The 72,089-nt window shown below is 39.4% G+C and overlaps 5 protein-coding genes and 1 pseudogene across 10 annotated transcripts; all 6 read right to left on the bottom strand.

Annotated features, from left to right (window-relative positions):
* Positions 1–1,828: 1,828 nt before the first annotated feature.
* Positions 1,829–2,815, bottom strand: LOC140611368 (olfactory receptor 7E24-like). The gene has a single exon (XM_072788147.1). The coding sequence runs from the start codon at positions 2,756–2,758 to the stop codon at positions 1,829–1,831; it is 930 nt and encodes a 309-aa protein (XP_072644248.1). The 5' UTR covers positions 2,759–2,815.
* Positions 2,816–12,215: 9,400 nt separating this feature from the next.
* On the bottom strand, positions 12,216–16,586 carry LOC140611465 (olfactory receptor 7E24-like). Its single transcript, XM_072788213.1, has 2 exons — positions 16,544–16,586; positions 12,216–13,153 (listed from the first exon to the last, which is right to left on the bottom strand). Exons 1-2 carry the CDS (start codon positions 16,584–16,586, stop codon positions 12,216–12,218), a joined length of 981 nt encoding a protein of 326 aa, XP_072644314.1.
* A 6,633-nt stretch (positions 16,587–23,219) lies between these two features.
* On the bottom strand, positions 23,220–24,253 carry LOC140611366 (olfactory receptor 7E178-like). The gene has a single exon (XM_072788145.1). The coding sequence runs from the start codon at positions 24,251–24,253 to the stop codon at positions 23,264–23,266; it is 990 nt and encodes a 329-aa protein (XP_072644246.1). The 3' UTR covers positions 23,220–23,263.
* A 7,096-nt stretch (positions 24,254–31,349) lies between these two features.
* LOC140611365 (olfactory receptor 7E178-like) lies at positions 31,350–34,137 on the bottom strand. The gene is given in 2 exon segments (XM_072788144.1): positions 31,350–33,233; positions 33,236–34,137. Coding segments are annotated over 2 exon segments (990 nt in total). The 5' UTR covers positions 33,897–34,137; the 3' UTR covers positions 31,350–32,904.
* A 9,254-nt stretch (positions 34,138–43,391) lies between these two features.
* On the bottom strand, positions 43,392–49,218 carry LOC140611464 (olfactory receptor 7E178-like; annotated as a pseudogene).
* A 6,457-nt stretch (positions 49,219–55,675) lies between these two features.
* Positions 55,676–67,931, bottom strand: ZNF699 (zinc finger protein 699). Of its 6 annotated transcripts, none has more exons than XM_072787391.1 (6): positions 67,850–67,931; positions 63,601–63,653; positions 62,596–62,722; positions 59,279–59,377; positions 58,590–58,767; positions 55,676–58,239 (listed from the first exon to the last, which is right to left on the bottom strand). In XM_072787391.1, the coding sequence occupies exons 2-6, from the start codon at positions 63,646–63,648 to the stop codon at positions 56,784–56,786; spliced, it is 1,908 nt and encodes a 635-aa protein (XP_072643492.1). In that variant the 5' UTR covers positions 63,649–63,653; positions 67,850–67,931; the 3' UTR covers positions 55,676–56,783. The 6 variants fall into 6 exon arrangements, with proteins under 6 accessions (XP_072643492.1, XP_072643489.1, XP_072643491.1 ...); XM_072787388.1 differs by lacking the exon at positions 67,850–67,931 and adding an exon at positions 66,966–67,519; XM_072787390.1 differs by lacking the exon at positions 67,850–67,931 and adding an exon at positions 66,966–67,505 and having other exon boundaries at positions 63,601–63,693.
* Positions 67,932–72,089: the final 4,158 nt, after the last annotated feature.

Genomic DNA, 72,089 nt, shown 5'->3' with positions numbered 1-72,089 from the left:
AAAAAGACTAGCCAAGTGATTCAAGGGTTGGAACTTTGGGCAGAGTGATATCAGTCCAACCTCGGGAGGGAGGCTGGAGGTTGAGTTCAACCACACAGGCCATAATTCAATTAATTATATCTATGTAATGAAGCCTCAATAAAATTCTGGACACTGGAGCTCAGGTGAGCAACGTGGTTGGTAACAGTCTTTGAGAATTATCACACATATTGTCATCAGGGAAGGGTAATGGATCTGGACCCCAAGGAGAAAGGATACATATGGGATGTTCCAGATCTTGCATTATGTGTATCTTCCTTTGGCTGAATCTAATTTGTATCTTTTTTTCTATAATAAAACTGCAATCATAAATACACTGCTTCTTGAGTTCTGTGAGTAATTCTAGTGCATTATCAAACCTGAGGCAGTCCTCTCAATTTGAATCATCCCAGTAAATTATGGAATGTGAAAAAATTCCCAAATTTGTATCCAACTGATCTGATGTGAGAGTGGACCTAAGGACCCTTGAACTTGTGGCTGGTGTCAGAGGGGAGGGCAGTCTTGTGGTTTGGCAAATTCTTTGTAGTACAGTCCCTGTGTTGGGCTCTGCACCAGTCATGGAGTCTACTTAAAAATATATACATATAACTGACCAAGATCATTAAGGCATAAAAATGTATTAGATATTTTGGTCCTTAATGTAGAATTTATTTTTTAATTTTTTTATTTGAGTTCAATTTGCCAACATATAGCATAACACCCAGTGCTCATCCCGCCAAGTGCCCCCCTCAGTGCCCACCACCCAGTCACCCCAAACCCCCGCCCACCTCCCTTTCCACTACTCCTTGTTCATTTCCCAGAGTGAGGTTTCTCATGTTTTGTCACCCTCAGTGATATTTTCACTCATTTTCTCTTTTCCCTTTCACTGTTTTTTATATTCCCCAAATGAATGAGACCATATGTTTGTCCTTCTCCGATTGACTTATTTCACTCAGCATAATACTCTCCAGTTCCATCCATGTCGAAGCAAATGGTGGGTATTTGTTGTTTCTAATGGCTGAGGAATATTCCATTGTATAGATATACCACATCTTCTTTATCCATTCCTCTTTCGATGGACACTGAGGCTCCTTCCACAGTTTGGCTATTGTGGCCATTGCTGCTATAAACATCGGGGTGCAGGTGTCCTGGCGTTTCATTGCATCTGTATCTTTGGGGTAAATCCCCAGCAGTGCAATTGCTGGGTCATAGGGTAGCTCTATTTTTAACTCTTTGAGGAACCTCCACACAGTTTTCCAGAGTGGCTGCACCAGTTCACATTCCCACCAACAGTGCAAGAGGGTTCCCCTTTCTCCACATCCTCTCGAACATTTGTTGTTTCCTGTCTTGTTCATTTTCCCCATTCTCACTGGTGTGAGGTGGTATCTCATTGTGGTTTTGATTTGTATTTCCCTGATGGCCAATGATAATGTAGGATTTAGATCCTCCTAACAAATAGGGGAGGGGAGATTATAGGAAAATAGCAAGAAACAGAGAGCTATGATTATTTTGCAAAGATAGAAACAAGACTGCTCATGACCAAGAGTCCTGGGCAATGCATAAAGAAACTAAGATGGGTATATGGATATATGCATAATCCTGCAGGGGCTATGATTTAAGTGGGGAATCCAAAATAATCTCCCAGTTCCATTAGAACCATGCTAACAGGAAAAATTGTGTAAGTGTAAAGCAGAGATCCATAAAGGTACATATACCATGTGGCTGCAGATTCAGAATTTCTTGTTGTGCACCTTTGATTTGCTGTATTTTCCAGTTCTATGAACCAAAAAGAATAAGATATATGCTGAGATTAAGCTGTTATGCTTATAATCCCCCACAGTGCCCTCTTGATGTCCCTGTTCCTCAGGCTATAGATGAAGGGGTTCAGCATGGGAATGACCACAGTGTACACTACTGAGGCCACTGCATCCTTCCCAGGGGAGGGGGAGATGGATGAACCGAGGTACACTCCAAGGCCTGTTCCATAAAATAAGCAAACAACTGACAGGTGGGAGCCACAGGTGGAGAACGCTTTGTACTTCCCACCTGTGGTTGGGACTCTCAGAATGGAGGAAGCAATTCTACTATAAGAACAAAGGATCCCTGAAAGTGGAATGCCACCAAAAATGGCACCAATAAAATAGATTAGTATGGTGTTGATGGAGGTATAAGAGCAGGCAAGGTGGAGAAGTTGAGGTGCATCACAAAAGAAATGATGAATTTCCACATCTGTGCAGAAGGTAAGTTGTGACACCATCAAACAGTGAATCTGAGATTCCAAAAGGCTGCTGAAAAATGACAACAGGACCAACAAGCCACAGAGGCGTGGGTTCATGATAATTGGGTAGTTCAGGGGGTGACAAATGGCCACAAACCGGTCATAGGCCATCACAGCCAGGAGTAGATTGTCCAAACACCCAAATAGAAAATAAAAGGACATCTGAGTTAGGCAGCCTGCATAAGTGATATATTTACTGTGTGTTTGAATGTTCACCAGCATCTTTGGGACTGTAGTGGTGCTGAAACCAATGTCAGCCAAGGACAGGTTGGAGAGGAAGAAGTACATGGGGGTGTGGAGGTGGGAGTCAGAGCTGACGGCCAAGATGATGAGCAGGTTCCCAAGCACAGTGACCAGGTACATGGTCAGGAACAGCCCAAAGAGGAGGGGCTGCAGTTCTGGATCATCTGAGAGGCCCAGGAGGAGGAATTCTGAAACACTTGTTAGATTCTGTGGTTCCATGCAGGTGAGCCACCTCTCAAAAAAGAAGAGGGTATTGAATAAACAAAACAAATGTAGAGACACCTGGTTAAGTGTGCATATTTTGAGCCAAGCAGTTCACAAGTAAAGTATTCACACTTGAGGAGCATACATCCCATTACCTTCAGCAACATTTCTCAATTATAAACTCTTTTTAGAACGCTTTCCTTATTGGTGTCTGGGCTATTCACCTGTTTCTATACATACCCACTATGAGCCAAGAATGTTACAGAAATATATACATATTTAAACATAGATAAACTTAGTTATATTTGCTTCAGAACTCATATTTGTTACCAGTAAAATTTGGATTTTCTTGCTTTCCTTTCATGATCCCATTCCCCTACACTTCAGTTGCCCAAAGGCAAACACTGTCATGGATGTGGTAGGCATATTTTACATAATAATACTATTGGTTTATATTTCATAAATAGTTTTCTTTAAAATTTACATAATACTGTAATAATACATGTATTGTTTCCTGAGTTCTCATTTACCACAGTAATGTGTTTTAAGTGTCTCTATGAAGAATATACGTCTATTTCAAGCACTTCAATGAGGCATAGTCTTTTTTATTTGAGGCATAGTATTATCCAAAAGATGAACTTTGTTTTCTTTTTAATTTCTCATTACAATTTCCCTAATAAAATTCTTGTGCCCACCTCCATATTACACAAGTGAGAATTTCTATAGTATATAGGCATAAAAGATGAAAGAATTATAAAAATCAATATATGTATAATTTTCTATTAATTACCTACATTGGACAACCCCGGGTGGCTCAGCGGTTTAGCACCTGCCTTCAGCCCAGGGCGTGATCCTGGAGTCCTGGGATCGAGTCCCATGTCGGGATCCTTGCATGGAACCTGCTTCTCCCTCTGCCTGTGTCTCTGCCGCTCTCTCTCTCTCTCTCTCTCTCTCTCTGTGTGTGTGTGTCTTAAAAAAAATTACCTACATTTATTTTCCTAATAGAAAGCATAGTCAAAATCAATTTCACGATTTTATTGTCAGGGTATAGAATCAGAAAGTCTGATGAAGCCTGAAGTCTGTGTTACAATGGTCTTTTCATGATAGATCCATGTGAAAATTCCTATCTTATATCAGGAATAATATTTCCATATCACAGATTTCCAGGATAGGCTGTAAAATGCATTACTGTCCATCGAAAATCCTATGATCTATAATATTCAATCAGTAAAGACCCCTGTAAACCACTTACCCCATTTCCCCAATTCACAGATGAATTCATAAAATCCCAAGAGAAGGAGTTTGTTGCCCTGTTTCTGTTTGCTTATCTGAGGCTAAAGTATATTTGAAAAGGAAGCAATCAGGCTGCCCCTGTGGCTCAGTGGTTTAGCGTCGCCTTCAGTGCAGGGTGTGACCCTGGAGCCCCGGGATCAAGTCCTACATCAGGCTCCCTGCACGGAGCCTGCTTCTCCCTCTGTCTGTGTCTCTGCCTCTCTCTCAGTGTCTCTCTGTGTCTCGTGAATAAATAAATAAGATCTTCAAAAAAGAAAAGGAAGCAATCATTCCACACTGGTGGAGTGCACAGAACCCTGGGATGGAACTAAATGGGATCAGACTAAATGTGGAGTATGTGTCAATGTCTCAATCCCTCTGCTGGTACCCCTCAACTAGAAATGGGGATAACAGCATCCATTTCAAGATACATGTGGCACCAAAAAGAGATTTGCACCCGATAAATATTCAGTCATGATTTTTAAATCAGAATTTTCACTGTTCTTGGAATGGTGGGTTTATTGATGAAATCCTAAGAAAGGTTTAATGACCTTTATTTTGTTATATATCAGAGCGGTAGAAGCCTATCATGTCCCAGGAAATCCATTCAAGAATGGGTGGAAATTGGGGTTCCTGGGTGGCTTGGTCGGTTAAGCAATCGGCTCTTAATTTCAGCTCAGGTCATGATCTCAGAATTGTGGGATCGAGTCTATCTCCCTAACCTCTCCTTCTCTCAAGAAAAAAAAAGGTGGCGGGATCCCTGGGTGGCGCAGCGGTTTAGCGCCTGCCTTTGACCCAGGGCGCGATCCTGGAGACCCGGGATCGAATCCCACGTCAGGCTCCCGGTGCATGGAGCCTGCTTCTCTCTCTGCCTGTGTCTCTGCCTCTCTCTCTCTCTGTGTCTATCATGAATAAATAAATAAAATCTTTAAAAAAAAAAAAAAAGGTGGAAATCCAAAAATGTGCCTCAGTGCATGCAATAAGATTTACTTCTCTTCTCTTTTCCTCTCTTTTAATTTTCATCTTTATGACAATCTCCAGTAATTTTTAAATAATTAAACATAGATTCTATTAAGTGGAAAATGATAGGTCTCTTAGAAAATCTGTGGCATAGACACACACAAGCACTGTTTTATCTTTTATGTAGATCTCTGAAACGTCATTGGCAGGAAAAGAAGCACCCAGTGCATGGAAGCCATGCTGTCTATACTCTATTTCTGAGAACCAAAGAAGGGTCTATTCAATATTCAACAGAAATCTCTGCTGTTCTTATAGCCTACTCTGTGCCAAGCAAAGTAAGCCCTGGGAAATCAGAAATAAATGTGATTTAGTTGTTTCTCTCCAAATACTCAGTACCTACCTGTACAAGGACAAAAAAAAAAAAAGTTCTCTCAGGACCTAGGGAAAATTGAACCTTCCGATCACAGGATATTTTAATTGGATACATGGTGCTTAGCCTTGATAATAACAACAATAACAACAATAATACCTAAAATTTACCTTGCCTTTATTATATGCATCCCTTACATATTTAGTCACATGTTTAGTGCTTATATTAATCCTTACTCAATGCAGTTGTATAAACCGGCTTAAAGATATTAAGAACTTGCCCAGTGTCATACAGATAAAAAGTAGAGCAGATAAGATTCAAAATTAGTGGGTCTCTGAAGTCAATGCACTGAACTTGTTTGCTTTGTTTCCTTGCACTTCATAGAGTTTGAGCAGAAGTCCAGAGGTCTTTTCCAAAACTGCTACAATTTATATTTGAACAGTTTATTATTTCCTAACTAAGAATGGAATCTAACATCCTGACTATATCTCCCTTAGAGATCAGGGTGAGGAATGGAGGAGGAAATGGAATATGAAGCAAAATCTGAGAGCAGGGTCAGGAAAGAGAGCTGCCCTGGATTGTCGGGAGCTGATTCGTTATGATCTCTACCTTCATCTTGGCCATCTTTTCTATAGTTGACACAGCAGGTGACTGACTGCTCTCTGGTGTCTTCTACCACGAACCCCTCAAAAGAGAAGAGCACAGCGAGTGGAGGTCTCTTGCTGGAGTAACAGGAAAGAGATGTACAAATTGGGTAGGCAGGAGAGAACACTGTCTAAGTGCCCTGTGACCAGTCTCACTGTCTGCATTCAAACCTGATTTCATCCCCTATCTACCCCAGGACCTAATAAAATTTAAAAAGCTTCTGCACAGCAAAGGAAACAATCAACAAAACTAAAAGGCAACCTATGGAATGGGAGAAGATAGTTGCAAAGGACATATCTTTTTTTTTTTTTTACATTTTTAAAATTTAAATTCAATTTGCCAACGTATAGTATTACACCCAGTGCTCATCCCATTAATTGCCCTCCTCATTGCTCATCACCCAATTACCCTATCCTCCCACCCACCTCCCCTTCCGGAAAGGACATATCTGATAAAGCATTAATATCCAAAATATACAAAGAATTTCTAAAACTTGGGGCTCCTGGATGGCTCAGTCGGATAAGCATTTGCCTTCAGCTCAGGTCATGATCCCAGAGTCCTGGGATGGAGCCCTGCATCAGGCTTCCTGCTCAGTGGGGGGTCTGCTTCTCCATCTCCACCTGCCTCTCCCCTAGCTTATGCTTTCTCTGGCTCTCTCTCTCTCTCAAATAAAATCTTTTAAAAACAAAGAACTTATAAAACTCCACATCCAAAAAACAAATAATCCAATTAAAATATGAGCAGAAGGGATCCCTGGGTGGCGCAGCGGTTTAGCGCCTGCCTTTGGCCCAGGGGCGATCCTGGAGACCCGGGATCGAATCCCACGTCAGGTTCCCTGTGCATGGAGCCTGCTTCTCCCTCTGTCTGTGTCTCTGCCTCTCTCTCTCTCTGTGTGACTATCATAAAAAAAAATATGAGAAGACATGAATAGACATTTTTCCAAAGAAGACATACAGATGGCCCACAGACATTTGAAAAGATGCTCAACACCACTCATCATCAGGGATGCAAATCCAAACTACAATGAGGTATCACCTCACCTGTCAGAATGTCTAAAATCAACAACACAAGAAACAACTAGTGTTGGTGAGGATGTGGAGAAAAAGGAACGCTCATGCTCTGTTGGTGGGAACTCAAACTGGTGCAGCCACTGTGGAAAACAGTGTGGAGGTTCCTCAGAAAGTTAAAAATAGAACTACCCTATGTATGATCCAGCAAGTGCTTTACTAGGTATTTACCCAAAGGATACAAAATTACTGATTCAAAGGACTATATGCAGCCCAAATTTATAGCAGCATTATCAACAATAGCCAAACTATGGAAAGAGCCCAAATGTCCATCAACTGATAAATGGATAAGGAAGATGTGATCTATATATACAGTGGAATATTAGCCATAAAAGGAATGAAATCTTGCCATTTGCAATGACATGGATGGAGCTAGAGAGTATTATGCCAAACAAGACAAATCAGTCAGAAAAAAATAAATACCATATGATTTCACTCATATGTGAAATTTAAGAAACAAAACAAAATAACAAATGGGGAAAAGGAGAGAGGAAAACCAGGAAATAGGTTAACTATAGAATACAAATTGATGCTTACCAGAGAGGAGATGAGTAGGGTGATGGGTGAAATAGGGGATGGGGATTAAGGAGTGCACTTGTCCTGATGAGCACTGGGAAGCGCTGTATGGAAGTATTGAATCACAATATTGTACAACTGAAACTAATAGTACGCTGTATGTTAACTAACTAGAACTTAAACAAAAACTTTTTGGGGGACACCTGGGTGGCTCAGTGGTTGAGCATCTGCCTTCAGCTCAGGGCATGATCCTGGGGTCTTGGGATCAAGTTCTGCTTCGGAAGTCTGCTTCTCCATCCGCCTATGTCTCAGCCTCTCTCTGTGTCTCTCATGAATAAATAAAATCTTTTTAAAAAACACCTTTTTAAAAAAAGGTGGGTTGAAGACAAAAAATAAAATCAGGTGAAAAAAATATTGTGCTCCTATCCTTAACTCTGAGATGATGATAATGCATGTTGCTGTCTTTCAGGGGTGGTAATGTGGATAAAAGGTAGCAAGCTAAATAGAAAATTTATGTGTCTGGCACTTGGAGTCCCAAGATAAAAGTTTGTACCATTGTGGTTACTGATATTTCCATCATCACCATCATCATCACCTTCATGATCATTTGGAGGATTTAGGGGACAGTTAAGAAGAACCCATTTCCTGCTCTGATGGGGAATATGCCCAAGGGAAATAGAGCTAGTATGGGACAAAAGTAGAAATCTAAATAAGAGTTCTAGGATTCCCACCAGAACCAACAACATTAGGTCTTTATAGGGCTGTGAGCTGATTCTTTGCATTTTGGTCCCCTCCTTTCTGGCTATCCCAACTGTCCCAGTGGTCTTGAGGAGGAGGAAACAAAGTTCTCCCAGTCTCTCCCGACATACTTGCTACTCAGTGGGATGTATTGTGTCTCTGCTGGAGCAGGACTGAGGAAGACAGATCAGGCTGCCTGTCCCCTACCTGGAGCTGGATGAGGACAGAGGCTTTGTTTCCAGAACTGGCAGGAAGACAAATGCAAGTATGTGTCCCCTGGAGCAGACAACTCTGCGAAGAGGAGACGCATGTATGGAGACCACTGAACTGGAACTGGCAACTAAAAGGCTGGAAAGCACAGGCTGATTGTTTACCGTTGCTTGGCCTTGAGGGCTCGAATTATGGTACATAATTAGCCAGATTGGTCCGCATTCTCCCAGTCCCCAAAGATTTGCTGTTACTAGTGGAAAAGGAAAAAAAGAAAAGTGAATGTACCAGAGGGGGTGGTATCTAGACCTGTCATCTTCAGGAAGAAGTAACCTCTACTCCTCACTTCTGACTTCCAAGTTACCTACCTCATTGTAAAATTCAGACACATTTGTTTTTCAACTACAGAAAGCAACATATGACTTTAATATCTGTAAAGCCATTGACTTAATCATGTAATTTAGAGAAAATTAGGTCTTTTATGCCAAGAATCTTATAAAATTTCTATTTTCTCGGTTAAAATTTATGTCTCTAAGGAGAACTTTCTAATTTTCTTTCTATAGTCCTTGTTTGGGTTTTAGAATTTTATGCATTGGAGACATATGTTTTTTGCTGTTTTGAAAGACAGCCCAGGTTCTAATTTTTCTGTCTAGTGATGAATGTTATTATATTAGACAATTATTTATTTTTACATATTTTCTTTACATATTTATATTTACATGTTTTACACATTTATCTGGTGACTTAAGAGTTGGCTTAAATACTTCAGGGGTTCTCAGAGATCTCTACATTCAAAATGTGGGTCAGGGATGTAATCATCTCAAGGCTTGACTGGAAGACAAACTCAGAGCTTGATTTCTCATTAACTGATATGAAGAAAATTTCAATATTTACCCAATTAAATTGGGTATGAAAGAAATTGTGTTAATTATGCATGTGGGCATAAATAACATAGGAAAATTTTAGAGAGCCCAAATGACCAAATGACAGGAGTATAGAGAAGGATCAGAGGAGGTGGGAGTGTTGAGATGTTTTAGAATGCTTGAACAGGAGGAAAATCTAGTATTAAACTGAAGTCACGGAACACCTGGATGTCTCAGTGGTTTAGTGCTTGCCTTTGGTGCAGGGTGTGATCCTGGAGTCCCAGGATTAAGTCCCATTGGGCTCCCTGCATGGAGCCTGCTTCTCCCTCTGCCTATGTCTCTCTCTCTCTCTCTCTCATCTCTCATGAATAAATAAATAAAATCTTTAAAAAAAAAATAAACCAAAGTCATTTTGGAGCAGAAAGAACCAATCCAATACGAGGTTCATTGTCAGTGAAGTTGGTAGGCCATTTGACTTAGTATAAAGGCAGAGCAAATTGAACTAGTTATTAGGCAGCTTTTCAAAATGCACAGATTGCTACTTCAGAAATTATATGTAGCATCTATAAAGGAAATATTGATATGTATATGGGTTCCTGGGTGTGTAGCAGCAGACGGAAGGACCCAAAGTCAGATTGATCATGATAGAAGAGAAGGAACCATGGTGACAAAGTGGAATCCTAATGAGATGGTTACTAGTAAAAGAAAGATCTCCCCTTTGCTGAGGACATGGTCCTTTGCTACCCCTGAGTAATAAAAATGAAGATAGAGTTAAATTTATCCATAACTTAGGTGACTTAACAATCTACAGGCACAACAGAACCACACAGCCACCAGAAATTTCACCACTACTTGAAACATCAACTGTATCTCCTTGACTAAGATATATCATTACAAACACCTTTTTAACCTGAGCTCACTTTGCAATCTCCCCCCATTGCATCCCACAACATAGCTTTATTCCCCGTGTTATGATTTATCAGTCAGAATTCAGTCAAGAAAAGAGAAACCACACTACTTACTTTAATGAAGGTAATTTTAGTACAGGTAGGCGTAAATGCTTATTGAAAAGTGAAAGGTACAGAAGGAAAAATGTGGTAACAGAGCCATAGTTGCAGGATATAGTGACAACACCATGGGCTAAGAGGTATGGGGAACAAAATTGGACATTAGTGCATGTGATCTTTATTACCATTATTAAAGAAAAGCCAGGTGGAAAATCAGAGCAATGGTTTAAGGATTCCCAGCCCCAACCACAGCATCACAATTTAAAGTATAGAAAGGTAAGTTTGGAGCAGAAAACAATAGCTTATTATTCAGCACAGTGAACCAGCTGTAGAGTGTGGAGGGAGAAGATAAGTAAAAAAAATATTACCTAGAATATGAGGGGGAAAACCACATTTGCTACTGCTATGGAATACTCTTTCATGTCTCCTCCTTTTTGATCTCTGATCACTTTGAGATGTTCAGGGTCTGAACCTGAACACTAAAAGACCCAACAAATGCAAGTTATCTTTGAATGAAAGGTCTGACAAAATTCAATAGTCCTCCACCTTAGCTGCTCATTAGACCCACCTGGAGTGCTGGTAAAAAACTTCACGTTCTTTTTACTCTCAAGTCCAATTGAATCTTAATCTGTGGTGGTGGGACTCAGGCATGAGGATTTTTAAAGTGTATCAGACGCTTCAAACATGAAGCCAAGGTTGAGGAAAAGTGACATACATTCTCTCAGACAACCTGCATCAATAGATTTGATCAAAGCCAAAATTTTATGGGAGATAGACATGACAATGAAAATGGGTGAGAATTGTGCATACATTTTATTCTTTTTTGTAAATTTATTTTTTATTGGTGTTCAATTTGCCAACATATAGAATAACACCCCCCCCCAAAAAAATAACACCCAGTGCTCATCCCATCAAGTGCCTCCCTCAGTGCCCGTTACCCAGTCACCCCCATCCCCCGCCCACCTCCCCTTCCCCCACCCCTAGTTCGTTTCCCAGAGTTAGGAGTCTCTCATGTTCTGTCTCCCTTTCTGATACTAATTTTTTCTCCTTTCCCCTTTACTCCTTGTCACTATGTTTTATATTCCCCAAATGAATGAGACCATATAATGTTTGTCCTTCTCCGATTGACTTCTTTCACTCAGCATAATACCCTCCAGTTCCATCCACCTCGAAGCAAATGGTGGGTATTTGTCGTTTCTAATGGCTGAGTAATATTCCATTGTATACATAAACCACATCTTCTTTATCCATTCATCTTTCGATGGAAGCCGAGGCTCCTTCCACATTTTAGTATTTTTTTAATTTTTTATTTATTTATGATAGTCACAGAGAGAGAGAGAGAGAGAGAGAGAGAGAGAGAGGCAGAGACATAGGCAGAGGGAGAAGCAGGCTCCATGCACTAGGAGCCTGATGTGGGATTCGATCCGGGGTCTCCAGGATCGCGCCCTGAGCCAAAGGCAGGCGCTAAACCGCTGCGCCACCCAGGGATTTCCTCCTTCCACATTTTAAAAGAGAGTTGTGAATTTCTACAGGATGTCTGGGTCATAGGTGACAAATACAGAAGACTCCATAGGTTTAATAAGATTCAATTGTGCAGTGATTTTGACGTACAGAGTCCCAGAATACTCCCCTAATTCCATCAAAGATGTGCCAAAATAAGTAATATTTAGATGTGACAAATCAAGAGGAATGGAAACCATGAGCTACAAAAATTATGTGACCAAAGGGGCATGCTTGCCAATTCCATATGTTTGTTTTTGCAATTATTTCTAATCAACAGACCTAAAAAAGAGTCCAAGAATTTAGACTGGGCTGTTCTTTTTTTTTTTAAGACTGGGCTTTTCTGTTGAGGAGCCTCTGCAAAGCATTCTTGATGTCCTTGTTCCTCAGACTGTAGATGAAGGGATTTAGCATGGGAACAATGACAGCATACATTACTGAGGCCACCGCATCCTTTCTGGGAGAATGTGAGATAGTAGAACTGAGGTACACCCCAAGACCTGTTCCATAAAATAAGCTAACAACTGACAGGTGGGAGCCACAGGTGGAGAAGGCTTTGTACTTCCCACCTGTGGATGGGACTCTCAGAATGGAGGAAAAAATTCGTGTGTAAGAGAAAAGGATCCCTAAGACTGGAATACCACCAAAGATGGCACCAAGAAAACACATGAATATTTTAGTGGTGGAAGTATCATTACAGGAAAGCTTGAGGAGCTGAGGAGGGTCACAGAAGAAATGAGGAATTTCCACATTTATGCAGAAGGTAAGTTGTGACATCATGAGGCAGTGCAGCTGAGAGTCCAGAAGGCTGATTAAAAAAGATATCAGAATCAGCAGGCTACAGAGGCGGGGGTTCATGATGACTGGGTAGTGCAGAGGATAACAAATGGCTACAAACCGATCATAGGCCATCACAGTTAAGAGTACACTGTCCAAACATCCAAAAAGATTTAAAAAAGACAACTGAATCAGGCAGCCCACATGGGAGATGACTCTGTTGTGAGTTTCAATGTCCAAAATCACCTTTGGGACTGTGGTAGAAATGAAACCGATGTCAGCCAGGGACAGGATGGAAAGGAAGAAGTACATGGGGGTGTGAAGGCAGGAGTCAGAGCTGACAGCAAGGAGGATCAGTAGATTCCCCAGCATGGTGACCAGATACATGGACAGGAACAGGCTAAAGATTACAGGCTGCAGTTCTGGATCTTCTGAGAACCCCAGGAGGAAGAATTCCAAGACATCTGTTAGATTCTGGGGTTCTGTGTAGCAGAGACAGCTTTTGAGAAATAAATGAGAGTTTAAATAAAGGAAACAAGTATACTGGGATCTGTCAGTGTGTCTATATTTTGAATTCAAGCAATTCATAAATAAAGGATTCACATTTGAGGAAAATTTAGCAAAATTTCTCAGTTGTAGCAACACATTCTTCCTAGAACTCTTTTCTCATCTTTTGGTCCATTCACCTGTTTCTATGTGCATCCACTTTGGAGAGACTGGGAGAAAGAAATTAGAGGGATACTCGGAGATTTAAAAATCTATAAACACTCTAATCAGCTCCCTCCTTTAAGGGAAACAAAAGGACTAAGAAATATCCTTTTCCCTTTAAAAATTATTCTAATTAAAAGACACTAATAAGAAGTCAAAAGTACTTTATTTTTTCTTGGGGAGGACCGTGTGGCTCAGTCTGTTAAGTGGCTGCCTTTGGCTCAGGTTAAGGTCTCAGAGTCCTGGGATAAAGCCCTATCTCGGGTTCCCGCTGGGGCAAGAGGGTGCCTGCTTCTCCCTCCTCCTCTCCCTCTCCTTCTCTCTTCTTCTGCCCCTCCTCCTCCGCATGCTGTCTCCCTTTCTCAAATAAATAAATAAAATCTTTTTTAAAAAGTACTTTATTTTATTTAAATGCAGAGAAATTAATTCCCTTGACTTGGACTATTTACAAATACCCTATAAGAACTTTGCAATAAAGTGACTCTATTTTGTGTGTGTGATATTTTATTGCTAACAGAGTTTAAGGCATACTGCTCTCTTTATCCCATCAACCCAACATCTGGGCTAGTTTATAAGAAAACCTGGGTCTTGGGGTGCCTGGGTGGCTCAGCAGTTGAGCGTCTGCCTTTGGTTCTGGGCTTGACCCTGGTCCCAGGATCGAGTCCCACATCTGGCTACCTTCAGGGAGCCTGCTTCTTCCTCTGTGTTTCTGCCTCTCTCTGTGTGTCTCTCATGAATAAATAAATGAAGTCTTAAAAAAAAAAAAAAAAAGAAAACCTGGGTCCTCCAGTTATAAGGTAAATAAGTTCTGGGGATGTGATGTATAGCATGGTAACTATAGTTAATATTGTGTTTCATATTTGAAAGCTACCAAGAATAGATCTTAAAAGTTCTCATTATAAGAAAAAAATTTTTAACTATGTATAGTGATGCATATTTGCTAGACTTACGATCATTTTGCAATATGCCTAAATTTTGAATCATTATGTTGTATACCTGCAACTAATATAATGTTATACATCAATTATATTTCAATTTTAAAAAAATCAAGGAAGCAAGCAAGCCTAGGTTCTCCCTCCTTTGGTGACAGTGAAACATTCAAACCTCACAAGCACATATGCAGGAACTCTCATGCTAAACTCACACTGTAAACACAATAAAAAACCCAAGTGAGCCACGTTCCTTGAACTCTTGTGCCATTTCAGACTAGTTTAGAAGGCCAGTTATGCTCTCTCTTCAAGGGAGATCTTCATATGAGGAATAAAACTTTTTATATCTTCTTATATATGTGGCATTCCCAGCCTCAACATCCAAGCCAAATTTTGAATAGATGTCCATCCTATTTCTTCAGTGTCTTATTTGATAAAATGAGTGGGGCATGAGACAATGACCATCACCATACAAGGTCTTTCTTCTCTTGCTCTGGCTTGCTCACTGTCCCTGCCGCCTACTGGCAAGCATGAAGTATGCACTCTGGATAGCACTGCACTGTGATGCATTTCTTAAGCCCTTCTGATCCTTTCTTATAGATCTAAATGACTTAATTTGGAAGTTTCAATAATTACTTGGCTGTTAGAGACAAGAGAATGGGATTGGGTCTTTTCTTAATGTGGCCCTGGGTCTTGTGTCTTGGTTCAGACCTGTCTTTGAACGAAGCCGTGACTGACACTAGGGTTTTGTTTTTTTGTTTGTTTTTTTTTTATCTTTAAACTTAAAATTTTTATTTAAATGCGATTAACATACAGGGTATTATTAGTTTCAGAGGTAGAATTCAGTTATTCATCAATTGCATACAACCCCCAGTCACTAAACTCATATCTTTCATTAGTAACTCTGAACGTGAATGGGCTTAATGACCCCATCAAAAGGCGCAGGGTGTCAGACTGGATAAAAAAGCAGGACCCATCTCTTTGCTGTCTACAAGAGACTCATTTTAGACAGAAGGACACCTACAGCCTGAAAATAAAAGGCTGGAAAACCATTTACCATTCAAATGGTCCTCAAAAGAAAGCAGGGGTAGCCATCCTTATATCAGATAAACTAAAATTTACCCCGAAGACTGTAGTGAGAGATGAAGAGGGACTCTATATCATACTTAAAGGATCTATCCAACAAGAGGACTTAACAATCATCAATATATATGCCTGAATGTGGGAGCTGCCAAATATATCAATCAATTAATAACCAAAATTAAGACATACTTAGATAATAAGACACTAGGGTTAAGGAAAGGCTCTTACCCTGACTGACTGTGTGTTTCAACCAGACATTGACCTCTAAGGGTGCTTAGGGGAAATAATATACCCAGTACAAGATCTAGGTCCATTGGGTGGTTGCTCATGAAGGAATGTCATTGGAGGGGAGGAAGAAGGAGACAGAGACTGAGAAATAGGGAGGGAAGAAAAAGAAGAAGAAAAGCAGTCATCATGTGTCTTGCTGAGGTCTATACCCCTAAAACCAGGCTAGGACCTTTCAATACATCTGCTGCTCCTGCTATCCACATCTTTGTTGCAACAAAGATCCAAATCATCAGGGTTATATAGAGAGAAACATCCATAGCTCCCCACCCCCACCCTGTAGCACAGTAAAGGGGTTAATTCAAGCCTGATTTAAGCACAGGGTATATTAACCCTATGAAACAATCATCATCATGGAGGAGGTCTCTTACCCTGAAGACACTAGTTGAAGCTCTCTGGAGAAAGAAATGTACAAATATGAGCAGGATAGAGAGGACCTCCCTTGAAATAGATCCTGTGACAAAAAATGAAGAAAAAAAAGAAAGGCAACTGTATGGGGTGGGGGTGGGGGGACAAAAAACTGAAACAGAGGTATATAATTTGACCCAACTGGAAGTCTGAAATGTATTAAAAGAATTTATAGAACAAAAAATAGAAATGTGCTAATTAGCTTTTACATCCTTTCAAGATAGGTTCTTAATTAACTTTAATGTCCTGCGCTCATGTGAGTGATGCATATGGAAGCTAGAAATGATGTTGGAGGAGAACAGAATTCTGAATGAGAATTATGAAACCCCCAACACAAAAAAGAACACAAACTTCATAGGTCTCTGAGCTGAAACTTTGCATATTGCTGCCTTTCCCTCTGGCCAGCCCCAGCTCATCTAGCTGGTAAGAAAGCAGTTCCCAGCAGGCCCTCTTCCATCCACCATCTCCCTGGGCACTCAGTGATCTGTGTATACCTCTGCTGGGTCATGACTAGGAGTTTGGATCCCCTCCCCTTTCCTGCTTGGTGAATGATGATGGTTGAGGCTTTTTCTTCAGGGCTGGTAAGAAGACAGACTCAGGCATGAATCCTGTTGTGCAGATGATGACTCTGGGAGAAGAAGACAGTATGTGGCCTAACAGTCCTGGCACCCAGAAGGGCTGAAGGCACTGTCTGATTATTTATTCCTGCATGACCTTGAGAGCTCAATGCACAGAGCTCATAATTAACAAAATCGGTCCATATTATCCCAATCTCTGAGGACTTCCTAATAAGAGAAGAAGAAAAGGAGAAAAGTGAATGCATTTAGAAGGGTCTGGGCAGGGGCACCTGGATGGCTCAGCATTTGAGCATCTGCCTTTGGCTCAGGACATGATCCCGGTGTCCTGAGATTGAGTTCTGCATTGGGCTCCCTGCAGGGAGCCTGCTTCTCCCTCTGCCTATGTCTCTGCCTCTCTCTCCCTGTATATCTCATGAATAAATATTTTTTTTAAATCTTAAAAAAAAGAAGGGTCTAGGCATTCCTCTTCTTAGAAGAAAGCTTATCTGTACACCTTGCCTCTGACTTCCAGTTTTGAGGATCTTAACGTAAAGTACAGACTCTTTTTTGTTTGTTTGTTTCAGTTTAATTTATGACTTTTTGACTTTGGCATCTGCAAATCCATTATATCAATCACATGCATTAGGGAGAATTCAGTCTTCTATAACAAGAATCATAAATTATTTTCATCTTCTGAGTTAAGACTTATGTCTCTAAGAAGAAATTCTTTTAAGTCTTTTTCCCTTATTTAAATGACAGCCTAAGTCCTAGTTTTTCTTTCATTGATGTATGAACATTAGAATATTATTAATTTTTATATGCTTATTTGTATCTTGCTACTTCTTTTAAATAAACAAGAGTGTCTAACAAGACAGAAATCAATGCATCAGCTAAAGCTACTGTCTTCCCGAAGTTTGACTGGGAGACCTGTTTCCAAGCCCACTCACATAGCTATTGAAAGGATGGAGTCCCTTGAAAGCCATTGGCCAGAGGTATTCTTTAATTCTCGGTCACATGAGTCTTTCTTGGGAAGCTCACACATGGCAGTTGGCTTCCATCAGAATAAGCAGGTGACAGAGAAAGAACAGATAGGCATATAAAAGCCAGCATCATTTTGTATCCTAATCTCAGAAGTTGTGCTGCTTGGAAGCAAACCACTAACCCAGGACACACTTAAGGGAATGAATCTCCACAATGACATAAATATAGGAGGTGGAGGTCATTGGGACCATATTAAAATCTGCCCACCATGCAAGCCTTGCCCTTTATCAGGACATTGGTCTCTTAATACCACAAGACTCTAGAGATGTCTGTCTCTCTGCTTCCCAACGTAGTCCACAACCCATCATACCACAAGGCTCTCAACAAAATTCCCCTGCAGAAGATCTGACATGTGGGCAGAAATTAGCTCTAATTTGGCATTTCTGCAGACCCCACCATGTTGCTTTAGAACATGTAGTCAGAAGAAGCTGATGCCGTTTCTCTTCTATCATCAGGGTCCCTCCATTAACATCACACCACACTGTAGCCATTCTATGCTGAAATTCAACAAATGTCCCCAGTGGTTTCTGGTTTCTGTACATTGAGAATAATTTGCTTCAGAATGTATTTTCTTTAGATTATTTTGTGTTCACAAATCCTAATGTTTAAATAAGTGTGCTTTTAGACTGTGGGGTTTTTTTTTCTGGTGGACAAAATAAATTGCATGTAAATTATGGTCTCTTGGAAACTTCCACATCCTACCCATGTGATTCTCCTGGCTCAGAGGACTCTTGATGAGTAATTCAGAGATTGATCTGTCATTATCTTATGCAAAGAAAGATCAATTAAACCAAGATGGTATAGAAGGCAACCCTGGCCTTTGTCCCCCTACAGAGATCAATAATCAACTATCCATGCACAAAAACAGCTCTAGAAGAGCTTAGAAGTCTACTTAAGAAACTTCAGCAAATAGAAGAAAGAACAAAAGGGAAGGAAGAACAGCTTCATTTTATGCATCATTCCATTCCCCCCAGCTAGCACTGCTCAGCACCAAGAGGGAAATCTCCAGCTGGAAGAGTTTCCCTCAATAGGAAAGGGAGAGTAGGGTGAGTGACCAGCTTGCCCAGCCTTTCAGTGTACTGCATAAGGACTTGCTTCAGTTATACTACACCCAGAAAAATGACAAAGCTTACACATATAGACACAGCTAGAAACAAGGAAGAAGTGTAAGGACTACGAATATCAGCCACAGGCGGGTATGGTACTAACATCAAATTAGGCAGGGAAACCAATGGTACAGAGTCAAGGGCCCAGAAATAAGCCCTTGCATATATAGTCAAGTGATATTTGACAAGGGAGCCAAGAACATTCAAAAGGGGAAGGATATTCTTTTCAAAAAATAGTGTTGGGAAAACTAGATTACTGTATGCAGAAGAACCCTTATCTTACACTACTCACAAAAATGAACTTGAAATGGGTTAAAAGCTTAAACATAACACCTGAAAACATAAAATTCCTGGAAGAAAACACAGGGTGAAAACTCCTTCATATTGGTCAGGCAGCAATTTCCTATATAGGACACTAAAAGCAGGCAACAAAAGCAAAAATAAAGAAATGGGACTGCATCAAGCTAAAAAGCTTCTGCATAGAAAAAGAAAACAAACAACAGAATGAAGAAGCGACCACAGAATGGGAGAATGGGAGGACATATTTGGAAATAATATTATCTGATAAGAGGTTAATATTCAAAATATATAAAGAACTCACACAACTCAATGGCAAAAAAAATTTTTTAATGGGCAGAGGAACTAAGTAAGTAATTTTCCAAAGTAGACTAACAAGTGACCAACAGGTACATGAAAGGTGCTTGACATCACTCATCATCGGGGAAATGTAAATCAAAACCACAATGAGATATCAACTCACACCTGTTAAAATGACTATCTTAAAGATAATTATAACAAATGTTGGCAAGGATGTGGAAGAAATACACTGTGCACTGTTGTGAGAATGTACATTGGTATGAATGCAATGGAAAATAGCATGTAGATGCCTCAAAATATTAAAAATAGAACTACTATATGATCCAGCAATCCCACTTCTTGGCATATATTCAAAGGAAGTGAAAACAGGATGTTGAAGAGTTGTCTATGCTTCCATGTTCATTGCACCATTATTCACATTACCCAAAATATAAAAATAATCCAAGTGTCCAGCAACAGAATATATATATATATATGTATGTATGTATGTATGTATGTATATGTATATATATATACATACAAATTGAAAAAAGGAGTATATCGACCACAGGGTAGATGACGATCATAATGATACCTATATTTACTTAGTTCTTACCATATGCATACTGTCTTTTTAATCCTAGAGTGCTTTCAGCTAAATATCATTTAAAATGAAGGATTAAAGGCCACAGAAGTTATAAAAAATATACCCCAGTGCACTCAGCTAATGAGTTAGAAGAGCTGATGTTGCAAATCAAATTTTTGGCTTGCAAAGCCCATATGTTAAAACCAGGCACTAGTCTGTTAATATATTGATTATGACAGCTTCCCTTTATTGATCTCCTACCACATATTAAATCATGTTCTATTCAGCACATTTGATGATATCTTATCAACTAGCCTTTCATTTAAATGCTCTTGTTGTAATAACTCTACAGATGTTATGTACCATACTCAAAGTCACACAATTTGTAACATCAGATTACTTATAAATTACTGGAATGCTTATTTAAATTAACTTTTTTAATGTTATAATAAGATTTACCATTTGATGGAAAACTATCATCTGACTAATCCATGGAACAATTACATATAATTATTGCATGGTCTCATGCACTATAATATGTAATTGTTGTACATATAATATACATGTACTATTATAAGCACTATTGCACCTAATTTGCTGCTAAGGATTCTGAGGCTCAGAAAGGAACTTTGAGTTGCTAAAATTTTCAAATTTTTGAGCTAATATCTGGGTAGTGGAGTATTTTCTTATCCCACATATTTTCTACTGTATCTCCTATTCTAATCAAGTATTGTCACACCACATTCAGATGGCTGTGTGAATCTTCCAGTCTTTTCCTATGCACTCTTCCCAATCTAAAAACAAAAACCAAAGTGCTACCTCTGCGTAGAGCCTACCATTTGACCACAAATGGCAATACTACTTTCCCACTCAACTAGGTTCTTTGGCTATTATTCAGCTTTGCATAAATGGATATGCAAATATATAAATGTAGTAATTTTTATTGGATGGTAACTTTCCACTAACTGCTTTGGCTTCATTATCTGTCAATTTCATGCCTTTCTCTAATATCAATGTTCCTTATCAAAGTAGTTGGTAGGTGATCTACCTCAGAGATAAAAGGCAGGGTAAACTAAACTAGTTGTTGGACAGGTTTTCAGAGAACCAAGATTACTACCAAAAAACTATGTATGATACTTCTAAAGAAAGATGGATACTCATTTTGAAGAACCAAATGGAGCCCAAAGACTGATTTATCAATGACAGAAGACAAAGAAGCATGGAACAAAGTGAAGTCCTAAACAGGCCGTTACTAAAGGAAGAAAAGAGCCCACCTTTGCTGATGACACAAACTTTTGCTGCTGAGGATTTTTTTAAAAAGAAGTGTAAAATACAATCTATTTATTTTATATTTTTAAAGATTTTATATATTTATTCATGAGAGACACAGGGAGAGAGAGAGAGACAGAGACACAGGCAGAGGGAGAAGCAGGCTCCATGCAGGGAGCCCAACGTAGGACTCTATCCCGGGTCTCCAGGATCAGGCCCTGGGCTGAAGTGGCACTAAACTGCTGAGCCACCCAGGCTGCCCAAATTACAATCTATTTATGATGAAATTCATGACTTAATAACCCTCAGATACCATTAGAGCCACCCATCTACTGGAAATATGCTATCAGTACCTAGATCTCAGTTGTACACTCCTAACAAAGATATATATTTAAAACCACCTTTACTTTAGGAGCTCATTTTGCAATATTCCAACTCACACAACTCATAACACACCTTTCTCCTCATGTTAATTTAAGATTTAGAGTTTATGAAAGAAAGAAAGAAAGAAAGAAAGAAAGAAAGAAAGAAAGAAAGAAAGAAAGAAAGAAATCAGAGGCAACTGGGTGGCTCAGTCCATTAAATGTCTGATTCTTGTTTTCAACTCAGGTCATAATCTCAGGTCATGGGATTGAGCCCCCCATTGGGCTCCATGCTCAGTGTGGAGTCTGCTTAAAATTCTCTCCCTTTCCCTTTGCCCCTTCCCCCTTCTCATGTTCTCTCTCTCAAATAAATAAATAGAAAAAATAAATCAAGCTAATTAGTTTAATAAAGAGAATTGAGTGTAGATAGTTGGTTAAATACCTACTGCAGGATAAAGCAAAAAATAGAACAATATGATGACAAATGGAAGCCAATAAATACCAAGGACTTAGGGGTTTAGAGAGAGTAATGAACTTTACTTAATTTTAGAGTATAATGACATTTGCTGACCATTATTAAAAATATGTAACAACTTTTAACTATAGAGAACACACAGGGTTACTAGAGGGGAAGTGGGCAGGGGAATGTGTTAAATGAGTGATAGTTATTAAGGAGGGCACTTGTGATGAGCATGGAATGTTGTATGTAAGTAATGAATCACTAAATTCTACACTTGAAACATATATATATATATATAACAAGAAAAGCCAGAGGGAAAATAAAGCAGTGATTTCAAGAGACTCACCCTAGCATTACAAGATAAATATAGAAGAGTGAGTCTGGAGCAGAGACACTTAACCAACACAAATGAAAAAGCTTATAGTACTAAAGGACAATGGATTTGAATAAAACATTTGAAAAAAAAAGACCTTTGTCTGGAACTACAATAAATTTTTCATAACTTACCCTTTCAAGCTTGATCTCTTTAGGAACTTGCAACTAAGTGATCACATACCTATCCAACTAAATCAGAGTCTCTGGTAATGAGACTCAGTTACCATTATTTATAAGACTCCTCAGAGGGTTCTAATAAAATCCATGGTTGAGGAGCAGTGAATGGCACCCTTGGACATTACCTGAATAAATAGTTTTGATAGATGAAAAATTTGCATGGAAAATACACAGAAACCATGGAAAGGATATACATTTTAAGTATATGAAGAAACAGTTGTAGAGCCACCTGGGTGGCTCAGTTGGTTAAGCATTCAACTCTTGGTTTCAGCTGAGAGTTCATGGGACTGAGCCCGTCATTGGGCCCCATGCTCAGTGTGAAGTCTGCTTAAGAGTCTCTCCCTCTTTCTCCCTGTGCCCCTCTTCCCCTTCTCAAATAAATAAATAAATCTTTTTAAAAAGAGAGAATTCTACATTTCATCAAGATACCAAGGTCATTAGGGAGAACCTCTCATGCATTCATTATGATGTACAAAGCATCCCAGAATACTTCCCTAATCCAATTAAAAACAAATAAAAAAACTAACATTCATATATGAAACATGAAGAGGAATGAAAATCATGAGACTGAAAAAATTATGTGACCAAGAAAGCAGTATTTGCTGGTCTACATATTTGATTTTGCTGGTTTTTTTTTTCACCTCACACTTCAAAAAGGATTGCACACATACTGAGATTAGGCTGTTCTTCTGAGGAACCTCCATAGGGCACTCTTAATGTCCCTGTTTCTCAGGCTGTAAATGAAGGGATTCAGCATGGGAGTGACCACAGTGTACATCACCGAGGCCACTATATCCTTCCTGGGGGAAGGCAGCAATGCTGATCCAAGGTACACTCCAATAGCAGTTCCATAAAATAAGCAAACAACTGACAGGTGGGAGCCACAGGTAGAGAAGGCTTTGTATCTCCCACCTGTGGATGGGACTCTCAGAATGGAGGAAACAATTTTATAGTAAGAGCAAAAGATCCCTGAAATAGGAAGAAAGCCAGAGATGGCACCAACAAAATACATGACTATGTTATTGGTGAAAGTGTCAGAACAGGCAAGGTTGAGGAGTTGAGAAGGATCGCAGAAAAAATTAGAAATTTCCACATCCTTGAAGCAGGTAAGTTGTAACACAATCAAACTGTGCAGCTGGGAGTCCAAAAGGCTAACCAAAAAAGACACCAAAACCAACAAGCCACAGAGGCGGGGGTTCATGATGATTGAGTAGTGTAGAGGGTGACAGATGGCCACAAACCTGTCATATGCCATTACAGTCAGAAGCATACCATCCATACATCCAAAAAGGATCAAAAAAGACATTTGAGTCAGGCAACCCACATAGGAGATGACTCTGCTCTGAGTTTGGATGTCCATGATCATCTTGGGGACTGTGGTGGAGGTGAAACCGATGTCAGCCAAGGACAGGTTGGAGAGGAAGAAGTACATGGGGGTGTGGAGGTGAGAGTCAGAGCTGACAGTCAGGATGATGAGCAGATTCCCAAGCACGGTGAGCAGGTACATGGACAGGAACAGCCCAAAGAAGAGAGGCTGCAGCTCTAGATCATCTGAGAATCTGGTGAGGAAGAATTCTGAGACACTTGTTAGGTTTTGTTCTTTGTAGCCTAGACACCTTTCAAAAAAGAAAAAAGGGTTGGAAAAGTGAAACAAGTAAATGAGCATCCAGCACTGTGTCCATATTGCACATTCAAGCAATCACAAATAAAACAGTCACACTTGCAGTCATACACCCTAGCCTTCAGCAATACTTCTCAGTGTGACACATCCTATTTCTTAGAACTCGTTTCTTCGTTGGTTTCTGCATTATTTACCTCTTTTTTTTAAGTCTTTTTTTATTTATGATAGTCACAGAGAGAGAGAGAGAGAGAGAGGCAGAGACACAGGCAGAGGGAGAAGCAGGCTCCATGCACCGGGAGCCCGACATGGGATTCGATCCTAGATATCCAGGATCGCGCCCTGAGCCAAAGGCAGGCGCCAAACCGCTGTGCCACCCAAAGATCCCTATTTACCTCTTTCTATAGACATTTACCTTAGAGAAACTCTACCAAAGAGTATCAGAACCAAGAACATAAGAGATAACAAATCCATGATCACAGTAAACACAGCCTCCTTCTTTTTTTTTCACAGCCTCCTTCTTGAAGAGAAATCATAAGAAATATCCTTCCTCTTTTAAGAAAAAAAATCATTCTAATTTAAAGAAATTATGAAGCAGTTAAAAATATTTTATTCAAATGAAATGCTAGATATTCTTTTCATTTAGAATATTTATAAACACTCCATGAAAGGCAGGAGTGTGTAGTCTGGATTCTAAATTAGAATTAAAGATTCATAATCAGAAAATATTTTTAGTGTTAGTTATCTTCATCAGTTTCATCATTCTTTGATTTTCTTTCTTTTCTCCTTCATGGAAATAAGTGATGACCAATGTTGGTTCTTTTTTTTTTTTTTTTTTTTTGGAGTTCAATTTTCCAACATATAGCATAACAGCCAGTGCTCATCCCATCAAGTGCCCCCCTCAGTGCCCATCACCCAGTCACCCCAACCCCCCGCCCACCTCTCCTTCCACTACCCCTTGTTTATTTCCCAGAGTTAGGTGTCTCTTGTGTTTTGTCACCCTCACTGATATTTTCACTCATTTTCTCTCCTTTCCCTTTATTCCCTTTCACTAATTTTTATATTCCCCAAATGAATGAGACCATATAATGTTTGTCCTTTTCCGATTGACATATTTTACTCAGTATAATACCCTCCAGGTCCATCCACATCGAAGCAAATGGTGGGTATTTGTCATTTCTAATGGTTGTCTTTTAAAAGTCATTTAGCATATAATTCCTATCCTTGGCTTTTGCAGACTTCAAATTTTGATAAATGTGGTTTAGTTAAGTGCACATAATCAAACAACATTGATAACTATGAAAATACTTTCTTCTTTGTTTCTGTGAACAATGGAAAGGTCTATCCTGTACTTAACTGAGATTTTTAAATTTTTGATACTTCCTCTGTGCCAAAAGGCATAGGCTCTGGGGATTCAGAAATAGATGAGACTCAGTTGTTTCTCTCCATATGCTAAAGATGTACTTGTATAAACAAAATGAAATATCCTGTTAAGGCTGTAGGGAGATCATAACCTTTATCATTATTAGTAATAAAACATCTAAATTTTAATTTGTCCTTATTTTGTGCATTCATCACATATTTGTTGCATAGAAGGCATCCATTATTTGTTTAACCCTTATTCAGTTGAGCTGTATCAACTAGGGATCAACTTAGATGACAACGTTAGGTCTCAGAGATACCAAGAATTTTCCCCCTAGCATACTAATAATAAATGGAGCAGACAGGATTCAAAATCAATTATCATTCTTGGGCAGCCCAGGTGGCTCAGCGGTTTAGCGCCTGTCTTCAGCCCAAAGCTGAAGACTTTTGTCTTTGGACAAAAGACTCCTGGAGTCCCAGGATCGAGTCCCACGTGGGGCTCCCAGCATGGGGCCTGCTTCTCTCTCTGCCTGTGTCTCTTCCATTCTCTCTCTCTCCCTCTCTGTGTCTCTCATGAATAAATAAATAAAATATTTAAAAATAAATAAATAAATAAATAAATAAATAAATAAATAAATTATCATTCTCTGAGTCCCACAAACTTCCTTGTTTCCAGAATTTCTGAAAGTTTTAAGCAGATGTACAGAGGTTTTAACTATAGGCACATCTGAGATACATTTTTAAACCATTTTCCGTTTCCTGAGTTGAAATGAACCCCCAAGATTCTGACTTTATGTCACCTTTTATGATTGAGTAGGCTGACTGTAAAAATGGAGGAGGGAGGCACCTGTTTGGCTCAGTCAGTTAAGCGTCTGCATTTGGTTCAGGATGATCCCAGATCCTGGGATTGAGCCCCAAGTCAGGCTCCCTGCTCAGCGAGGAGCCTGCTTCTCCCTCTCCTTCTGCTCCCCTGCTTCTGCTCTCTCTCTTGCTCCTTGTCTATCTCAAATAAATAAATAAAATCATAAAAAAAAGAATGGAGGAGAAAGTGAACAGTTGAAGTGAAATCCAGGAACAGGAGCAGGAGAGAGAGAGAAAGAGAGATCTCCCCTGAATAATCATGTGCCAACTCTCTGTGATTATTACATGTGATCTCAGCCATTCTTCCTGTAGTTGAAGCAGGAAGTGCTATCTACTGTTCTCCAATGGTGGTCTGCCAGAAACCCCTAAAGGAAGTGAAATAACCATTTTGGGTTAGCAGAGGAAAAGTCTGGTCTGATGCCCAGATTCAAACATGCCATCAACCCTTTCTAACTCACAACCTGGTATAAGTTACATAAAATGCTGCATTCCTTTCAGCTTGTGTAAAATAATAATAATGTGTGCATTTATGATTTGGAACAGATTAACCAGATGAAATCAAATAAGATATGTAAAACACATACCTCAGAACCTGGCATTTAGGAAGCTTTCAATAAAAGTACATTATGTTGTGGTTAGTGGTCAATGGCATCCTTCTCCTTACAATCATCATAATCTCCTTCATGATCATTTTGGAGTAGCCTAGGCAAGAGGTTGAAGAGATCCATTGGCTATGGTGGGGGAGAGGCCAACCAGATCAGAGTCAGTGAGAGTGAAGCAGAACTCTTTTTTTAAAAAAGATTTTATTTATTTATTTATTTGTTTGTTTGCTTTGTTTGTTTGTTTGTTTGTTTGCTTGAGAGAGGGAGGGAGAGAGAGAGCATGAGCAGAGGGAAGGGGAGAAGCAGACTCCCCATTGAGCAGGAAGTCCAATGTGGGACTGGATCCCAGGATCATGACAAGAGCAAAAGACAGATGCTTAACCAACTGAGCTACCCAGGCACCCTGGAAGCAGAACTCTTTTTTTTTTTTTTTTTGGAAGCAGAACTCTTAATGAGAGTTCTCACATCCCCATCAGAACCAAGAAAATAAATGTCACAGGGGTCTCATCTGCAAGTTTGTATACTGATGTCCTCCCATCTGTCTAAACCAAGTGTTTCTATTGTGGAGGAGGAAAAAATGCTCCTGATACTCCCTCCTCCAATCACTGTTTCCTTCAGCACTTACTGAGCTGGGATGCATCTCTGCTGGAGCATGACTGAGGAGTACTGATCACTTGTCTGGTATATGATGAAGGCTCAGGGTCCCTCTTCAAGACTGGCAGGAAGACAGACTTGGCTGAGACCTTCTGATGCAGATGCCACAAAGGGAGGAGACACAAGTATGGAGCCAGTATAATAGAAATGTCAAACTAAAAAGCTGGAGGCACCCACCAATTATTTCCAATTGTATAACTTGTGAGGCTCAATGCACAAAGCTCATAATTAGCCAATTGATCCATGTTGTCCCAATCTCTGAGGACTTGATAATGTTCTTTTCATTTTTAAAAAAAGATTTTATCTATTTATTTATTTATTTATTTAGAGAATGCAGTGGGAGGGGCTAATGAAGGGAGAGAGAGAATCTCAAGCAGACTCCACACTGAAAGTGGATCCTGACATGGTGCTCCATCCATGACCCTGAGATCACAACCCAAGACGAAACCAGGAGTCAAACACCCAACCAACTGAACTACCCAAATGTTCCAGGACTTGCTAATGTCAATAGAAGAGGAAAGGGAAACAGGTGAATGTTTTTAGAAGGATCTGGCTCCTTCCGCTCCTCAGGAAGCTCAGCTGTACTCCTTACTTTTTCCAAGTTGTAGGATCCTAACATGAAATTCAGACTTTTTTTTCAATTGAATCACTCAATGTGTGATTTTGATATCTGTAAATCCATTGTATGAATCATAAAATTGAGGCAGAATTAGGTCTTCTATACAAAGAATGTGATACTATTTCCATTTTCTCAGTTAATATGTGCTCTAAGGATAACTTCTTATTTTCATTTCCATAGGTCTTGCTTGGATTGGCACTTTATATGTTAGAGATTCACAGGGTTATTGTTATTTATTTTTATTTTTTTCAATATTTTATTTAATTTCAAGTTAGTTAACTTATAGTATAGTATTAGTTCCAGGGTTAGAATTTAGCGATTCATCACCTGCATATAACACCCAGTACTCATTATATCACTTGCCTGCTTAATGCTTATCACCCAATTACCCATCCCTCAACCCACGTCCCCTCCAGTAGTCCTCAGTTTGTTCCCTATAATTAAGAGTCTCTTATAGCTTGCCTCCCTCTTTGTCTTATCTTATTTTATTTTTCTTCTCTTCCCCATGTTCACCTGTTTTGTTTACTTTTGGCTAATTTGAATGACTTTAGTTCTGTTTTTTCTCTAATTGAATTACATTGGCATATTAGAAAACTATTGATTTTTACATATTTTTTGGTAACTGATACTTCACTTAAATGCTTCAGAGAGCCTCTCATAATATTACAATGAAGATGTTTGCCAGAACTGTAATCATCTCAAGGCTTGACTGGCAGAAGTCCACTTAAAAGCTCACCCATAGGGCTGTTGGTAGGATTCATGCATTTGTAGACTATTGGCCCGAGGATTCCCAGATACATGGGCCTCTTTTTTTTTTTTTATACATGGGCCTCGTAATGGGGCAGCTTGTAACATGGAAATTGGGTTCCGTCAACAGGAGCAACCAAGAGAGCAAGGGAGAGGTAGCAGGAAGAAAGCCAGATTTTTTTTCCCACTCTATTCCTGGAAGTGACTTCTCAACATTTCTTTCACATTCTCATTGTTGGAAGCAAGTCACTATGTCTATTTCACACTCAATGGGAGGGACATATGCAAGAGCAAGAAAATCAGCAGTTGGGGATCATAGGGAGCATCTCAGGCACAGTCCACCACATAAGTCTCATCCTCTACAAGAACTTTGTGCTCCAAGCACTTCAAGACTCATGTCATATCTATCTGCCTTCCAGTATAGTCCCAAATTTGTCACACAACAAAAATTCCCAGGAGACAAATTGGCAAATGGGTAGAACTTCCTCTCCATTGGGTATTTCTGCAGACCCCGCTTTACTATTTCTCAAGTAGACTCCCTGATTTCTGCTATCCCAGGAGAGCCCCTCCACCAATAAGCCAGTTTGCAGCCATTCCATGGCCAAATTTAACAAAAATCCCCAGTGGTTCTGATTTATGCTAGTTAGAAAGGAGTCAACTGGCTCCAAAGTATATTTTCTTTAGATTTCTGTGGGTTCTCAGCCCTTGAAAACATAAATAAACTATGGTTTTGGTTAATCTGCTTTTTCTAGTGGATAAACTGAGATGTGTATGGATAGTAGTATATTGTAACCTTCTAAATTCTATCTATGCATCTTTCCTGACTCAGAGATTTCTTTGCTGAGGAACATGGAGATTGGTTTGTCATTAAGTGATATGAAGAAAACTTCAATGAATATCTAATCAAATTGGGTATGGAGGGAAGGATGCTATTTACTTGTGTGTGTGTGTAAATGTATGACAGAGGGTGTTTCTAGGGGAGAACACATGGTAGATATGTAGAGATAGATATAAGAGGGAGGGATGGGGTGTTAAGGCACTTAGAATACTTAATCCATAGCAAAAATGTGGTATTAGACTGAAGTTATTTCATAGTACAGTGTATAAAGACATTAATAGGGGCGATAGGATACTAGGGTAATGGTAAAGATGAATTTACAGGACACAGAATAGGAAAACCAAAGATATTTATTTTTGTGCAATAAAATGTGATATATGCTTTATTCTTTTCCAGTTTCCAATTCCTTCTCCCACGATGAGTATCCATGATGAAAGAGCAAATGAGTAGGAGTGTACTGGAGAGGGAGGAGATGAGTATTGGAGCCTTGTAAAATATTTGGACAATAGCAAAAAATGTTATTAAACTGAAATCAACATAGTGAGTGAGGAGATGAGATATTAGAATTACTGTCAAAGATGAGTGTAGAGAACATTTACCCCATATCCAATAAGGGGTAAGTACCCAAAATACGTAAAGAATTTATACAACTGGGGATCCCTGGATGGCTCAGTAGTTTGGCACCTGCCTTCAGCCCAGGGCGTGATCCTGAAGACCCAGGATCAAGTCCCGCATCAGGCTCCCTGCGTGGAGCCTGCTTCTCCCTCTGCCTGTGTCTCTGCCTCTGTGTGTGTGTGTGTGTGTGTGTGTGTGTCTCATGAATAAATAAATAAAATCTTAAAGAAAAGAACTTATACAACTTAACACCAAAACCCCCAAAAAATTTCAACTAAAAATAGGCATTTTTCCAAATAAAACATACAGATAGCCAACAAATACATGAAAAGATGCACAACATCACTAATCTTCAGAGAAATACCAATTACCTTATGCCTGTCAGATGGCTAAAATCAAAAACATAAGAAATAACAAGTATAGTTGAGGATGTAGAGAAAATGAAATCTGGGCAGCCCAGGTGGCTCAGCCGTTTAGCACCCCCTTCGGCCCAGGGTGTGATCCTGGAGACCTGGAGCGAATCCCGTGTCGGGCTCCCTGCATGGAGCCTGCTTTGCCTTCTGCCTGTGTCTCTGCCTCTCTGCCTCTCTCTCTCTCTCTCTCTCTCAATCTCTCTCTCATTAATAAATAAATAAAATATTTTTTAAGAAAAGAAAGAAAAGAAAATGAAACTCTCATGCACCATTGGTGGGAATGCAATTTGATGCAACCACTGTGGAAAACAGTATAGAGGTTCCTCAAAAAATTAAAAATAGTATTATCATATAATCCAGTAACTCCACTGTTAGGTATTTACCCAAAGAAAATGAAAACACTAATTCAAAAAGATATTTACACTCCCGTATTTATTGCAGTATTATTTACAATAGCCAAGATATGGAAGCAACCCACGTGTCCATCGACAGATAAATGGATAAAGAAGAAAAGAAAATGTGCTATGTGTATATATGAAATGTATTATTAGTCAACCATAAAAAAAAAAACAATGAAATCTTGCCATTTGCAACAAAAGAGTTGGACCTATGGGGTATAACAATAAATTAAATAAGTCAGTCAGAGAAAAACAAATACTATATACTTTCACTCATATGTGGAATTTAAGAAACAAAACAAATGAACAAAGAAAACAGAGACAAACAAAAAAAAACAGACCTTTAAATACAGAGAACAAACTAGTGACTCCCAGAGGAGACGTGGGTAGAGGGATAGGTGAAAAAGATAAAGAGGATTAAGATTAAGGATTACTTATTTTAGAGTGCCAGCCTGGCTCAGTTGATGAAGTGTCTGCCTTTGGCTCAGGTAATGATCTTGGGGTCCTAGGATCAAGCCTTGGGTTGGGTTCCCCCTGAGCAGGAAGTCTACTTCTCCCTTTCCCTCTGCCCCTACCACCCCACTCCTCACTTATGCTCTCTCTCTTTCAAATAAATAAATAAATAAAAATTTTTAAAGAAGAGTACAGTTATCTTGATGAGCACTAAGAAATGTATAGAATTGTTGAATCATAGTATTGTACACCTAAAACTAATATAACACTGTATGTTAATTATACTTGAAAATACATACATACATGCATACCAAGTTTGAGAACTAGTAACATGCATCCTCCCACATAACCTGCATAAACCAATTGGATAGATAAGAAATATGTATGGAAAATACACAAGAATTATGGAAAAATATGAATTTAAAATATATAAAAAGAGAACTTCTCATCTTTCTGGGATGCTTGGGTCACCAATGATAAAGCACAGAGTCTCCATAGATCTAATAAGATTCAGTCAGGGGCACCTGGGTGGCTCTGTGGTTGAGCATCTGCCTTTGGCTCAGGTCATGATCCCGGGGTCCTAGGGTGGAGTCCCACATTAGGCTCCCCACAGGGAGCCTGCTTCTCCCTCTGCCTATGTCTCGGTCTCTCTCTCTGTGTCTTTCATGAATAGATAAATAAAATATTTTTTAAAGTAAGGTTCAGTCATGCAGTGACTGTCATATACAAAGGACCCCAGAATACTCCCTCAGTCCCATTTAAGACATGAAAAAAGCAATTTCCAAATGTTAAGCAAGGAAAAGGATGAAAGCCACGACAACTATAAAAATGATGTGGTGAGAGCCTTAGAATTTGCAGGTCTACATGTTTAGTTTTTTGTTTGTTTTTAAAATGTTTTGTTTATTTGAGGGGTGGGGGAAAGAGAGAGAATGAGGGGGAAGGGACAGAGGGAGATGGAGAGGAAGAAACAGGCTCCCCACTGAGCAGAGAGCCCAACTCAGGGCTCAGCCTTGGGATCGAGATCATGACTTGAGCCAAAGGCAGACGCTTAATGGATTGAGCCACCCAGGCACTCCTAGGTGTTTAGTTTTGCTGCATTCCAACCTACACCTCAAATGGATGGCAGAGGTACTGCGATTAGATTGTTTTACTGAAGAGCCTCCACATGGCCCTTTTGATGTCCCTGTTCCTCAGGCTGTAGATGAAAGGGTTCAGCATGGGGGTGACCACAGTATACACCACTGAGGCCACTGCATCCTTCCTGGGAGAAAGTGAGACAGCTGAACTAAGGTACACCCCAAGGCCTGTTCCATAAAATAAGCAAACAACTGACAGGTGGGAGCCACAGGTGGAGAAGGCTTTGTATCTCCCACCTGTGGATGGGACTCTCAGAATGGAGGAAACAATTTTATAGTAAGAGAAAAAGATCCCTGAAATAGGAAGAAAGCCAGAGATGGCACCAACAAATACATGACTATGTTATTGATAAAAGTGTCAGAACAGGCAAGGTTGAGGAGTTGAGAAGGATCACAGAAGAAATGAGAAATTTCCACATCCTTGAAGTAAGTAAGTTGTAACACAATTGAATTGTGCATCTGGGAGACCAACAGGCTGATTAAAAATGACGCCAAAACCAACAAGCCACAGAGGCGGGGGTTCATGATGATCAAGTAGTGCAGGGGGTGACAGATGGCCACAAACCGGTCATACGCCATCACAGCCAGGAGGAGACTATCCAAACATCCAAAAAGCATAAAAAAAGACATTTGAGTCAGGCAACCCACATAGGAGATGACTCTGCTCTGAGTTTGGATGTCCATGATCATCTTGGGGACTGTGGTGGAGGTGAAACCGATGTCAGCCAAGGACAGGTTGGAGAGGAGGAAGTACATGGGGATGTGGAGGTGGGAGTCAGAGCTGATGGCCAAGATGATGAGCAGATTCCCAAGCACAGTGACCAGGTACATGGACAGGAACAGCCCAAAGAGGAGGGGCTGCAGTTCTGGATCATCTGAGAGGCCCATGAGGAAGAACTCTGATACACTTGTTAGATTTTGTGGTTCTATGTAGCTTGGACACCTTTTAAAAAAGAAAAGAGGGTTGGAAAAGTGAAACAAGTAAATGAGCATCCAGCTCTGTGTCCATATTGTGTATTCAAGCAATTAACAAGTAAAATATTCACACTTGGAGCCATACATTCCAGTACATTTAGCAATAGTTCTGTGTCTCAAATCCAATTTTCTTGAACTGTTTCCTCATTGGTTTCTGTGTTATTCACCTCTCTATATACATACTTTAAAGACACAGAACTGAAGAATGTTAGAGGAGCAAGAACAGTTAGAGCTAAATGATAAATCCATGATCACCATAAAATACTCTTTTAAGAAACATGCCAAATAAGAAATATTCTTTTCCCTTTAGGTAAAAAAAAAAAAAAAAAAATCAGTCTAATTGAAGGACACTAAGCAGCCTGATTTTATTCAAATAAATGCAAGAAATTCCCTTTAGAATATTGATAAACTGTGTAATTGCTAGAACTACATCATTGACATTCTAAATTAAAACCGAATGTTTATAATCAGAAAGCTTTTTTTAATAGTTAATTATCTTTATGAGTTTTCATCATTCTCCGGTTTTCTGACATCTCTCCTCTGTAGAAATACATGCTCATTCAAATATGTGGGTTGTCTTTTTAAAGTTTTTTCAAATATAGGGGCAGCCCCGGTGGCTCAGCGGTTTAGCGACGCCTTCAACCTGAGGCTTAATCCTGGAGACCCGGGATCGGATCAGGTCCCACATTGGACTCCCTGCAGGGAGCCTGCTTCTCCCTCTGCCTGTGTCTGCCTCTCTGTGTGTCTCATGAATTAATAAAATCTTTTAAAAAAAAAGTTTTTTTCAAATATAATTGTTAACTGTGGCCTGATAGACTTCAAATTTTGTAAATACATTTTGGTTAAATGCACAAAATCATGCAGCATCGGTGACACCATAGATGGCATTTGTGCACAATGCAGCTCTGGGTCATTAAACAATAATTAACTTAAAAAAATACCTTTTTCCTATCTCTCATCTTATACAGGATTAAATACCAACCCTACACAGTCTCAGGGAAATTGACACTGGTGTTTGACACTGGTGTTTGACACTGCTCTTTGGGGTTTTGTTTTGTTTTGTTTTGGTCTCTATCTTGAAGTGGTTTGGTATTGCTGAAAGTGCTTACATGTATTTCTAATCCTAAATATTTGGAAGTTCTGGGTCCACATGAAATCCAACTCTCTTGGGACGCCTGGGTGGCTCAGCAGTTCCGCATCTGCCTTCAGCTCAGGGCATGATCCTGGAGTCCTGGGATCGAATCCCACATCAGGCTCCCTGCATGGAGCCTGCTTCTCCCTCCTCCTATGTCTCTGCCTCTCTTTCTCTGTGTCTCTCATGAATAAATAAATAAAATCCTAAAAAAAAAAAGAAAAGAAATCTAACTCTCTTATTTATAATCAAGGAATTTAGGATCATATAAAGCCCCCCAAACCAGGTCTGAAATCTAGCCTTCTTATGCTTCCTTAACTTTAATCTTTACTGAAACAAAAATTCTCCTTAATTAATTCCTTTTAAAATTAATTCCCCTTAATAGTCGGGGTTTTTGTTTGTTTGTCTGTTTGTCTTTTTTTGTTTGTTCATTTCTTTAGTTTCTTAAGTTCCACATATGAGTGAAATCATATGGTGTTTGTCTTTCTTTGACTTCTTTTGCTTAGCATAATACCCTCTAGGTCCATCCATGTTGTTGAAAATAAATAAATAAATACATAAATAATAAAATAAATTCTCCTTATATACAATTTTTTTAAGATTTTATTTTTAAGCAATCTCCACACCCAACTGAATCCACAACCCCAAGATCAAGAGTCCCACGCTCCAACGACTGAACCAGCAAGGCACTCCTAAATACAATTATTTTTAAATCAATTCCCTGAAGACAACTCTGCTATTCATTTCTCCTGATAGGTCACACTATGATTTAATTTAGAGAAAAATGCAAAAGGGAAAAGTACAAAGACTAACATAACAAGTACATGGGGAGTTTCCACATTGGTAAAATGGAGCTAATGATTGAACTTACCTTATTGGGTTGTTTGAAGAAATTAAGCATAAAGAAACATAAAGTGGTCAGCCCCGTAGTTCTCAACCCCGTTGATTATTATACTTACCCATTAATACTGCAAAATGTACTAATGTCCTGTCCACTGCCTAGAGCTAATTAAATAATAATCTCTACATGCATGATTTTTAGTGGTACTAATGTACACCCAGGGTCAAGAACAATGCCTTAAAATATTGCCAGGCACTTAGAATATGTACAAAGAATATTGCCTATTATTGCTATAATGAATACCTAATAGCTGTATATTTTTTAGAGATTTAATTTATTTATTCATGAGAGACACAGAGAAAGAGAGGCAGAGATATAGGTAGAGAGAGAAGCAGGCTCCATGCAGGGAGCCCGATGTGGGACTAGATCCCAGGACTCCAGGATCACGCCCTGGGCTGAAGGCAGGTGTTCAACCACTGAGCCACCCAGGCATCCCACCCAATAGCTAAATTAAAAATATAGCCATTTACTAATGTTTTCTTCCAAACTCATATTTTATAGAGATCTGAAATATCACTGATAAAATTTTAGCTTTCTTTAAATCCCTGCATGATCTTATTGCCCTGCACACTTGTTCCCCAAAGCAACCACAATTATTAATTAGGTGAGTATATTTTCTTTCAGTGTTTCCATAACATTATTATTTATTTATAATCTACAAAACCTTACAAAATATTTTCTTAAAGATTTACCTAAATAGTATATTACTACACATAATGCATCTAAAGTGTTCCTGTTTACTACAACACTGCGTTTAAATCTAGATATAACACTTTTCGTGATATATAGTATTAACTATATACTATGAGTTAATGAGGAATTAACTTTATTTTGTTTATCAATTCCTTATTTCAACAACCCTATGAAAATCCTTTTACCTTTCTGCATATCATGCAAATGAGAATTTCTATATGACATCTGCATGGAGGATGGTTGTTAATATCAACCTTCCATCACAAGGTTGTTTGTGTTGTAAAAATCAGTGCAAGTTCAATTTCACCATTTATTTCCTACATCTGTTTTCCCAGTAGAAAAATTAGTTGCTATCAGCTATATGCTATTATTAAAGTATAGAATCAGAAATATTTCTCAGGTATCTAATAATCATCATTCTGTGATACCTTCACATAAAAATTCATATTTTACATAGGGGATATTTCCATATCTCAGATTTTCAAACTGGGCTGTAAAGTGCATTACTACTCATAGGAGATCCTATAATTCACCATATTACTGCCATAAGTGTTCCTGAAAACCAGTAGTCCAACGCCCTAATTCACGGAATACATGTAAATCCCTCAACTTGTCTGTGTTGGTATCCCTTCTCTGGAAATTGAAAGGTTAACAGCCATCTCCAGAGATGTGTGGCATCTAAAGGAAGTGGAACTTAATAAATATCTAGTCATTGTTTTGTAACCAGAATTTGAATCATTATTGTAATTGTGGGTTTATGGATGAAATGCAATCCTAAGAAAGCTTTAATAACCTTTCATTGGATTGTATGGGAGAGAATCTGAAGGCTCTCTCGTCTCAGGGCTCTAGAAATCCTAAAATATATCTAAGACCACACAGTAAAATTTATCTTCTCCTTCTCATTTTTCATACTTACAAAAATCACTGTGATAGTTTTCAATAACTGAATGTTGTAAATGCTATTAAATAGAAAATAATAGAGGAGAAAGGAGTGCCTGGTGGCTTAGTTGCTTGTGTCAAATTCTTGATCCCAGGCTCAGGTCTTGGTCTTAGAGTTGTGAGTTCAAGCCTTATGTTGGGCAACACATTGGGTGTGGAGCCTACTTGAAAAAATAGATCCTATTGAATGACATAGATACAAACAAGTGCTATTTTATCTTATTTCTTGTTCTATGAGACATCCCTAAAATGGATGAAGGCACGGGCAGGAAAGCACCAGTGTGTGCAAGCCATATTAACTATTCTTTGTTCTTGTGACTCAAAGAAGGGTCTATTCAACATTTCACATATTTGGGAGTTTTATTGTTATTGTTGCCTACTCTGTGCCAAAGATGATATATGCTCTGAGGAATCAGAAATGAATTTGATTCAGTCATTTCCTTCCAAGCACCCAGTATTTAATTTGTACACGGATAAAAATTAAATTTTTGTCAGATATCCATTGAAAACCAAATGATCAGATCACAGGACACTTTGGTTGAAAGGTATAAAGATCGGTATTAAAAAAAATAAAAATAAAGATCGGTATTAACAATATTAATCAATATCATCAATAATAATACTTAAATTTTTGCCTTTCCCATATGCATCCATCACATATTTAACCACATTGGTAGTATTCATATCTATTTAGTCCTTACTCAGTGGAGTGGTATCAACTAGGGGTCAATTCAGATGATAATTCTGAGGCTCAGATATACTAAGAACTTGCTCCAGGTCACTAGATAATAAGTAGAGAAGATAGGACTTAAAATTATATTGTGGATCTGAGGCACATGCAGTTAACTTCTTTACTCTTAAAATTCAGAAATTTTAAAACAGAGATCCATAGATCTTAAGCAATAGCACATGTATTGTACATGTTTTAATATTTTCTAGTTTCCTGAGTGTGGATGGAACCTGAGACATTGACATTGTGTCTCCGTTTGAAATGGAGGAACTTATAAGAATGGAGAAGGAAGTAGACATCTGAGGCAAAATGCAGGAGCAGAGGCATGCAAGAGAAATCTACTATAAACTGTCATGAGCCGGCTCTTTCTATGATCTCTGCCAGCCAATCTTCAGCCGTCCTTCTTATAGTTGAGGCACCAATGGCTCTTTACTCTGGTTTACTAGTAACCTCCAAAGAGAAGAGCACAGTGAGTGGAGAATGTATGGGTGGAATGACCAGAGAAGTTAAATGCTTGGTTGCATTGGCAAGAGGAGAATACTGGCCAGGTGCTCTGTGTCTGGAGTCAGACTGTTTGATTCAAACCTGGTTTCATCCCATTCCATCCCATGACCTGGGACAAGTTACACTAACAGGCTATAATCCTCTCCCCATCCATAAAAGAACAATAATGTGTACATATACATTTTAGGGGTGACTAGGCAGGAGAAAAGAAACAGTCTACATAAAGTACTTATTTCAGAGCCTGACACTTGGGAATCCTTAATAAAGGTTCATGGTATCATGTATATGGTCATCTAGCATCATTCCCCTGCTCCTCTTCATCATCACTTTCATGACCATTTTGGAATGCTTATGGGATTGCTTAGAGGGACTTAATTCCTGCTCTGGTGAGGGAGGTTCCTACAGGAGCTAAAACCAATGAGGGAGGAAAGCAGAACTCTGAATGACAATTCTCAGATTTCCACCAGAACCAAGAATATAAACATCACAGGCCTCAGAGCTGAAACTGCATATTGGTGCCCTTCCATCTGGCTACTCCAACTGTCATGCTTATCCTGATGATGAAGAAATAATGCTCCCCCCATTGTTCCTGTATCCTGTATCTCCAATATCACTCACTGGACTGTGCTGCCTCTGTGCTGGGGTATGACAAGGGAATGACGATCCATCATCCTTCTTATGCCTGTGAATGATGAAGGCTCAGGCTCTGTTCTCAGGATCTGCAGGAAGACAGGTATGCACCCCGTGATGCATACAATGACTCTGAGAAGAGAAGACACAACATACAGATCCGATTGTGCTGGGACTGGCCAACTGAAAGTTTGCAGGGCACAGGCCGATTATTTACAGTTGTGTGGGCTTGAAAGCTCAATGCACAGAGCTCATAATTACCCAAATTGATCCGGGTTCTCCCAATCTCTGAGGGCTTGTTAATATTAATGGGCCAGGATCATAGGAAAAGTAAATGTCCTTTGTTGGGTCTGAGGTCTTCCACTTCTCAGGAGGAACAGCACTTGTACTCCCTCTGACTTTCAAGTTTCATACATCTTAATTAAAAAAAAACCTCAGACTTAATTTTTAAATTAACAGACAAAAGCGTGTGAGTTTATCAGTCATCAAACGCATTCAAATGACTGGACAATTTAGGGAGAATTAGGACTTTCATATCAAGATTCTGGTAGTATCTCCATTCTCTCAGTTAATGTTTTTGGCTCTAAGAACACTTAACACAACCTCTACCCTTTTAACAAATTTGCAAGTGTTGATTTTAGGTACAATACTGTATATCTCTAGAGCTATTGTTGATTTTAGGTACAATACTGTATATCTCTAGAGCTTATTCATCTTGCTTGACTGAAACTCTATGCCCTTTGATTAGGAACTCTCCATTTCCCCCTCCTGCCACCATTCTGTTCTGACTCTATGAATTTGACTATTTTAGATACATAAATGAAATCGTGCAGTATTTATCATTCTGTGCTTGGCTTGTTTCACTTAGCATAATATCCTTAAGGTTCACCTGTGTTGCTTCAAATGACAGAATTTCCTGCTTTCTTCAGGCTGAATAGTATATATAGCATATATACTATTGCATATATATAATATATTATTATATTGAAATATTAAATAACATTATATATTTATTTATTATATTATATAGTATATAATAGTATACTATTGTATATACATGATTTGCATTTCTTTGATGAATAGTGATATTGAACACCTTTTCATATACTTGTTAGCTATTTGTATATCTCCCTTGGAGAAATGTCTAATAAAATCCTTAACCCGGTTTTTAAATCAACTTGTTAGTTGTTTGTTTGTTTACCATTAAGTTGTAGGAGTTCCTTATATATTTTGGAGATGAACCAATGATCAGACATAGGGTTTGCAAATGTTTTCTCCCATTCCATAGGTTGCCTTTTCACTGATAAGGAATCTGAAGAGCACTGATTTGTCACAAGTCTTAAATTGTTCCTGAGATTGGATGGAATTGTGTCTTTAAATCCCATGCCCTTTCTATTATCTGTGATGCCACTCTTCTATCAAGGATATTAGCACCACTCCTAGATAGTTACTGTATAGCAACTGTGGACCTTCCTGGCACACTTCTGTCCAGGCTTTCCCCTCCATGCATAATGTTAATCGATTAGTTGCACTCATTCATATTTTGAAGTTTGATGAGGAAAAAGAAACTGTCACCTGTGGAGAGAATGTTAAATGAGATATCAAAAGCAATATTACTATATTAGTCAGGATTCTCTAGAGAAACAGACCTAACAGGAAATGTGTATATTTATATAGAGATTTAAGAAATTGGTTCACATGATTATGGAGGCTTGCTAAGTCTAAATTTTGCAGGGTAGGCAAGAAACACAGGAAGAATTGCAATTCAAGTTCAAAGACAGTCTGCTGGTGGGATTTCTGCTTCCTCCAGGAGGTCAGTCTTTGTTCTTAACTGATTGGATAAGGCTCACCTACATTATACAGGATAATCTACTTTATTCAAAGTCCACTGATCTAAAAGTTAAACTAAGCCAAAAAATACTTTTGCAGAAACATCCAGAATAAAGTTCAATCAAATATCTGGGCACTATGGCTCAGCTAAGTTGACACATAAAATTAACCATCATAATTACCTTGGCCAATTGCAAGCATTTTTGCCAATCATTTAGGTTTTCAGAAATAGAGACACACCCTATATATTGTTCCAGAGTAGATCAGACCCAAAGTGTTTCATTTCAATTCATAAAAACCAAGAAATCAAAATGATAATTTTGTCATTTTTATTGGGATGTATCTTTTCATTGGCCAATATGGCTTTCTCCTCAGTAAAGGAATACCCTTTTCCATTATTGAAGTTCCTGATCAGTAATGATGGTAGATGATTTAACTTAGTGGCCAAAGGTCAAATATATTAAACTATCTATGAGGCAGGTTTTCAGAGAGCCCCAGATTATTGTCTCACAAACTGTAGGCGACATCTCTAAAGGAAGTATCCTTTACTATGTCGTATATAGTGGACACAGAGCAGAGCCCAAAGACAGATATGCCAAGACAAGACACAGGGAGGGATGGTTTTAAAGTGAAGCCCTAAAGATATTTTTACTAGTGAAAGGAAAGAGTTTTGCTGAGGTAAAGTATAAAAAGGTGAGTTTGGATTTATCCCAAAGATACAGATGCAGTGAAACGCTGGAACACCTGCACCCCGATGTTTCTAGCAGCAATGTCCACAATAGCCAAACTGTGGAAGGAGCCTCAGTGTCCATCAAAAGATGAATGGATAAAGAAGATGTGGTATATGTATACAATGGAATATTCCTCAGCCATTAGAAACGACCAATACCCACCATTTGCTTCGGCATGGATGGACCTGGAGGGTATTATGCTGAGTGATATATGTCAGTTGGAGAAAGACAAACATTATATGGTCTCATTCATTTGGGGAATATAAAAATTAGTGAAAAGGGATAAAGGGAAAGGAGAGAAAATGAGTGAAAATATCAGTGAGGGTGACAAAACATGAGAGACACCTAACTCTGGGAAATGAACAAGGGGTAGTAAAAGGGGAGGTGGGTGGGGGGGTGGGGTGACTGGGTGATGGGCACTGAGGGGGGCACTTGGCAGGATGAGCACTGGGTGTTATGCTATATGTTGGCAAATTGAACTCCAATACAAAAAAATTTTAAAGGTGAGTTTGGAGCAAGGTGACAGTATCTTATTAACCAGGACAAATGACTGGTTGTATGGCATGGAAGAATGTATGTAAACAAATATCAGGAATTTTAGGAAAGTCACATTGCCTATTACTAGTGTTAACTTTTTTATATCATCCTTTGATGAGCTCAGATCATTTTAAGAACTTCAGCATCTGCTCATGAGCAGTTAAAGACCCAAACATACTGTTATCTCTGAACAAAACATGTAATTAGATCAGTAGTTCCCAACCTTGCTTATACATGAGTACCAAGTGGGATAATTTTTAAGCCCCCATGCTAAGGCTATACTTCAGTCCAATTAAATCATAATCTGTGGTGAGAAGCAGTTACCAATATTTTTAGTGTCCTAGGTGACTCCAATTTGAAGCCAAATCTGAAGACCAGTTACATGCATCCTTACCTATAACATGCGTAAACAGATGTAAAGAACACAAAAATTGTGTGAATGATAGACATGAATTTTGGAAAGTTTTGAGAATTTTTTTACAATTTTACAATTGGATTGTAATTATTAAAACCAACAACAACAACAAAAAAGGGTGTGTATTGCTTCAGAATGCCTGGGTCATAGATGAGGAATAAAGAAAGCTCTATAGCTATAATATGATTCAATCATGCAGTGATTGTAATGTAGATAGGATGCCTCCCTCAATCACAACTCCCTCAATCCCATTTAAAATGTATCAAAAAATCAATATTCAGATATGAAGGATTCAATCCCTCAATCCCATTTAAAATGTATCAAAATAATCAATATTCAGATATGAAGGATTGAAAGGCATAAGAATCACAAACATTATGGGACCAATTAGACAGAATTTCCAGTTCCAAGTGTTTGGATTTACTGACTTTTCCAATTCACACAGTGAATAAAAGGGGACAGGTATTGAGATTAGGCTGTTCTTAGGTACCTCTGCATGGCTCTCTTGGTTGCTTTGTTCCTCAGACTATAAAGGAAGGGATTAAGCATGTGGGTGACCACGGTATACACTGCCGAGATCACCTCACCTTTCTTGGCAGAATATGGGATAGCCAACCTGAGGTACACTCCAAGACCTGTTCCAAAAACAAGCAAACAACTGACAGGCAAGAGCCACAAGTAGGAAGAGGTTCGTACTTCCCACCTATGGATGTGACTCTCAGGATGGAGGAAATAATTTGAACGTAAGAGAAAAGGATTCTTGAGAGTAGAACACCACCAAAAATGGCACCAATAAAATAAAACTGGCAGGGATTTCCAAGGAGGCAAGGTCGAGTTGCTGAGAAGGGCCATGAAAGAGATGAGGTATTTCTGCATCTATGAAGAAGGTAAGCTGTGACATCAAACTGTGCAGCTAGGAGTCCAAAATACTGATGGAAAAAAAAAGACACCAAAACCAGCCCGACACAGAGGTGGAGATTCATGATCACCAGGTAGTGCAAGGGGTGACAGGTGGCTACAAACTGGTCATAGGCCTTTGCAGTCTCTAGATTGTCCAAACATCCAAAGAGAATAAAAATAGACATCTGAGCCCACACAGGAGATGATTCTGTGAGTTTGGATGTCCGACATCATCTTCGGGACAGTGGTGGATATGAAACAGATGTCAATCAAGGACAGATTGTAGAAGTATATGGGGGTGTACAGATGGCAGTCAGAGCTGACAGCCAGGATGATTAGCAGGTTCCCGAGCATGGTGACCAGGTACATGGATAGGAACAGCCCAAGGTGGAGGGACTGCAGTTCTGAATCATCTAGAAGCCCAGGAGGAGGGATTCTGAGACAAGTGTTAGATTTTTTAATCCCTGAGGCTAAGACACCTCCTAGGAAAGAAGAGTATCTTGGAATAAATAAAACAAGTAAACAGGCAGTGGGCACTGTTCCACTGTCCCCCCCCCTTTTTATTTCTTCATTATGACTCATTTTTTTATCAGGTTAAAAATTTCCAATATTTTTTCTGTTTTACCACCTTAACTACAATATTTTACCAAATCTTCGTTTTTAAGTTTTTTCCTTTTTCACTTTCATATTTCTACAATTATATGTCTTAGATATATATTTCACTTCTGGACTCCCTTCAACGTATTCAATTTAATTTTGGTAGATATATGAGATATGGGTATTTGTTATTTGTTTTTTCTGTCTCATTTTGTTTTACAATGGTGGAAGTTAGTACCTTCTAACACACAACCAAAATACACCCAGAACCAAGTGGAACACTGTGTTGGTTCATTCTGTGAGATTATATTCTCTTTTCCTTCCCATTCTGCCCTCCTCTTTTATCTTGCTTATGTTTCTGTGGTCAATGTTGGGTCTTTATATCAGTATTGCTGGTTTATATAAATTTGGGATTGAGCATCTTCTACATACAGAACAAAATACACTCAGAACCAAGAGGATCATCCTCTAGGACCCCTCAGGGAGACTACATTCTCTCTACACTATCACTTCCTCACCACCACCATCCCCCCTTTTTTCTCTTTTCTTTTTTTTCTTCTTTGTTTTTGGTTTTGGTTTTTTATATTTACTACTTTGTTTTAAAATTTTTCACTTTAGTGGTCCTTTGTTTTATTTTATTCTGTTCTTTTTCCTTTATTTTCTGGTCTCTGACCTCTTCGGAATCATCTAGGGTGTATTTTACTTAGGTCGTGGTTGATATTTTTGACTCAGCTCACTCATACAGCCACTCTGCACTGGACAAAATGACTAGAAAGAAGAATTCACCACAAAAGAAAGAACCGGAAGCAATACTCTCTGCCACAGAGTTAAAGAATTTGGATTTATTTATTTTTTTATTTTTTTATTTTTTTTAAGAATTTGGATTTAAATACGATGTCAGAAATTCAATTCAGAAGTACAATTATAAAGCTACGCATGGCTCTGGAAAAAAGCGTAAAGGACTCTAGAGACTTTGTCACTGCAGAATTGAGATCTAATGAGGCCGAAATTAAAAATAGTTTAACTAAAATGCAATCCAAATTTGATACTCTAACTACTAGGGTTAATGAGGTGGAAGAGAGAGTGAGTGACTTAGAAGACAAGTTGATGGAAAGGAAGGAAGCTAAGGAAAAAAGAGAAAAACAAGAGCCCACGAAGAAAGGCTTAAAAATTTTTTTAAAGATTTTATTTATTTATTCATGATAGACATAGACATAGAGAGAGAGAGAGAGAGAGAGAGAGAGTGAGGTGCAGAGACACAGGCAGAGGGAGAAGCCGGCTCCATGCCGGTAGCCTGACATGGGACTCGATCCCGGGACCCCAGGATCCCGCCCTGGGTCAAAGGCAGGCGCCAAACCGCTGAGCCACCCAGGGATCCCAAGGCTTAAAAAATTTTTAATGTGAACATTCAGTAATATTTTCTTCAGAATTTTTAATTTATAGAGATTTGAAATATTACCAATAAAATTTCATTTTTCTTGCTTACTCCTTCATGATCTCATTTCCCTGCATACTTATCCCACAAAGGCAACCTCTGTTATGAATTTGACAGAGTATTTTCCTGCCGATGTTTCCATGGTGTTAGGATTGATTTTGTATCCATAAACAGTCTTCCCGAAAACATAGCTGAAAAGTACCATACTAGATATGTCCCTGGAATATTCTCATTAAAACTTTAAGCCTTTCTGTGAAGTACATATATCTAGATCAAATACTTTAGTGATGCATAGTAGTGCCAGAGGAATAGTTCATTTATTTTCCAATTCCTTATTATGACAATTCTAATTATTGAAATGGAGGACTTGAGTTCTTTAGTCACTTGAATCAGATTTACTTTTGTAAGTGACACTTTTCTGTTACCTGGATAGATTTTGTACCCACTATATTCTAGCCTGTAATTTGTATCAACTTACCATCTGCTGTCATTAAAAAAAGTGTTCATAATGCCAAAAAATTTTTTTACTTCTCCATATCACACAACTGAGAATATCTATAAAATATATATATGGGGGATCCCTGGGTGGCTCGAGATTTGGTGCCTGCCTTTGGCCCAGGGCGCGATCCTGGTGTCCCGGGATTGAGTCCCACATCGGGCTCCCGGCATGGAGCCTGCTTCTCCCTCCTCCTGTGTCTCTGCCTCTCTCTCTCTCTCTCTCTCTATGTCTATCATAAATAAATAAATCTTTAAAAAATATATATATGTATTGTATATGTATGAAGTATAATTGCATTGTACAAATCAGTGCACACTTTACTATTAGTTGCTCAGGTTTTTACTGATATATATATATATATCAACTGTATATATATATACATATCGACCTCAGGACCTCAGGATCATGACCTAAGTGGAAGGCAGATGCTCAAACACTGAGCCACCTAGGTGCCCCCTAAGGGACTATTTAATGTTTAATAGAGATTTTTTTGTTGCCTACTCTGTACCAAAGATTGCATAGGCTCTGAGAAATCAGAAATGAGTGAGATTCAGTATTCCCCTCCACTCAGTATTTATGTGTGTAAGGACAAAATGTCCCATCAGAGATTCAGGGAAATCCGTACCTTCAGAGCATGGGGTATTTTAATCAAATAGTATGAAACCAGATTATTAATAATATCTGAAATCTATTTTGCCCTTTCTATACATATTCATCACATATATAGTTTCCACTATACTGTTTAATCCTTGCAACCAGAATGAACAAGAGGACAGTTTAAGGACCAAAGCCAAGGGATCCCTGGGTGGCGCAGCGGTTCGGCGGCTGCCTTTGGCCCAGGGCGCGATCCTGGAGACCCGGGATCGAATCCCACGTCGGGCTCCCGGTGCATGGAGCCTGCTTCTCCCTCTGCCTGTGTCTCTGCCTCTCTCTCTCTCTGTGACTATCATAAATAAATAAAAATTAAAAAAAAAAGACTGAAAAAAAAAAAAAGGACCAAAGACAAGAGACAAGAGACTGTCCATCTGACAGTCTATTACTATAGTCTAGCCCATGCAAGGGGTGCCCATTACTCCCCGCTGTGGTCTACTGGAAAGCTCCAAAGGGAAAAGTACAGTGAACAGAGGGATTCCTCCCGAAGTGACCTGGCAGGTAAAATGAGAGACTGGGTTGGTAGGAGAGAATAATAGCTAGGTGTCCTGGGTCTGGAGTCTGGATGTGAGGATTCAAATCTGAATTCATACTCACTTTACCCTATAGCTTAATACAAGTTATATTTAAATGCTGTGCTCTCGTTCATCTGTAAAATGACGATAAAGTGCATTCCTCTTCCTTGGGAGGTGGTTATGCAGATGAAATGAAACAAGCTACACAGAACACTTAGCTCAGCCTGCCATGTAGGAAGCCAATGAAGGTTAATGATATCATGCTTAATCGTCTTCATCCTCATCACTCCATAGAGCATTCAGGGGACAGGTCAGAGAGACTAGTTTCCTGCCATTGTGGAACTAGAACCAGTGTGGGAGGAAAGCAGACATCTGAATGAAAGTTCTTGGACTCTCTCTAGAACCAAGAACATAAACTTTGTAGTGCTTGGAGCGAAAACTTTGCATGTTGGTGCCCTACCATCTGCCCAACCCAAATGCCCTGCTTGTCCTGACAATAATGAAACAATGCTCCCCTAGTCCCTCCTCCATCCACTGTCTCCCATGGCTCTCTCTGGCTGCACCGTGACTTTGCTGATGCTGACCAAGGAGGAAGTGTGCTGCCTGTCACCTGCCTGGTGAGCCATAATGGCTGAGGCTCTGTCCTCAGGACTGGCAGGCAGACTCAGGCCTCCTGATGGAGAGTACTACTCTGGGAGGAGGCATTGGTATGAAGCCCACTAGACAGAGACTGGCAGTCTGAAAGGCTGGAGACACAGGCTGATTATGGTACTGTGGCCTTGAGAGCCGGATGTAGAAGTCTCCAAGACTGAAAATTTCACAGTCTTGGAGAACCATCAGAGGAAATAGTGTCCTTGGTCCAGCTCAACGACTTGAGTTGTTGAGCCCACCTCTTCCCAGAAAGAAGTTCATTTAGACCCCTCTAGGCACATACCCACAAGGAAGGCTCTTTCTGTAAAGATTATTTCCACTTTAAAAACTCTATTGCGAGACTCCTAACTCTGGGAAATGAACAAGGGGTGGTAGAAAGGGAGGTGGGGGAGGTGGGGGAGACTGGGTGACGGGCACTGAGGGGGGCACTTGATGGGACAAGCACTGGGTGTTACACTATATGTTGGCAAATTGAACACCAATAAAAAATTAAAAAATTAAAAAACCCTCTATTGCAATTTTGATTTATTGAAATAGCATTGATGATGAAATAATATCAGGAATATTGGCATCCTAATTAACATTTCCCATGCTAGAACTGGAAAATATCTCCATATTTGTACATTTATATGTCTTGTCTGCAAGGACAGCTTCAAACTTTTCTAGTCCATCTAGGGACGCCTGGGTGGCTCAGTAGTTGAGCATCTCTCTCTGGCCGAGGGCCTGATCCTGGAGTTCCAGGATCAAGTCCCACATCAGGTTCCCTGCATGGAGCCTGCTTTTCCCTCTGCCTATGTCTCTGCCTCTTTATTTTCTGTCTCTCATGAATAATAAATAAATATCTTTAAAAAGTCCTTCTAATTCCTTATGACTTTACTCCTTGATAACTTTGTTAATTTGGATGACACCATTGGTTTTATCTGTTGCTAATTGATTTCTATTGCCATATTAGAAAACAATTAGGTTGTATACTTCCATTATCTACCACTCTTCTTTATTGAGAGCTTCTCATTTTTCTTGAGAATTATTTCATATGAAATTACTCGTCATTGTGAAGAGTAAACACACTGCAGTTGTAAAGTGTTTCAAATAGTGCCTGACATAATCATTCAATAAATCTTTTGGTCAAGTCAAGCTATCAATATCTATATAATGCTCACAACGTGCCCTATGTTTTCAAAGACAAAGCAATCTTGGTCTTTCATACTTTATTGATGGAGTTTTCTCCTTCCCTGTAATTCCTTCCATAACATAGGGAACTCATATGATATGCATGGTTGAGAAGATACTTGGTGCTTGCCTAAAAGATGACAAGTGATGGTTACACTAGTATACTGTTCACAGCCCCTATCCAACTCTAGTAGTTCCCCATTCAACCATACCCAATCCTGCCTGTCCTGACTCTTCAGAATTCTTTGGTCCCTGGAGGCAGTAGTGTGTAGTATTAAAAAGCCTGGGTTCTGGACTTAGTTCCACCACATAATATGTAACTTAGGGAAATTACTTGAGTTCATTTGTGACTCTATTTCACCATGTGTATTATGTTGATAAGTATCTGCTTCATAAAATTCTTGTGATCAAATAAGTTAACACATTTAAGTTAAAACAGTGAATGACAGAAAAGCTCATTATGTTAAATATATATATATATATATATTTTTTTTTTTTTACCTCCTTTCTTTTCATAAAATCAAGCCAGTCCCCTTCTTTTCAAATCATCTCTGAATCAAATCTTCATCTTCTACAGTCTAAAAATTTGGGGCAGTGAAGTGTTTCTGATCCCACAGAAAGGATGTGATCCCTGTCCCCACTCCAGCCACTCTAATAGCACCTCCAATATACATCTGATGGTACTGAATGGCTTTGATTTATGGTCAATGTTGATAATATACCTGCCTTAGACTAAATACAAAATCGTGTTTCTTGTTTGTCTATTTTTAACACCTTAGAGATTTTTAAAAATGTATTAGCCTTAAAATATATTTTATAATTGATGAAACTAACAGAAAAGCAACTATTAGTAAACTGAATCCAGAACTGTATAAAAGGAATTACACACCATGACTAGAGATGTATTACAGATGTGCAAAGCAGGTCCATTATCTGAAAATCAGTGTGATCCGCCATCTCAAAATGCTATGATCATAACAATTGATGCAGAAAAGGCATTTGACAAAATCCAAAACCTACACTTACGACTTTTTTTTAACTCTGCAAACTAGGAAAAGGGGAACTTGATGAAAAGCACAAGAAAACCCACTGTTAACATCTTAGCAATAAATAAAAAGGACACAACTTCACACAACCTGGATGGATCTCAAGGGGATTATGCTGAGCGTAAAAAAAAAAAATGGTATCTCCAGGTTACATAATATATGGCTTCATTTACATAACATTTTTTAAAAAAATTATACAGATGGAGAACATATTGGTAATTGTTGGGGCTAAGTACGGAGAGGTTTGGGTCTGAATACAAAGTAGCTTAAAAGAGTTCTTTTGTGCTGATGAAACAATTCTGTATCTTGATTGTGTGGTAGGTCCATTCACCTACATGTGCTCAAACTGCAAAGAAACACACACACACATATGCATCTCAAACTGGCAAAATCTGAATAAGCTCTTGGATTTCCACTGGGTAAAACTGGGTGATGGGTACATGGAATTTCCTCATACATATTTTTTCACAGGTTACTGTGAATCTATAACTATTTCATAAAAAAGAATTTACAGGGACGCCTGGGTGGCTCAGCGGTTAAGCGGCTGCCTTTGGCTAAGAGCATGATCCTGGGGCCCTGGATGGAGTCCTCCATCGGACTCCTTAGGGGAAGCCTGCTTCTCCCTCTGCCTATGTCTCTGCCTCTCTCTCTCTCTCTCTCTGTCTCTCATGAATATATACATAAAATCTTTTAAAAAAAAATTTACACGCACACACACACACAACTCAGGACCAGAAAGCTTAAGTGACTTTTCTAAAGTCATAGAGGTAGAGCTGAAAAGTGAATACCATCTAGTGTCTTGACTACCAATCCAGTTTTCTTTCCACTTCATCAAGGAATCCCCATGACCTTAACATAATAGAGAGATAAACAATATTCTTCTGAATTATCTCAAGCACATTGTTACTGACAATGCTAACGGTAGAAAGTTCTGATTGGGTAGGTTTATAAGCAGACTGGCATATCAGAAAAGAGGCACTGATAGAAGTATCTATCTCAAATAGCTAGAATTAAGTGAAACCCAAATATAATAGAAGGGAATAACACGAGAAATTAAAGAATCAGAAAGAATAAAGTTGGTTCTTTAAAAAAATTAATATATCTAAATCCCTAACAGGATGAAGAAAAAGGAAGAGAACATATATATCACCAATATCAGAAATGAAAAGGGGATATATTACAGTTTTCAAACATTGAAAAGGAATCATAGGATATTATGAACAAAATTTATGCCAACACATTTGAAAAGTTCTGGAATAGACAAATACAATTCAGCAAAAGTAACACAAAAACAAATAAAAAACCTGAATAACCTTTGTCTGTTTATATTTGGTGTAATGCACCAGTTAAACTATCTTACAAAAGCTTTCTGTGAAGAAAACACAAAAGACAGATTCATGGGTGAATTGTTCTAAACATATATGGACTAACTGGTTCAAATTTTATATAAAATCTTTCAGAATAGTTTACAACTCCTTTTATGAGCTAATATAAACCTGATACAAAACACAGACAAGTATATTAAAAGAAATTATAGGACAAAACTCTATTTAACAGACACAGAAATAATTTTTAAGTAGCATATTGAATCTAGCAAAATGAAAAGGCCAATAAGCCAATATATACCATGTCCAAATGTGGTTTATTCCAGGAATACACGTTGTTTTACTATCTGAAAATCAAGGAATGTAGCAATTTACATTAATAAACTGAAAGGTTTTTTTCTTTTTTTTTTTTTAAGACCATGATACATGCAGAGAAGGCACTGGATAAAATATTCACTCACAATTAAAAAAAAACTTGGCAAATTGGGAATAAAACAATTCTCTTCATTATTAAAAGTAATCCATGAAAAACTTACAGCTATTATTAGACTTATGAAATAGGGAATATTTTCCCCTAAAATCAGGAACAAGGCAAAGATGTTCATAATCATTTCTATTCAACACTGTAAAGCAATGAGGCAAAAAATATATATATAAGATAAAGTTCAGAAATCAAGTAAGTCTTTCTTTTGTTATTGACAGGATTGTACATAGAAAATCCAAAATAATCCACAAACTATTTGAATAATAATTCAAGTAATAATAAATTAATTTATAAATGTCACTGGAGAAAAAGATCAATGTACAAAAAGAAAATTGCAATTTGTGCTAGCTGAAAATAAAAAAGGAAATAAATAAAAATACTTACAAAGCAAAACATACCACATACCTAGAAATAAATTAAAGATATTCAAGACCTCTACTATTAAACTACAAAACACTGTTAAGACAAATTAAAAACAACGTAGGTAAATGGATGATTATGTTTAATTCAATATTATAAAGATGCCAATTTCATTCAGTTTACCACATCAAGTCAATGCCATTCCAAGCATACTCTCAGCATACTTATGAAAATCAGTAAGGAAATTCTAAAAATAATATAGAAACAAATGAGGAGTAGAGAAGGCAAGACAATTTTAAAGAATAAAAAAGTTCTAAGTCTACCAGATTTCCAAATGTACTGCAAAACAGCATAAAAGTTGAGAAGCCATCTCTAGCAATCTAAAAAAAGATATGTTAACAGACGGCACTTAACCTTTCTGAAGGGATTTCTAGAACTACTTAGCCCCTGCTGTGTTAGCAGACTTCAGTTTCCTCCTATTGCTAAGACCCTAGTAAGCACAACATGCTAGCTGACAATATTTCCTCTATTCCCATTATATCCACTTGCCCACAGCTGCCACCTTCCCTCTCTGTACACATCACAATGGTCAGGACTCTGGTTCAGTTGGTGCAAACTCTACTTTGGTTTCTGGATGAGCACAGGAGCCAGTCCTAAACAATTCAGAGCATTACATTCCTCTGGCCACAGTGATTGGCTAACTATTGTCAAGTAAGACAATCAGATTCTATTATAATGATCATATTGGAGTTGCTCCAAAAGACCACCGCTCTTTTCTCTCTGAGACTTCAATCTAAAAAGAAAGCAGCCTGGATCTTCTGGGACCCACAGTAGAGAGAAACAGCCTGCCAGGAATAATTGCTAATACAAGGCGATGCACAGCCAAGACACAGACACAGAACTCACCCAGATAATAGCTTTTTAGCCTCAGGATCCCAGCCATCTCTGAAGCTAGTTATGCCCAAGGACTTCTCAATAATCAAACCAATAAATTCCCTTTATAGCTTACAAAAAATGAGAAGAGTAAAAAGACAAGCCAGTGAAAGGTTAAAGGTATCTGCAATGTATGTATATATAATATACACAAGCTATATATATATATATATATATGATATATAACACATGGTTTTATATATGTATGTGTACATAACTAGACATAGAGATACACATACATACAATTAAGGACAAGTAACTAGAAGGAAACCCTTCAAATAAAAAAGGAACCAAAAATGGGTGCCCTCATAAAAGATATCCAAATAGCCAATAAGCACATAAAAAAAAAATATTTACCATCATTACATATCAGGAAACTGAAAAGTAAAACCAAAGCAGGATAGTACCATGTCCTCTACTGTAGGGCTAAGATTAGAAAGGGCTGGTCAGCTATGTGGAACAATTAGAATTTTCATGCATTGCTTTTAGGATGAGCTTTTAGTCCATCTTTTTGAAAAACTGGAATACTCAAAACTAAAGCTAAAGTCTACCCTATGAGTCAGTGATCTCATTCCTAAATACAAAACATATACCAAGAGAAATAAGTGTAAGTCAGCAGAAAAGAGCAATTAAAAGGCAAGCTAGGGATCCCTGGGTGGCGCAGCGGTTTGGCGCCTGCCTTTGGCTCGGGGCACGATCCTGGAGGCCTGGGATCGAGTCCCACGTCGGGCTCCCTGCATGGAGCCTGCTTCTCCCTCTGCCTGTGTATCTGCCTCTCTGTCTCTCTCTGTGTAACTATCATGAATAAATAAATAAAATCTTTAAAAAAAAAAATAAATAAAAGGCAAGCTAGACATCATGCTGAGAAAAGAAGCCAAGCACATAATTGTACATATTGTACTTGAGCACTTAGATAAAGATCAAGAGGATCAAGAAGCAAACCTAATGAACTGAATAAAAGTCAAGATTGTGGTTTCCTCAGTGGAGCACTATTGAGAAAATATAAATAAACTTCCTGGAATCCTAGAAATGTTGTTTAACAGAGTGTGTATGTATGTAAGTGAAATTTCATCAAGCTATATGCCTAAGATCAGCACACTTCGTGCACATTAGTGTACATTAGTGCACATTAGTGAAAGCGGCATAGGTCTACTTTCAGAAATGATGGGGAAACATAACAGAAGGGAAAAGTGCAGCTAGATCTATCTGAAGAAGCACAAACCAAGTAACTTTCATCTTTCCCAAATAAAAAAAGCAGAAAAATCTGTTTGAAGGTATCAAATATAAATCTTCCTCCACTGAAATAGGACACCCTGTCTGATGTTTACCTCCCTTATACCTAATTTTCTTTACTGTCCACAACCCTTCTTGCTGGAGATCCCAATGGACTTGCATAGATGTCTCCTTGAGCAAAGTGGTGTGATGGGATTGTACTATGCAGATAACAATCCTACTCCAAACTTGGGCCACCTCTATACAGTCAGTTGATGTGCCAGGGACTATAATATCAGCAAAATGACAATGCTGGACCCTGCCAGAAAATCTTTTTTTTTAAAGATTATTTATTAATTTATTCATGAGAGACACCCAGAGAGAAAGAGAGAGAGAGGAGGGCAGAGACATAGGCAGAGAGAGAAGCAGGCTCCATGCAGGGAACCTGATGTGGGACTTGATCCCAGTGCTCCAGGATCATGCCCTGGGCTGAAGGCAGGCGCCAAACCATTGAGCCACCCAGGGATTCCCCAAGAACTTGCCAGAAAACCTAAGAAACTGTGTAGGACCATGATGGAGGAATTGATGGAGAGGTCTAGGGAGCTGCTGGCTCTGAGGTTAGTAGGCAGGACACACAAAAGCTTGTCTTCGAAAGTAGGCAGGACACACAAAAGCTTTCACTCATGTAAAAGCATTTACTGCTCTGTTTCAAGCTAGTATTGATTAGTAGGTCCTAACATCAGGAAAATGAGCAGGAAACTGAAGCCCACCATGCACCCCTATGCCTCTTTCTCCATATTATGGCCCCACTAAACAAAAAGTAATAGCTCTTCCATCTGCCTTCCAATTCTCATGCAAAGGCTCTTCTAGACAATTCTAACCTGGAACTGGATATAAGGAAATGATTCTGAGAAACACAGTCCAAAATATGTCCAAATTAACACATGCATACCAGCTCAACTACCTTTACTTCCAGCTTTTTTTTTTTTTTTTTTAAGATTTTATTTATTTATTCATGAGAGAGAGAGAGAGAGAGAGGCAGAGATACAGGCAGAGGGAGGAGCAGGTTCCATGCAGGGAGCCTGATGTGGGACTTGATCCCGGGTCTCCAGGATCACGCCCTGGACTGAAGGCGGCGCTAAACCACTGAGCCACCAGGGCTGCCCTACTTCCAGCTTTCTTATTGCAAGATCCCCCTTTCCCCCCAACCTTTTTAAATTCAAAACATTGGGTCCAGTTCCCAGCCATGAGCAAGGACCAACAACAAAATACTAAAACAACGTATCAGATGTGACTCTTTTTTTGGAGACTTTTGCACTTATTAATTTCTGTTAAAATTACTTATTAGACAGGAAAAGCTTTTAATAGTAAAAAGTGATAGCCTCAAAAACTTTAGGTTCTCTTAGTAAATAAAAAGGAAAAAAATGGGTAGGCAATTTCCAGTATGTTCCATACTAGATCAAAATGAAACTACCAATCACAAGGAAAAAATCACAAAAGAAATTACAAATACCAAAGTATTGATACCATAATGACTACATACCTGGAGAATGATGAGCATTAATTAGAAACTAACTGAACAAACCAAAAAAAGAAGACCACTCTTGCCTGCTTATGAAAAACACCTTGAATCCCCTATGGGTCCAAAAGGTTTTATAATGTAAAAACATTTACATCTCAGGCAAAATGAAAGTACCTATAATAAATCGTGGTTAGAAAATAAATACATAAATAAATAGATAAATAAAAAGTGGTTAGAGCTGAAAAGGTATTAGAGGGAAATTTATCACCGTAACTATGAATTCATATCAGAAAACAGAAAATGAAAAATCAATGAGCCAGCAGTCCACTTTACAGGTGAGGTGCTGATTTGTGCTTCTTGTATGAATTTTCTTCCACACAGGAAGCATGTTCACGAAGGCGTTACCACCAGGTATACATAAACAGGTCTCTCTCAGCTGTGAGTTCTCAAGACTTCAAACAGATAAGCAACAATTTCTTGCTTTCTTACATTCACGGAGCATTTCCACAATGTTCCATCTATGATTTGAAAACACCTTGCAGACATCCCCACATTTTTTATATTTATACACTTTCTCTAGTGTGAGTTTTCACATGTCTTCGAAAGTAGGCAGGACACACAAAAGCTTTCCCACATTCCTTACATTCATAGGGTTTCTCTCCAGTGTGGCTTCTTACATGTCTTCGAAAGGATGAGGGACAACTGAAGGCTTTCCCACATTCCAGACATTCAAAGGGTTTCTCTCCAGTGTGCATTCTTGCATGGACAGTAAGGTATGAAGAATGGCGAAAGGCTTTTCCACATTCCTTACATTCATAGGGTTTCTCTCCAGTATGTGTTCTCATGTGGATCCTAAGAGCTGAGGGATAAATAAAGGCTTTTCCACATTTCTTACATTCATAAGGTTTCTCTCCAGTGTGAGTTCTTATATGTACTGTAAGGTGGGAGGAACTAATGAAGGCCTTCCCACATTCTTTACATTCATAAGGCTTCTCTCCACTGTGAGTTCTTAAGTGTTCAGTGAGGGATGAGGAACGGCTAAAGGCTTTCCCACATTCCTTACATTCATATTGTATCTTTCCAGTGTGATCTCTCACATGTGCTCTGAAGGATGAGGGACAACTAAAGGCTTTTCCACATTCTTTACATTCATAGGGTTTCTCTCTACTTTGATTTTTCACATGCGTGTTAAGGGAAGTGGGAAGATAGAAGGCCTTTCCACATTCCAGACATTCATAGGGTTTCTCTCCAGTGTGTTTTCTCATATGGATACTTAAGGAGGAGGGACAATTGTAGGCTTTCCCACATTCCTTACATTTATAGGGTTTCTGTCCTGTGTGTGTTCTGACATGTACAGTGAGTTTTGAGGACTCACTGAATGCTTTCCCACACTCTTTACATTCGTAAGGCTTCTCTCCAGTATGAATTCTTATATGTATTATAAGGTGAGAAGAAGAACTAAAGGCCTTCCCACATTCCTTACATTCATATGGCTTATCTCCACTGTGAATCCTTTTGTGTTTGGAGAGTGAAGAGGAACAACTAAATGCCTTCCCACATTCCCTACACTCATAAGGCTTATCGCCACTGTGAATCCTTTTATGTTCTGTCAGGGATGAAGAACAGCTAAAGGTTTTCCCACATTCCTTACATTCATAGCTCGTCTTTCCAGTGTGAATCTTCATATGTGCCCTAAAGAAGGAAGAACAACCAAAGGCTTTTGTACATTCTTTACATTCATAGGGTTTCCCTTCAGTGGGATTTTTCACATGCTTCTTAAAACAAGCAAGAAAATGGAAAGCTTTCCCACATTCTTTACACTGATAGGGTTTGCTGCCAGTGTGAGACCTGATGTGATTCTTAAGGGATAAATGATCCGTGAAGGCCTTTTGACACTCATGGCATTCATAGGACTTTACTTCAGTAGTTCCCTTGTCTATGTTAAGACGTGAAATTTGGCCAAAGGCTTGTTCACACTGATTTTCTTCGTTACATTCAAAGATGTGCTCCACTGGACTTCTTTTAAAAATAAAAAACACATTATTAGCAATAAATAAATTTTTACCACTTTCAGTGACTATGTACACTTTCTGCCCTGTCAAGTTACAAGTTCAAAGTTCTCAACAAGGGGTCTACAAAAGCCAGTATTACCACTGAAGTTTGTTTTGACATACAATTTTTCTGATAACTGCTTACAGCTGAACTGTGTGTCAAACAGTAAAGATCTCAATGTCATTTTTGAAATCTTGAAAAACTCTTTATGAAATCACAATTTTTGACTAAATTCTACGTACATGTTTTTTAAGTTTTGTCACATTTTTAAGATTCTTTCCTGAGGCATTACATTTTCTTTTATGAATGGCACTCACCTCAAATGTCTCTCATGGCTTTTGTTCTGATAATAAGTATCATGGTATTCCCAGTTTTGGTGTAAAATGGATGACCAAGAATCATTCCTTTTGAATCTTACTATTTTCTGTTCACTGGATATTTTTTGTTCATAAATATCTTGTGCTGATTCATTAGTTTTAAGTTGAATCTTAAAACCTGAAACAAAAAAGTAAAGGTACCTATAAGGAAAGGACTTCTGGCAGTGTTGCCGTTTCAGGACTTTGGCAATATACACAAGGGTCAAGATAGCAACTAAGAAATGATTCTATGAAGACTGAGACTGATAGTAACACATATAAGGAATTATTAGGAGAACAAGGGGCACCTGCCTGGCTCAGTTGGAAGACCATGTGACTTGATCTTGGGCTCATGAGTTCGAGCCCCATATGGAATGCAGAGATTACTTAAATATATAAAACTTAAAAAGGCAAACAAAACAAAAAAGAACCAGTTCCTTCCTAAAGTACACATGATACTAACAAGAGGAATTCGGACAATCTTTCCCAAGAACTAGGAAAGTAAGAATACTGATAAAATGTCAAAATAGTAATGCAAGGTATCTGGAAGATCAGACTCCTCAAACAAAACAAAGTTTTGTTTTGCTCTTATTTGATGTTTCCAAATGTCATATCCCCCAACCAGGGCAGTTTCTCCCCAGGACTCTTGCCTTCCTGGTGCTTCCCCTGGATAAGTCCTTGTTCTACTGTCTCCAGGTCCTCCTCTTGTTTCCATTGGGAGATCAGATATGGTGTGTGCAGTGGATATCCTGTTAATGCAGAAAGGCAAAAAAAAAAAAAAAAAAATGCAAAAAGGCTTATCAGAGGGAAAATGATGAGGAACCATAAGCATTTCCATGAAGACAGGGTCAAAATTTTGCTCTTCTAATACTCTAATTATGGGCAAGAGTAAACTGAATTTCAACAAAATGTTTGTGAAAAACTTTTTTAAAGCAGGGTCAGTATGGGGGAGTAGACAATGACAAAGACAACAACACAGCCTCTGATTTCTAGAATTGATGTGACATTCATTGTCTAAACTTCCAATATTAGAAGCTAAGCCAGGACATTTTGTTCTCCTCTTGCACATAAATAATCTCTCAGAATACCAGTCTTAAACAAGGTTACTCTGAGATCATGATAAAATAAAACAAAACAAGGCCACCACATAATTTAATCTAAGGTTGACAAAAAAAAAAAAAAAAAAAAAAAAAAGTCATTACGCCACCCACAAAATACTCAGTAACAAAATTTCTACTTCTTTTTGTCAGCATCCAATCTAAAGTGATCATCTATGGACTGGGTTGAACAAAGTCCCTTGAAAATGTATGTCTAAACACATCAATGAGACAAAATCGCTCAGAAATAGAACTACATAAACAGTCAGCTGATCTTTGACAGAGGAGCAAAGGCAATACATGGAGAAGATAGTCTTTTCAAAAGAGACTAAACAACGAGCCATCAACATTCAAGAAAATATAGACACAGACATTTACACCCTTCACAAAAAGCAACTCAAAATGGATCACGGGGATGAAAAACCTAAATGTAAAGTGCAAAACTATGAAACTCTTTGAAGAAAACACCATATGAAAAGATAGTCCAATATGTCCTGAGGAAAATACAAATTAAAACAATGAGAGGGATCCCTGGGTGGCGCAGCGGTTTGGCGCCTGCCTTTGGCCCAGGGTGTGATCCTAGAGACCCGGGATCGAATCCCACATCGGGCTCCCGGTGCATGGAGTCTGCTTCTACCTCTGCCTATGTCTCTGCCTCTCTCTCTCTCTCTCTCTCTGACTATCATAAATAATAAAATAAAAAAAAAGAAAAAAAAAAAAACAATGAGAAACCACTGCACACCTATGAGAACAGTAAAATCCAAAACACTGACACCAAAAATGCTGGCAAGGATGTAGGACAGGAATTCTTTCACTGCTAGTGGGAATGCAAAATGGTACAGCACTTTGGAAGAGTTTGGCAGCTTCTTACAAAACTAATCTTAACATATGATCAGGCAATCACACTGCTTAGAATTTACCTAAAGGAGCTGAAAACATGTCCACACAAAAACCTACACATGCATGTTAACTGCAACTTTATTCACAACTGCCCAAACTTAGAAACAATTAAGATGTCCTTTTTTTTTTTTTTTAATTTATTTATTTATGATAGTCACAGAGAGAGAGAGAGAGGCAGAGACACAGGCAGAGGGAGAAGCAGGCTCCATGCACCGGGAGCCCGACGTGGGATTCGATCCCGGGTCTCCAGGATCGCGCCCTGGGCCAAAGACAGGCGCTAAACCACTGCGCCACCCAGGGATCCCTTAAGATGTCCTTTAGTGGGTAAATGGGTGAATCAAACTATGGTACAGCTAGACAATGAAACATTATTCAGAATTAAAAAGATATGAATTATCAAGCCACAAAAAGCCATGAAAGAACCATAAATGTATATGACTATGTGAAAGAAGGCATTGAAAAAATCTATACACCTTACCACATGACTCCAACTACAACATTCTAGAAAAGCCAAAACTATGGAGGCAGTAAAAAGATCAATGGTTGCCACAGCTTAGCAGGAAAGGAGAGAAGAACTGACAAGGCAAAGAGGATTTTTAGGGCAATGAAATTACTCTGTATGATACTATAATGATGAATATATATCATTACATATTTGTCCAAACCATAGGATGTATTCTATGTTGAATGAATTCACCAAGAGTGAATCCTAATGTATAAATTATGGACTCAAGTGATGATGATGTGTCAATTCAGGTTCATCAACTGTAACAAATGTATCATTCTGGTAGGAGATGTTGATACTACCTGTACAGAGGTAGGGCACCCATGAGAAATCTTTGTATCTGCCACTCACTCATTCTGCTATGAATCTACAACTGCTCTAAAAAAAAAAAAGTAAGTGTATTAAAACAAAATGTCATGTACACCTGAAACCTCAGAATGTCACTTTATTGGAAATAGGGTCTTTGTAGATTAATCAAGTAAAGATGAAATTATACTGGATTTGAATGGGTCTTAAATCCACTGACTAGTGTCCTTATAAGGAGGGGCATAAAACAGAGGGAAGAAGACCAGGTGAAGATAAAGGCAAAGATCAGAAAGATCACCCTAGTTGCACGGGGTGCCCAGATGACTCGGTAGAGTGTGCAACTCTTGATCTCGGGGTTCTGGGTTTGAGCCTTATGCTGGGTATAGAAATCACTTCAAAATAAAATTTAAAGAAAACAAAAAACTAACAAACAAACAAACAAAACCCCCAATATCATCGCAAACCAAAAAACACCAGGGATTGGTGGCCAACTACCAGAAGCTAGGAAGAAACAAGGAGAGATTGCTGCCGTAGAGCCTTCAGGAGGAGCATGGTCCTACTGACACCTCGATTTTGTACTTCCAGTCTCCAGAAATGTGAAAGAATAAGTTTCTGCTGTTTTCAGCCAGTTTGTAGTACTTTGTTATGAAAAGCCTAGGAAACCAATACAGCCTGCTTCCACAGACCCACCCTTAAGTCACTCAACCAAAGTACAAACCCTGTAGTATAACTTTTTAACACCTCTTTTCGGAGATATACCACAGCTCCCCATGTCATCTGTTCTCCCTCCCTGCACTAATAATCTCCCCTTGTTTACAGGTGTGTTTCTGAGTAAAGAGCATTAACATCAGTAAAATTCTCACAATGACCCAAACCACAAACTTCCCTAAGGCTCAAAGTGACTCCTGAAGTCTATGCCAACACTTTCAACACTTAATAAACTTCAAGGCTTTTAACCACAAGAAAAAGAAAAAGGCAGTTCACCACACAGATGTTTATTTTCATGGTGAAGCCACTAGATTCTAAGTTCCTTGGGGTCGGTGACCACGTCTGTCTTATTTACCAATTTATTCTAATTCCTCAGTCTAAATTCTAGAACAAGGTCAATTAGTAAACTTGTTTTCTAAATAACTAAATAAAGAAATGTTGCCATTCTTACCTAGTGAGGCCAGGTTCTGAAAGTTTTCCAGCATCACATCTCTGTAGAGGCTTCTCTGAGCAAGATCCAGCAAAGCCCACTCCTCCTGGGTGAAGTCCACAGCCACATCCTCAAAGACCACAGAGTCCTAAAACATCCCACATACATTCTTTTCAGAAAGGTACCAACTCTCCCCACGTGTGCAGGAAGATGGATGAGGTTGCTAATACCGGGGAACTGAAAATCAGGAAATTCTGAAGATTTTATGATCTCCCAAAATCTACCTAAGAATTCAGACATCAGATCTTTCTCCTTGTATCCATTACATCCTTCCTAATCTCATCCTGTTTCATGGATCTAACTACACTTCTAAAACACTAAATTGATCTCTTGCACAGTTTGATGGTGACCAATTCCAATCTTATAATGACCCAGAACAGTCCAGAGCCTATAGCAGAAATGACAGAAATGCTCTAGAGATGAAATAATTTCCACAGACACTAGCAATTCCTTGTTCCACAAATAATTTTACCTGCTTCCTTCTTTCCTACCATAGCAATCAGCATAACATGAAAAGACCAAGTCAAAGCCAAATGAGGTTTAAATGCATAAAATCACACTGAGGGATGGGGAACTTTCTTTGTTGGTTTCTTTTTTTTCCCCACAAACCTGAGGCCCAGAAGCCTGCAGAAATATAACTTTCCACTCAGGCCCACAGCTGGCCATATTGTCTTTTACTTTAGCCAGGGGGTCAGCAAACTACAGCACATGGGCTAAATCCAGCCTCCAACTTGTTTGTGTAAAGTTGTATTGGAACACAATAAAGCATTTGTTTATGAACTGTCTGTGGCTGGTTTCATACTAAATTGACAGTTTAACTGTAATAGAAACTCTATAGCCTCAATGCCTAAAATACTATGTGATCCAACAGAGAAACAGATTGCTGACCACTGCTCTAAACAATTAGGAGGTCAATGACCTGGTGGAATGGAAAATTCTTTTGGAGAATTATTAGCTCCTACCTACCTGTGTCATATTTTTCTGTAATTCAGCAGCATTTCTTTCTTCTTCCATGTTCCCTTCATGAAGAAAGTCAGAGCACTGAGAAGTTAGTTAGAGCTGAAGCAGGAGAAAGAAAACACAAGAATCCAGGTCTCCCCACAATTTCCACAACTCATGAGCCTGGATGCTACAGCACATCTGTTATGAGGGACCACTCCCCTCAAAACACACACACACACACACACACACGTATAAAGCATACCCCTAAGACACCCAACCAAACACACACTGAGTAAGAAGGTAATCTTATCTCCTACAGAGCTAGAAAAAAAACATTGCTGTGGTCCTTGCTGACCATTAAAAAGAGGGAGAAAACGTTAAAAGTCCCATTTTGTAAATTAAGCAAAATCTAAAACAGTTTAGCTGTCAACTTCCCATAATAATGAAAAACAAAAAATATCAGACAATGCTTTCAACCATAAAAATACACTCTGTGTCAAATCCCAAAAAGGACTTACATATCCAATTTCTGGGGGCTCCACTCCCAGTATTTCTTACTTCTGCACCACTGGCAGGCTAACAAGAATTACTGCTCAGCCCCTGACCATTGAATCCACCCCTGCAGGGCCTCTGAAACTCAGTTTCTGAGAAAGAGTATCAACTGACTGAATACTACATGTAGGAGGCAGAGAAGATTGCCATGCTGTGATTCCCATGTTAAAGTTTGCCTATGCAATACAGCAGCACAGAACAAGAACACCCAAAGTGAAGTCAGCAACATGTCATATCCGATAGCAGCTCTATTACATAAATTTAAAGTAATGAAAACTAACAGCTTTTTTCATGCAGTGGATCAAGCAGCATATTTTAATATCGATAAAAATTGCAACATTCTTTACTGTATTAATAACATGTGCCATTTGAGCAACCATGATGGGAGAATGACCCCGCAGAGAGCTTTCCTCTCATAGAAGTTCTGCAAATCAGGTATTATTACAGTTTTTATAGTTGAGAATTCTTAGAATCGATTAACCATATACTCAATGCTACCAAGTCAGAAAGCGGCCGAGGTGTACGTAACACAGGGTGTACTACACATACAAGTGTGTGAATGCAGGCCTGTTTGTCTTCAAAGCCTAAATTCCCAATGAGTGTATTTCTGAACATACACCTTATAATTTAGTTGTTAGTGAGGCATTACAAGCAGTACCAGAGTCTAGCCTAGAATCCTGCTGTGCACTATGGAGAGTAGACAAACGAAGTATTCTATTTACATGTTTTATCTTTGAACACCTCTTGACTAAGACCCATGTTCTGAGCAAGAGCGCTTCCCTTAAGGCCCCTACCTCTTGTTCCTTCATTTCATATTTACTTAGGTAATATTTACCCCAATCCCACTACATACAGTCACAAAGGATATAGCACTGAACAAAACAGAAAAATCCTGAAGGACAGGGATGTCATGATCTTCTGAGGGAGGGGAGTAAATGAACAAACTGTATCAGGTAGTGGTATAGGATACATAATAATGCAGCACACACACACATTTACCTTTAACCAGTTAGGACTACTTTTGTAGCTGAGAAGAAGCAGAAAATGAAACAAAGTGTTTCAGATAACACTAGGAATCCATAGCTGATGTGGGACATATACTTACATAGTTCTATGAATATCATCAACTCCCAGAGAAAATAAAATCAGAATGAGTGGGGTAACCATTAACTTAAAGGTTGGAAAAAGGACAGCATAAAGGTTTAGAAAAATGAAAATAGAACAAAATTAATGATGTTTTTTTTTAAAAAAAGGAATCATAAAAAGGAATAATGTGCTCCTTGAAAACTAATAAAATCAACAAAGCTTGAACAATTTTAACAATAGAGCATAGACAAAGAGTTATGAATGAGTCATAATCACAGATTTTGAAGGGAGAATACAACAAAAAAGCTAAGATAATACACATGAAAATGTACAGATAATGAATGAATTCCTACAGAGAAGTACAACTTTCTGGCAATGATCTAAAATAAATACAAAACCTGATTACATCCAATCCTGAAAGAAAAAACAACAACAAAAAACAGTAGTTTAAAACAGGCCCACAAAATAAATATAAATTACAATTTTTTTCACAGGCAAGTACACCAAATAAAGGATTCATAATTCCATTGTAAGAGTGGAAAAATACTGTTTTCCTAGTGTTTCCAAGCCAAAAAAGTACAACTCAAGACAAAATAGGAAAGATCTCAAACACACAAATGCAAAACACTATAAAAGTATTAGTATAGTCAAGAATTGAATAATGAGGGATGCCTGGGTGGCTCAGCAGTTGGGCGTCTGCCTTCCGCTCAGGACATGATCCCAGGATCCTGGGATCGAGTCCCACATCAGGCTTCCTGCATGGAGCCTGCTTCTCCCTCTGCCTGTGTCTCTGCCTCTCTCTCTCTCTTTGTCTCTCATGAATAAATAAATAAAATCTTAAAAATAAAAAAAAGCGACCAATCTATATCAATATCCATTGATGGCCATTTAACACACTAGGATTAGAGAATAGCTCTAATTTGGAAAAAAATAATTAGTATCTATGACCCTACAGCAAATATATGTTTATATTTATATTTATATTTTTTTTTAAAGAGGCCAGTATGGAGCCTAGGGGAGCTTGAAATCACGACTCTGAGATCGAGACCAAGAGTCTGAGGCTGGGGTCACCTGGTCGGCTCAGTCCATTAAGAGCCAGACTCTTGATTTTGGTTCAGGTCTTGATCTCAGGGTTGTGAAATCCAGTTGTAATAGAAGCAGGACTCCCCCTGATGATGAGTGAGGAGTCTGCTTAAGATTCTCTCTCCCTCTCTAAAAAAAAAAATAAATAAATCAGACCCTAAACCAACTGAACTATCCAGGTGCCCCACAAACATCCTATTTAAATTCTGAAATGATAGGGGCGCCTGGGTGGCGCAGTGGCTGAGAGTCTACCTTTGGGTCAGGTCATGATCCCGGAGTCCTGGGATCCAATCCTGCATCGGGCTCCCCGCAGGGTGCCTGCTTCTCTCTCTGTCTCTCATGAGTAAATAAATAAAAATCATAAAAAATAAGTAAATCCTGAAATGATAGAATAATTCCCCCCTGGGATCGGGAACAAGGCAAGGATGCAAATTATATGCTCTCATTTAGTACTGTCTGTCCACTTAAATGTAGGTCCTAGCAAACACACTCAAGAAATTAAGAACGCAAGGTACGGGAATTTAAGAGAAAACGCTGAAAACGGCCCATGATCTCACTCTCGGTGTGAAATTCAAAACAATCTACAGATAAATGGTTAAAATTTACAGCCGCATTGGAGGGAGAAGGGGGTTACAGAGATATTAAGTAATCAGTTCGCGTTTCTGTACCTGAATATAATGTATCAAACTGTTGCCCACAGGCAGGGTAAAATTCAATGATGAAGTATCTCCTGCACCAGGAGGGGAGCCGGGAACCGAGCTGAGGCCAACGTCACCCGGTGCTCACCCAACACACCGAAATCCCCTGACCAGCGGACGGACGAGGTGGAGGCGCCTGCCCGGCCACGGAATGGCGGGGATGCTTTACTTTCTGAAAAGGAGGCCTGGGATGCTTTGGAAGGCCCAGTACATAGGAGGGTGGGTGTCTAACTCTAGCCGGCAGCCGACTCACCCCGGCTGCTGCACGCAGCCCAGAGCTCCTGATTCGGGGAGTTTGGGCCGAGCCGCGGCCGCGGGAGGCCCCCCGCGCTGGGTTCCGGCGGGGGCGGGAGGCACGGCCCGAGCGGCCGTCCTCCGAATGACGACCTATCCCCCTCCCGCACGCCAGACCCGGGGCTGCAGGGTCTGAGCCGGGAAGGACGCCGACTGAGGCAGAAAATCTGCCCCAGCGGCGAGTGGGGGACCGAGGCGCTATGGCCGTCAGCTCGCGCAGGCGCAGGAGCACACTTCTACTTCCGGTTTCTGAGCCGCGCACAACGTAAAGGGCGGGGCCTAGGGATCAGGGGGTGTGGTGAGACGGCAGGTGGGGGCTTCCAGCCGCCGGTGGAAGAGCAATGCTAGTTCGTGCTGCCGTGAGTCGCGGTTGGGCCCTGGGGCCGGAACCGCGCAGGACTTGGGGTTGGACGGGGCTCAGAGGGGCCTCAGGTGGTTGGCGGGGTTTGGTTGTCTAGGCCTGTGGGGCGGAGCTGGGGCGAGACACCGCCTGGGGGCGTGGTTTAGGGTGGGACCACTCCGAGGGGCGGGGCTTGGTTGAAAATTGTTGGGGAGGGCACCTGGGTGGCTCTGGGGCTGAGCATCTGCCCTTGGCTCAGGTCGTGATCCTGGAGGCTGAGGATCGAGTCCCACGTCGGGCTCCCTGCGTGGAGCCTGCTTCTCCCTCTGCCTGGGTCTCTGCCTCTCTCCGTGTGTCTGTCATGAATAAATAAATAAATTCTTAACAACAACAACAAACAATGGCATTCCAGCTCCTCCTCAGAGGAGCATCAAGACCCCCAATTCTTGGGCCCAGTCAGCTAAAACAATACTTACAGTAACTGAAGTCAAAGGAGTTTACAACCCTGCCCTCCCCAGGAGTCCAAAGAAGGTGGCTACTTTAATGAAGGAATGTTCTAAACCATGAGATAGGTGTGGAGTCCTGTTTACCACAGCTTCTCACCAGGATGACCCCCCTCAAGAGGAGGAAAGAGCCCAAACTCCTGCAGGTGATGAGCCACGACAGAGTGCAGGATTCTGGAAAAAATGGGCTGTGTCATCACTGTAACAACAGAGATGTCTTATCCTCCCCTTGGCCAGTGACCTTCCAAAAAGTGGTAAAAGACAAAAAGACAAAGGGGGAAGGCAAAAAAAGGAAGAGCTGACTCTTTCTTGGAGGAGGAAATATACATTGTCTCTACCATAAAGGGCCTAACTCAAGAAAGCAGTCTCTCTCTCCGACCCCAGGAAGTGAATACCTTGGGAGGAGGATTAATGAAAAGGGAAATTACCAGCTTAACCAATAAAATGGGCCCACTTTTGCTATAAGATGATACTGTCCTGGTTGTTCTTTCCAGACAGTCCCTTTTCCCATTATTGGAATGGGACCTGCTGAGCCAACCTTGTGAAATAAGCTGAAATCTTGTGCCATTGGTGGGCGCCAGTTGCTGAGAACAAGTTAACCTTCTGTTACTAGTGGAGGTGGTCAATATGCCACAGTATCTACTGGCTGAGGAAAGGCACTGACTTAGTGAAAAAAGCAACACTGATTCCTGCCATTTCATCTTTAGTTCCTGGTGCACCCTGTGATTAAAGCCACTAAGCATAAATAAGGCTGACCATAGACTATAGTTAAATGTGATTATTCCCTTCACTACAGCACCCATACCACATACCACTGCCTTATTGGATGATGTTTGAGCTGAAATTGTGAATTTGGCTAATATGTTCTATTCAATAAAAGTCTCACAGATGAGAAAGGCATCCTCACCCACTGCCCACGTGATGTACTCTCTCTTAAAAAAAAAGAAAGATTTTATTTATTTATTTGAGAGAAAGAGAGCATGAGCCGGGGCTGGGCGGGTAGGGAGAAGCAGACTCCAAGCTGAGCCCGGAGCCTGATGCAGGGCTCTGGATCCCAAGACCCCGGGATCTAAAGGCAGATGCTTAACCTCTGAAGCCACCCAGATGCCACCATGTTGTGCTCTCTTAAAGGCCTGGAACAAACTTGGGCCTGCTCCCAATACCCAGAAAATAGAATGAATAGAATTAATCCTTTCAGATGAAATAGATACCACCATTTTGGCAATACCCCGGGAGAGGTTTGGGCAGATTCCCCTACTGCCTCCCACAAATGACCATCAACTTTAACCTACGCTCTGTGGCTGTGCCTCTTTGGCTATACTCTGTACTTCTGTTCTGAATGGGGCAGAGCAAAAAGCCCCTTACCTCATCAGAACCTAGGAGTCAATGAGAAACTGTCTTCTGACCATTTCCCAAGAGAGGTGAGTGGGAGATGACACCATAACAGCTCCTTACAGGCCTCCCATCCTATCATGTTCTGGGAGAATCACAGGGCAATCTGCCAAAACTCAGATTTCCCCACAGGTCAAGCTTTTGCCTGCATGGCCTATGTGGATAGATACAAAGTCTCAATGGCACCACAGCTGAGTCATTTCTCTACAACTCTGGCCCCCAATTTTTCATGTATCTAGCTAAAAATTCTTTTTAGATGCTTTTGTGCTGGGCAGAATAATGCCCCTACCAAAGATGTCCATGTTCTAATCCACAGAACCCATGAATGTATTACTTAGTGTGCCAAAGGGGACTATGCAGATGTGGCTAAATTAAGGTTCTTGAGATGGGAGGGATTATGGAGGTGGGCCTAATGGGCCAGGGATCTTTATAAGTGAAAGAGGGAGGCAGTAGGGTCAGAGCCAGAAGAGATTTGAGAATGGAAGTGGTGATAAGAGTAATTTATGGTCATGAGCCAAGGAATGGAGACAGCTTCCAGAAGCTGGAAAGGCAAGGAAATGAATTCTCCTCTACAGTCTCCAGAGGAATGTGGACACCTTGTGGTGCCCTGTGGACACCCTGAATTTCACCCAGTGAGACCCATCAGATGCCTGACCTTCACAACTATTAGATAATAAATTTGCTTAAGCTACTAAGTTTCTGGTAACTTGTTACAGAAGCAATAGGAAGCTAACACAGATTCTGTAATTAATTGTACCTATAGGGGCTTATGCCAAAATAGATTGTTTTTTTTAAAGATTGTATTTATTTATTAGAGAGAGAGAGAGCAGAGGGAGAGTGAGGGAGAGGGAGAGAATTTGAAGCTGACTCTATGCTGAGTGCAGAGCCCAATATGGGGCTCGATCCCACAACCTTGAGATTGTGCCCTGAGCTGAAACCAAGAGTCATACACTTAACCAGCTGAGCTATTCACGGACCCATGATTCTGTTCTTTTAGGGAACTTCAGACAAGAATGACCAGGACCATGACTCCCAGTAGAGTAATGAGGGGTACATACTTTAGCCAGGCTCCCCATGCAGAGCCAAGCTAATTAAATCATTAAACTGGGTGCAGCAAGAGGTGTTGGCAGCTGAACACACCCTGCTTCAGCTGGCCAGCAGGAAGTCCAGGGTAACACAATTGTTCATTACCACTCATGCTAAAGTATTTAGAACACTGTCATCATCTGTGGGAAATATACAAAATAGAACAATAATAATAGGATGAGACCAAAAGGAATCATATTAGTATCCAGAAAGTTCATTTTGTTCTGTTAATTCAAGTTCAGTATCAAGGGAGGCTGCTCCTCCCTGAAGGTTCTTTGAAGTGTCTAAATGTGAACATCCATTTTAGAGGTTACCTTGGTGCATAGAGAGAAATTTTATAGACTGAGACCTTCTTAGAGTTTTAATGTGTCATAACAAATTCAGCATCCTCATTTTACTGCAATTAAACTCACATTTTCCCATTTCAAGAGATCCTGGAGACCAAAACATTGACCAGATCTCATAAAAATATTTGTTTCCCTAGAGTTTCTGCTTGGGATGATGAAAAAGTTTTGGTAATTGATAGTGGGGTAGTTGGGGAACTTTGTAAATATACTGAATGCCACTGAGTTAGTTATACACTTAAAAATGACTAAAGTGGTAAGTTTTAATTTTATTGCAGTTTTTAAAATCATTTGTGTCCTTCACTATATTATCTCATTGGGTGCATTTTTCTCTGACCAGTGTGTAAGCTACACACTTTCTGATCTCCCAGGAGGAGCAACAGAAGGATCTAGGGAAAGTGTACAAAGGTTTATTTGGGAATAGCAGAGAACTGCAATTTGGGGCAAGCAACCTACAGCAAAGACCATACACTAGTCCAACAAACAAAGGAGAAGAACATTATTTTATAGAGAAGGAGAAAGTTGGGAGGGGTTGTTTGAACAAGAGTCCTTTGGAGAAAAAGAAGTCAGGGTGATGATAGTTTCTCATTGACTGAGTTGCTGAAGTAGTCTATATCTTGTAGGAGATGCAATGTGCATCTTCTGTTGGGGGCTGTAATTTCCTGTTGAGGATTCTTCCATAGGGAAATTTATAATTGATCATTCTTACAGTGACTAAGGAGTGGTACCCCGTGAGAGTGTCCCTTCTGGCCTCCTGACTGCATTTTAGTAAAGTTTTTCTTCCCACAAGAGAATAAATTACAATTCTATTAGATAAGCAGGTTCACTACCTAGTCCATGACATATCCCTGGGAGGCAAATCCCTCAAGCCAAGGCAAATTACAGCAATTCAAAATTCTCTCCCTTTGCACTAAAAGACAATTTAGAGGATTCCTAAGACTTATTATAGGCTGTCCGTTTCCAATGTAATGTCATATCTGTCTCCTTCTATGACATGACTGATGACATCCCTTAAGCTTTGCCATGGCTAATATTGAGAACTTTTCCACTCTGGGTCTCCCAAATTATAATATGTGTGTGTGTGTGTTGTTGTTGTTTTTCTTGTTACCTGAAAGGGATGGTCAAGCTCTTGGGC

This window comes from Canis lupus, chromosome 19 (genome assembly GCF_048164855.1).
Source record: "Canis lupus baileyi chromosome 19, mCanLup2.hap1, whole genome shotgun sequence".
Classification (NCBI taxonomy): domain Eukaryota; kingdom Metazoa; phylum Chordata; class Mammalia; order Carnivora; family Canidae; genus Canis; species Canis lupus.
Note: the sequence above shows the minus strand (reverse complement) of the source record. Positions and strands in the feature narration are given on the sequence as shown.

What these genes read in the sequence shown, in the direction of transcription:
- LOC140611368 (XM_072788147.1), bottom strand. Translation starts at nt 2,758, where the DNA reads ATGGAACCACAGAATCTAACAAGTGTTTCAGAATTCCTCCTCCTGGGC.
- LOC140611465 (XM_072788213.1), bottom strand. Translation starts at nt 16,586, where the DNA reads ATGACCCAGCAGAGGTATACACAGATCACTGAGTGCCCAGGGA. An exon ending in GATCACTGAGTGCCCAGGGA is followed by an intron (nt 13,154 to 16,543) that starts GATGGTGGATGG and finishes GCTGTCTCTGCT; the next exon opens with ACACAGAACCCCAGAATCTA.
- LOC140611366 (XM_072788145.1), bottom strand. Translation starts at nt 24,253, where the DNA reads ATGCTCATTTACTTGTTTCACTTTTCCAACCCTTTTTTCTTTTTTGAA.
- ZNF699 (XM_072787391.1), bottom strand. Translation starts at nt 63,648, where the DNA reads ATGGAAGAAGAAAGAAATGCTGCTGAATTACAGAAAAATATGACACAG. An exon ending in TCAGAACCTGGCCTCACTAG is followed by an intron (nt 59,378 to 62,595) that starts GTAAGAATGGCA and finishes CTGCATTAACAG; the next exon opens with GATATCCACTGCACACACCA. An exon ending in AGCCATGAGAGACATTTGAG is followed by an intron (nt 58,240 to 58,589) that starts GTGAGTGCCATT and finishes TATTTTTAAAAG; the next exon opens with AAGTCCAGTGGAGCACATCT.